This window comes from Amblyomma maculatum, chromosome 1 (genome assembly GCF_055883805.1).
Source record: "Amblyomma maculatum isolate TAMU_Amacu chromosome 1, ASM5588380v1, whole genome shotgun sequence".
Taxonomy (NCBI): Eukaryota; Metazoa; Arthropoda; class Arachnida; order Ixodida; family Ixodidae; genus Amblyomma; species Amblyomma maculatum.
The window spans coordinates 441,830,401-441,902,489 of record NC_139344.1 but is presented as its reverse complement, the minus strand read 5'-3'; the positions used below and the strand labels follow the sequence as shown (position 1 = coordinate 441,902,489).

Here is a 72,089-nt window from a genome sequence, read left to right as displayed (position 1 = left end):
TGTTAACGAATGGATCAACGTGCCGTATGCCATAAATATTGTGATATATTCCTTCTATACTTGACTAGAGTCGTCTAACAATATGAATTTAGATTTTAGTAACCGGCTTTATCCGCAGCCTTTACGCCCGAATGCTTAAACACGAAGGATAATCGGTAGTCTGCCGGACCAGCTGGGCAATCTTTTAACAGCGAACGCTAGGATAGAGAGGGTGGACATCAAAGGTGATTACATTAAGCCATTGATAGAGGGAGACTAACGAGAATAAAAACCTGCGCGTCAGCGCTGCCGTGTATTGTTTCACGCTACGTCTCGCCTAGGGCGTATAAACGCTCCGCTTTTACCCGTCAAGGCTATTTGAGGCCGCTACCATCCAGAGAAAGATGGATGGCAGCTCTCATCGTAAGCTACTTGGGCGAGGAAAACGCGATAAGTATGCAAGACTAAGCGGTGCAGCAAGACCGGTTTGTTAGCCTGCGAGCACGCGCTTTTTTGCCTGCTGAAGTGAGTACGTCAATATTGGAGCAAAAGGGCGCAGCCAACGGTGGGTGTATGCTAGATTAGAGCCTCTGGCAAGTCGGGAAACTCTTCAGGAAGAAAAGAATGGTATAATAAGAGAGGAAACGATCAATGCTGCTCCTTCGCCCCCGCTTTAGTCCGTTGAACTCTGCCACTATATGCCGCAGAGAGCTTTATGACATTTCTATATTTATTGCATGCTTCAATACGTCTTTATTAAGTAATAATCGCTGTTTGCTTCTACGCGGACGTTCAAGAGGAAAAAGGTGCATCCCGCCTCCTTTAGGGTTTTTCTTAAAGGGTTTAAGGAAAATGCTTTGTGTTTGCCAAACCATGCAACAAGCGCAACTGAAAATATCAGTGAACGGTAACTTTAAGCAAAACATCTTTTAATGCAACACTCTCTCCCTATACCGATGAACGCAAATAAGGTCTATGTATCTGCTAGAGATATAACACAACCAGAATTATTAAGTATGTAGTAAATAAACAAACATCAACACATATCTATTAAGAAACGAAACAATTAAGTAACTGCTTTGTATTTCACAGCTCGTAGAATGGTAAACGGACCCTCATAGACATTTGTTGTCTTTTAGACTACGCGATGCGAACATTATGTAACAGATATGAATACGGACTAAGTCCACATCCTTGGATTTGTCTTGTTTACTCAATGCGGCTAATCGCAGCCATCCAACAACGAATGCGAACTAGCAATGTGATCATTAATTCTCGAGCGTATTACAATCTATTCAGGTATTTCCTTTCTTAAAGGAAAGAAATGTCTTTCAACCGAAGTACTCCGAGAGATACATCGGTCACCTGGCATTGTCTGACAATTGTTCTGAAATTACACTGAAACGAATAAAATATAAACCACTATAAAAACAGAAATAGCATGTTTTCTCTTGACTACAGCTTTTACAACCGCTTTTTGAAGACAGACAGTAGAAAGGTAGCGACCCGTGCTGTTCTCAAGCCTGAGCATTTGCTTTCAAATTGGAGTTTGTGGAAGCCAACAAAAACAGCGGAGTCTGCGGCCACCATTGCGCACTCTTATACCTCTGAATACCACGCTGTATTGGTAGACCGCGCGTTTTGAAGGGATTTTACACATCTTATGGACGGCAATCCAGATTCAGGATTTCGATGAATCATCTATTGAACTCAGCTACAGAGCCAGCTGCAGGCCCGTGAATTTTCTTTTCCTTCTTCCTACAGCCACAAAACCAACAACAACGCTTCATTAACTGCACCCACCTCGTATCGCGGAACGTATTTTATAATTGCTCTTGTCTACCGTGAGGGTGATAGCTGCATTCCGCGAGTGACAGATACTGCGGCTTCTGTGACGAGTCGAATTCTTTATTCAACTCCATACCTGCACTTGCGTAAGCATGATGAAGACATCCTGGAAGTCACTCTCCGCAAGATGATCAAGAGGGCGCTCGACCTCCCGATCTCTACCTCCATGCGAGGCTCCTTGCTTTGGGCTGGTGAACACCTATCGGGAGCTACGCGAGGCGTACCTCACTAATCAATACACACGTCTTGCCCAGGCCGTGTCCGGTCGTCGCCTTTTGGACCGGCTACATATACAACACAACCATCACAATGAGGAAAGTGTACGAGAGCTCTGGAGAGGCGCCGTCCGTGTTCGACCCCTTCCTACCAAAATGGACAGAGAAGACCACAATGGACGGCGTCAGGCGCGGGCAAATGCCCTGCACCGCCATTATGGCTCTAAACACAATGTTTCCTATGTGTATGTTGCGGGCCCGCACCATTCCAGGGGAGGGTGGTACAAGGCTGCTGTCGTTAACGATGAAAGACAGGTGGATGGCCTCACTTTTAAGGTCCCTAGCGCAATCCACGCGGAGGAGGTAGCAATCGCCCTGGCTGCCTCCCATCCTCAGTCTAACTTCATCCTATCCGACTCGCGAGGGGCCTGTCGGAATTATGAGCTGGGCTGGATAACGCCTACAGCACAAAGAATACTTCGGAGAGCAGCTTGGGATCAGGATCCCCAGACCGGATTTCTCATTTGGACTTCAGGCCACCAGGGCCTACCAGGGAATGAGGCCGCCCGCGTACTGTAAAGGACGAGAGGAAGATGGGAGTGAAAGAAGATATGGAGTTAGTGCTGCCGTAGTGAAGGGCCACGATGAACCGCGTTATAATGTCTTTCGCCTCAACGCACTTTAGTGGTTTAAAGTGACCTCCAAATATTTTGTTTGTTTTTTGTTTTCTCTAAGTTTCGACTTGGTTAGCTCTAGGATATACATCAGGTAAAATGCTAACGTTTAGGCGTCTTCTCTCCCATTCCAACTTCCACCGCAGTCCACTGCACTCTCTTTCGACCGAGATAGTCACTCACTCACCATCCTGGCGCTGTCTGACGTGCCATAGCAATTGCGCGCTGCGCATGTGCAGGCAGCCATGGTGCGAAGCAGAATGCCAGTCGCGTCGCGTTGGGTAGGAGTTACTGTCGGGGCCACGCGAACAAGACAATTCTGTTGTCCGGCTAATTCAAGAGTAACTCCTGTCCTGAGGTGTAACGGTGGGGACTATTTTCAGCGTCTGACGGCACACCTATTAAATGCGCCGAGTGAGCGGCCTCCTCCCCACCACTCCTTTTCAGCCTCTTTTGGGCCCAATCCAGTTCGCATTTTACTACAAGTGAGCTGTCGCTGCTTGGTTTGGCACGGTCACACTCAAGGTGAAGCCACGCACAATCGAAGGCCCGGTTAGACTTTGTGAAATAAGGCGTTCGCACAAAAAAGTAGAGGTATCTGCATGAACTGTATTGGGAGAATGCGAAAGCGTTAGCGCTACCGCGATGTTTTTGTATTTTTTGTACTTAGCTTTTTAGTTGTTTTTTTATTTTTCTTTCTGTATATTTAAATTCATTTACTTTTATTTGATCCATTTTCTTTTTATTTTGTTGGTAGATTTAATGTTTCTTTCCTCCAATTACCATGAATGAGATTTTTTTGGAATTTAAATTATTACTACTATCCCTATTTATCATATTAGATACACTATTGTTGCTTTCATTAGTAGTTTGTTTATAGTGAAGTAAAGGCCCAGTATATGTCAAGCCCATCCTGAAGGCTTGGTTAGACTTCGCGAAATAGCTCATTCGCACCAAAAATCTCGTTTCCCCATCCTAGAAGAGCCTGACCAAGGTAGTGCAGTGCTTAAGATGGCCCATTACAGTGCTGAGTAACCTGGTTCGATCCCGACCACCGGGCGACTGCGTTTTGAAGAAGGAGAAACTGAGAAGCGTCCGCGTGCTATGCGATAGTGCAAGTTAACCCACGCATCGTTTTTCATCTATCAGTAACTTTGTGTGTGTGCGTGTGTGTGTGTGTCCGTGTGTTGAAGGCTCCATCTTCTAGAATACGGGTCCGCGAGCCATGGTCTCGCCCGACGAGTGAAAAACCAAGTCTTTCTTAAAAACGCCGGTTTATTTCGGACCAGCAGAAAAGTGAAAATAAAAACAAACAGAATTGGATAAACCTGCGCTGAAAACATGCCGTCGAAGGGCGCGACAATGGACTATGAAGAATAGAACGGAACATTGGTCAGGGCTGCACCGCGGCAACACAAAACACACTGCGGCGCGGATAGGGCAAGTAATAGGGCCAAAGCGTTGACGACGGTACAAAAGCATTGCTTCTCACGTGGCAGCACCCACGCTAAAACTCCTAAGGTATTCATGTAGGCACCGCTTCCGTCTTCGTCTGGCAGGACCCCGCTCCGTCGTCGTGTACCATAGAGAAAGTGATTAGTAAAGAGCGGACACTCCCCTAGGGCCCAGCGGCCCATTTGATTGTAGCGCACCGAGTGGCCGACGGCAACTACTTCCAGTTTTGGCGAAATGCGCGCGATTTGAGTGCAAGCATGTCCTGAGTTCTGCCCGTCCCTTTTAGCGCATTATTTTAGTTTTACATGGTCTGCTAGTGTTTGTATTTATTTACAGCATGGATACCAACATGAAAATAGATTCCCAGTCCTCTAAAATGGCCATCAACGCAGCTGCGCCACAGCCCTAGGTTAACAGTATTGAAGAAAAGATGCAAGTGCTTTGTGAAATGAGCATTTATTTTGCTTTTATATAAAACACATAAGGGATGCAACAGATATAGACGGAGACATCGACAAAACTTGGAACACATTAGGCGATGTGCCCAGTACAGAAAAATAAAAATAAGCAAGGCGAGAAACACCACTTTGGTAGAGACAAAATAGCATGACATTGATTTCCGAACTATGAAAAATGATATGTAACAAAACAGGGTGTATACATAAACTACAGTCACAGTCGCGGCTACCTTCGCAAGGGTAACTTGTATTGCTCAGGGTAAAGAGGAGTACTGACGCTTGGAGAAAGGCCCCACCGTTCACTCGTCGCATCTGCCGTGCTTCGGCTGCAGTCCGTGGGTTCATGCAGCGCTTTTGAAAAAGGAAGAACATGATGCAGAAGGTTGCAAATAACTGTAAGGCCACTGCACCGCGCTCACATTTGGGCATGTGAGTGCGTACTGAAGCTCGGTGAGCAGCAGTTATCGTCCAGAACAAGGAAGCTATCGTTCGTAAAGTTGGTACAAAAGCTGCTCTTGCAAGGTACAGGTCAGGAAACTCAGGCTAATCGAACCTGTCTGAAAATGCATTTCTACAGTGAGTGAAATAACAGCCGCTAAACTAGTGATGTTCCTCAGAAGCACTGAACAGCTGAAGCAATGAAGCTTGCAGCAAAATAAAACATTTCTCATTTTAAACACATTCCCAGTAAACGCAACGCAACACCACGCAAAACTCAGTTCAGTTCAGTCGTTCAGTCGTGTCCGACACTTCGTGCCCCTATGGAAAAGATCACGCCACGCTTTCCGGTCTCTCACTATATTCTTAACATTCTCCTTCCGGGGTAATCTTGGAGCCCAACAAGAGAAAATCGGTCACAGCTTCCACTTCTTGACCCTTGATGCTCCAGGACTTGATAGGGCAAGACGCCATGATCTTTGTCTTTTTAATGTTCACTTTAAGCCTAAACTTCTCACTCTCTTCTTTTACGCACATCAGAAGTCTCTTGAGTTCCACTTCACTTTCTGCCATTAAAGTGGTATCATCCGCATATCTGAGGTTGCTGATACGTTTTCCAGCAATCTTCACTCCAGCTGAAGACTCGTCCGGACCGGCCTTCCTCATGATGCACTCAGCATATAGGTTAAATAGGCAGGGCGACAGTATGCAGCCTTGTCTCACTCCTTTCTCAATCGGAAACCAATCATTAAGACCATGTCCAGTTCTCACTGTTGCCTCTTGCCCTTCATACAGGTTCCTGAGGAGACAGATGAGGTGAATTGGAACTCCCATCTCTTAGAGAGCTTGCCCCAATCTGCTGTAATCTACGCAGTCAAACGCTTTCGCATAATCAATAAAGCGGAAGTACATAGGTTTCTGGAACTCTCTTGCTTTTTCCATGATCCAGTGAAGGTTGGCAATCTGGTCTCTAGTTCCTCTGCCCTTGCGAAACCCAGCTTGGTCGACCGGAAGCTCCCGATTCACATACTGCTGCAGCCTTCCTTGGAGGATTTTCAACATCACCTTGCTAGCATGCGAGATAAGCGTGATCGTGTGGTAGTTGGAACAATCTTTAGCACTGCCTTTCATGAAATACGGATTAAACTGACCTCCTCCAATCCTGTGGCCACTGTAGTGTTGTCCAAATTTGCTGACATAATGTATACAGAAGTTACCAGCGTCATGGTTGAGGTTTTGAAGCAACTCAGCTGGAACGCCATCACTTCCGCTAGCTTTCTTCTCAGCAAGGCTGGCTAAGGCTCGTTCAACTTCACTCTTCAGGATGCCCGGCTAGCCGTTCGCTAAACCGCGTCATGCTTGGACAACGCGGCCTGGCCTCACCGCGGCCGGCGAGCACCCCGTGTTGACTTTCCCTTCATACGCGGCTTTGTGAAGCGCAGACCGCCGTGCTCAGGTAAACTGCCTGAAATGTCGCGCAGTTTGACAACAATGAAACATTTCTCACCTTGCTGTTGCCTTGTTAAACGCAACACTAAGCAAAACTAGCCGTTCGGCAAACCACGTCAGGCCTGGCTGCACCGGCCGGCGAATACGCCATGTTTGTGCAACGGCGTGCCTTCGCATGCTACTTTGCGTGCTGAGCTAAACTGTTCGAAATGCAGCGCAGTTTTTCAGGAACACAACATATTACACCTCGCTGCGGTTGGAAACTGCCGAGGCGTCACGAACTGCACCTGTACTTCACTATGCCTGAACAGTCGGCGCGTCTGTTCACGAGCTGCGAAACTTAATTGGCACCGGCCGGCGTGGTCAGCGTAAGCTGCTTGAATTGCAGCCTAGTTAAACACAGCAAAAACCGTTGCTCACCTTGCGTCGTTCCAAAACAAAGTTGTTCCGTGTAGCAGCCCACGAGAGATAAAAATATGCGGTCGGTGCCACACAGGCGAAGCACGCGCAGATAACCAGCCCCTTCGACAACTTTCTGTCGTCTGCTCCGGCGGGCTACCGCTACAGCGAGTGCGGCCCCGCGCGCGTCCGCGCTGATACCGCCATCCATCAATCGGCGGCAGCGCAACAAGTCGCGCGTCATTTCCCGGAGCCACTTTTCGCCGAGTGTCCGGTCTTTACCAATCTATTTCTCTATGCGTGTACATCCCGCCGGCCTGGGTCGTTGCCTGGCCGCCCTTCGCTGGCCGGCCACCCGGCGATAGAGAAACATACTTAAAGAGCGGACACTGGAGCCTTTACTCGGCAGAGCAAGTAAGGGTCTGACTACCCGCGAGGCGACGTAGCGATGTTCGCCCCCACTCCACCTCAAAGGTAGTTAGCTTATCATACGTACACCGTCTTGCATCAATGCATATGCTTTCCTTGCTCTTTCCGTACAAACGTTCATGCTGCGCCGGTCATGTGCCGCCGGGTACGCCCACCTCACCATGCTTTTCAACGCCTCACCCCGTTTGGCCGGTAACCTGTTTCCTTCTGTCTTCAGAAACAATTTTGTTGTGTTTTGAGCTGCGAACGCTATTAGCTAGTCGTTGGTTGCGCAGCATGAACGTATTTCGCACGTGTAAAAAAGAATAGGAGCCGTGACACACCTTCAGTGTGCAGTTACTGTGTTTTTGGGTCGTGTTTTTCTGAAGAACATATATATTCCTTCGATTGCGTAATTTTCTAAGACAGTTTTACGACAGATAATTGTTCGGTGGCTAAGATGTATCTTAACACAAACTTTTATTCGGCAGTACAAAAACTGTCTGTTGCGCATTTTGGATCGTTTTATGAACGGTGTTTGCTCCGCTGTATTTGCATAATGCGTGGGCTTTTGCCACTTCATAAGCACCATTTTTACATGCCGAATTTCTTGTCATGACTAAAGCATTCTGTTGGGGTCTAAAAAGCGGCGCTGCTGCCTGTTCGTGGCCTGTATTTTGACATCTACTGCTATAAGTCGCTAACAGTGGACTCCCTGTAATACATTAACCATATGGGCAGAGGGCAATTTTGTCGGTGGAGTATAAGCATAGCATTGGGTTACTGTTATGTATTCAGTGTGGTGTATTTAAATTGCTGAACAGCCTACTGATCAAGTCTGATTTATCAAATTCCGCGCGGGCTGTGCCAGCATTTTTGCCTCCTTACTTGTGTCTACCAGTTCACAACTCCTTTTCTGTTCTCACGGGTGATATTTTAAAGGAAAGACACACAGCCGATATGCGAAGTTTCTTCATCGTGACACTGTTACGCTTGCTTGACCATGCCTTCAATCTTGTTACTCTTTGTAATATGGTGTATTTTATAAAGTGTGTGATCCAGTGTTCTTCTGTGTCATTCAATATGCAAACAAGAATATAAACTTTTTTGTATGGAACCACTGCCTCCTTGTGTGCCACTGTGAAAAGCGGTCCAATTACTGCGAAAAGTTACAATAAAAACAGCTCTGGTCGCATTATTCTTATCTGCATGAACTAAGTCCGCCACGCTTATGTTCTGCAAGAACCTTGCCGGTATTTCCAGTAAACAGGTTGCAATCCGCGACTTTAATACGCCCGTATGCATGGCATCGTTGAAGCACTAGCGTGCAACTCTAAACTATGTTGGTGATATTTTAACAGCTAAAGGTAAGTCAGAATTGAAAGCATTTCTATCGAAACCGAAACCAAAACAGAGCAAATGACGTGGCGAAAATCTCGGAGGACAAAATTAGCGGTCTGACCAGCCGCTTGAGGCGCTAGAGCTGCTCGGCCGCAGGGCCCTATGGAAGTGTCCTCTCTTTACGTAAGTATGTTTCTTTATGAAACCCTGAGCCATCCTTCGGACGCGCTTATCTACCCTCGGTCTCGCGCCGATAACATGCCGTCCGCTCCGGCAGCTCGCTCATGGGTACTCGCGCTGCCCGGGCAAACACCAACACAAACAGGAAAAAGCGCGCGTAGTTGGAAACACTAAAAGGAGCTGTGGGGCCCCACACTCCCTTCCTCTCAAGACGGGACACCTCCCGAGGCGCAAAACAAAACATAACGCGGGATAAGGACGGAACTGGTACTGCTGCTGGTGCGGCGCATGCTTGGAGGTATCCGCCTAGCGTGGGTAGCCGTAGTACGTGGTAGGTCGAGTAGTTCTATGTGGCTAATGGACGGCCGTAGTAAGCTCGGAGATCGGTCAAGTTGACTAATCCGGCTTCTCGACCACCCTGCCCATGGCGAATAATGTAAGAAAGCCGAGACACGCGCTTTGTTGTTTTGTGTAAGGGCCAGTCCATCGTATAGCGAGAGAAGTAGCAAACCCTTCTGTTGCATCACTTAGTGGGTGCGTGCAGCGAAGGACTTCGTCCCCGACTGTGAACTCCAAAGGTCGCCTTCTCTTGTTGTACTGGTTGCAGTGTTCCAGGTGGGCAAGGTCCAAGCTCTCCTTTGCCTCCTTCAGAGTCTCGGCCAAGCGGCGCGAATTTAGAATGGCTAAGACCCGGTACATCAGAGCCGTTAAGATCATGCTCAATAGGGAACTTAGCCATGACCAAGGAGAGGGGTCGCTGGCGTGAAACCTGTTGACCGGTTTACCGTGGTTTTTGTGGCGAAGGCCATCTCCTGGATACGAGCGTCGTAGTCCTTGTGCTGCTCCGTGAATGCCACCGTCATAGTCCTGAAACTTCGGTTCACTCGCTCTGTATTGTTTGCTTGAGGGTGGTAGGGCGTAGTCTTTTTGGGCTGCACGCCCAAAACGCTGCAGGTATCACTGAATATCCCACCGGTGAAATACGTGGCATTATCAGTGATAAGTTGAGCTGCGAAACCAAAGCGGCTGAATGTTTCTAGTAGCTTATCCCAAATTTTCCTAAAGTCAAGCCTACTCAGGGGATGCAATTCTACTCAATTCGAGAAATGATCACAGATTACCAACAAGTAGCAAAACCCTTTCACTCATCTGGGATAGGGACCCATTATGTCTCAGGCTACGATTTCCCGTGGGTATCGACTCTCCACAGGTTGCATGAGGCCCTGTGGTTTCCCTCCCCTCGGCTTCGCGGTCTGGCAAGTTTACCAAGTGCGGACGTATGTCAGGACGTCCCTTCTCATGCGGGGCCATGTTGCGACGCGACACAAATTGTCATATGTTTTCTTGCCATCGTTGTGGCCTGCGAGACGGGTATCGTAGAAGTACTTAAAAATGCTTACGGAGGCCCTTAGAACGACCACACGAAATGCGGACTCACCACTCTCGGTGACCGCTGCAGGTATATACCGCAGGAGCAAGCCATCTTCTGCTTCCACGTAGCTGTCATAGCTTCCGATAGGCGCCCGGAGGGTTGGCGCTGTTCAGGCTTTGGCGTATCTGGTTGCACTCGTCGTCTGAGAGCTAAGCGTCGAGCAGCTGTTGACGGGACACCAGTGTGCACCAGGTGTCTGCAGGAGCTCCCAGAGTAAGGACTGCGGGTGCTCGCTCGCCCTCACCAGGAGGTGGAGCTCGGGACAGGGCACCAGCCGCTTTGTTGAAAGTGCCTCTTCTGTATTCTTCTCTGTAACTATATTTTTGGAGAGCGAGTGACCAGTGAGCTAGACGGCCAGCTTGGTTTTCCAACCTTGAAAACCACGGTAGGGTCTGGTGATCGGTCTGAATAGTGAATTCTGCGCCATCTTAATAGGTGCAAAATTCTTTAGTGCAAACACAATCGCGAGACACTCTTTGTCTCTCACACTATAGTTCCTTTCCGGTCCCGTCAGTGTATGACTAGCAAACGTCAATGGGCAAAGCTTTCCTTGATGCTCTTGAAGCAATATCGCACCAATCCCGTACTCACTTGCATCCGTTTGTACTGTGAATGGCCGGTTAAGGTGCGGCAGCCGCCGGCGTGCAGTATCCGCGATGGCTGCAGACAGTGAACAAAATTATCCCTGATTGCTTCTGTCCATGACCAGCGGGCACCCTTCCGGAGGAGCTGATAGAGGGGTCGCACTAGGTCAGCGCAATTAGGGATGAAGGGGCGGTAGAATCGCACCATGACCAAGAAACGCTGGAGACATTCTGTTGGTTGGTGGTGGGAGATGCAGAATGGCTTTAAGCTTCTCTGCATCTGGGCCAACTCTGTGCCCTGTTCCGCAATGAAACCAAGAACGTTGTTTGTGCTTGTCACCGACTGAACCTTTCCGGTGTTAATAGAGATGCCCGCAATCTGCATTCGTTGAAGGATATTGGTTAGATGAAGCAAATTCTCCTCTAAGCTTTCTGAGAACACTACTACGTTATGCATGTAGGCCATAGCGTAGTTACATTTAGCGTCTCCGAGCACAATATCCATTCCACGTTGAAAATTAGCTGGTAAATTGCACAGACCGAGAGGCAATCGCACAAATTCGAACAGTCCCCGATGGGAACTGAAAGCCGTTTTCTTAATCTCACAGCAGTCGATCGGGATTTGCAGAAAACACCTACTGCAGTCAAAAGTTGTAAAAAAATTTTCTGACTGAAGTGAGTACATGACAGAGTCAACTAACGGGAAAGGGTAAGAGTTTCGCACTCTCACAGCGCTCAGACGTCGAAAATCGACACACAACTGTGCTGTGTCATCTTAGGCGCGAGGACAACAGGGAACGCCCAGGGGCCTTTTGTAGGTCTCCACGCACCGGAAGCCACCATTTCGTCGAGGGCCATTTCGTTGAGTTGTGGCTGTAGTAAGAAGAAAAAGAAAATGCACGGGCCTGCTACTAGCTCTGTACCAGAGCCACCTCTGCTGCCTCGGGCAGATAGAAGAGAAAATCGATAAGAAAGAAAAGGAAGAAGGAGAGATAGACGCGCGCCGCAACAACAGCAGTCGTTCACCACCGAAGTGGTGGCGGGTGCAATGACGGCCTACAACAGATAAAAATTCGGTGACAGGCAAGCCCCCGCCACAAGCGGCGCCGGCCTACCTATCGCAGCACCATCTATTTCGTCGACCTGATTGATTGATTGATTTATAGGAAGGGAAAGGCGCTGTAACTGTCTCACTTATTTTCTGTGGACACCTAAACCGCGCCGTAGGAGAAGGGACGAAGCTAGGAGTGAAAATGGAAAGAGAGAAAGAGGAGCCCTAGTGGTGGGCTACGAAGTAATTTCGACCACCTGGGGACCTTTAACGTCCGCTGACATCGCACAGCACACGGACGCAGTGGTTACGGCACTCGGCTACTGTTCCCAAGGACGCGGGATTGAATCCCGGCCTCGGCGGCAGCTTTTCGATGCCGGTGAACAGCAAGGCGTTCGTGTGCTGTGCGATGTCAGTGCACGTTAAAGAACCCCAGGTAGTCTCCGGAGTTCTCCACTACGGCGTCTCTCATAGCCTGAGTCGCTTTGGGACGTTCAACCCCACAAAACAATCAGCCTCTTCGTTTCGCTATTTCGTCGAGGCCATTTTGTCGAGGGAGAAAGTAGAGAAGAAACAGCCACCGCTACCGCGATGGCTGTTGTTGCAGCGCGCGTCCTTCTCTCCCACTTCTACTTCCTCGAGACCATTTTGGAGGCGAAACGTTACCCCGCCTGGGTGGTGCAGTGGTAAGACGCCCGACTACTGTTCCGGAGTTCCAGGTTTCGAACCCGCAGGGCTACGGAGTAGTTCAGGTGTCCACAGACACAAGTGGGACAGATACTTCGGCTTTCCCGTCCTGTGAACCAATTATTATTATTATTAATATGAATAATTAAAACTGTGAAGATAATATTTAGCCAGTTAATTCGGCCGTTAACTAGACAATTCAGTGCCAACTTCGTGAAACGAGTCTTCCTCTATACTACTACTACTACTACTAATGATAATAATATTATTAATAATAATATGTAGCAGAAAAAATATTACTGTGTATTACTATTATTATTATTATTATTATTATTATTATTATTATTATTATTATTATTATTATTATTATTATTATTATTATTACTATTATTATTATTATTATTATTATTATTATTATTATTATTATTATTATTATTATTATTATTATTATTATTATTATTATTATGTAGTAGTATAGGCTCTCTCAAGCTAGTGCCGCGTCCAACGTGACGCCCATTGAAAAAGCATGCGCCGCTAATCGCTAGGCTGCTCTGCTCCTGGGGGCGGTAGATGCTAGTCGGAACAGCCCGCTTTCTTCGTCTCATCTGTTGCTTTGTCCCTTGCGGAGCCACCGTACCGGGCAAACCCAAATACGCGTCAGCGCACGTTAAAGATCCCCAGGTGGTCGAAATTACTCCGTAGCCCTCCACTACGGCTCCCCTTTCTCTCTTTCCACTTTCACTCCCGCCTTCCTTCCTTCCTTTACGGCACGGTTCAGGTGGCCACAGAGCAAGTGTGACAGATACTGCGTCTTTCCCTTCCTGTGAACAAATTAATTAAAAATTGGAGGCGAAACGGTGCCCCGCCGGGGTGGTGCAGTGGTAAGACGCCCGACTACTGTGCCGGAGTACCCGGGGTCGAACCCGACCTCGGCGGCTGCGTTTCGATGGAGGCGAAATGAAGAGGCGTCCGTGTGCTGTGCGATGTCAGCGCACGGTAAAGATCCCCAGGTGGTCGAAATTACCCCGTAGCCCTCCACTACGGCCCCTCTTTCTCTCTTTCCCCTTTCACTCCTCCCCTTACGGCGCGGTTCAGGTGTCCACAGAGCAAGTGTGACAGATACCGCGCCTTTCCCTTCCTATAAATAAATCAGTTTTGGAGGCGAAACGAAGTGGCGTCCGTGTGCTGTGCGATGTCAGCGCACGTTAAAGATCCAAAGGTGGTCAAAATTACTCCGTAGCCCTCCACTACGGCTCCCCTTTCTCTCTTTCCACTTTCACTCCCACCTTCCTCCCTTCCTTACGGCGCGGTTCAGGTGTCCACAGAGCAAGTGTGACAGATATTGCGCCTTTCCCTTCTTATGAAATAACCACCAACCTTACAGCGTGGTTAAGGTGTCCACAGAATACAAGTGAGACAGTTACCGAGTCTTTCCCTTCCTATAAATCAATTAATCAGTTTTCGTGGGAGAAAGTAGAGAAGAAAAGAAAAAGAAGAGGGAGAGAAAGACGCGCGTTGCAACAACAGCCATCGCGGGAACAGTGGCTGCTCCTGGTCCTACGGGGCTGGGTTGGTGGGTCAAAGCCGCTTGCAGCGGGGGCTAGCCAGCCCCCGAATTTTTATCTGTTGTAGGCCATCATTTGAACCGCCACCGCTTAGGTAGTGAACGACGGCTTTCTCTTCCTCTTTTTTAGAGCGCAGCTCTTTGGCGCTCGTTCCTGGATTTCGCGTCGGCGTCGGCCTCGTAACCAGCGCCTCCCCACTTTCATACCCCCAGTTCGAGCCGGCGCTTGGCAACCGAAGCCTCGCAGGAAGCGCGGAGCAGCCGGAGAACACAAGGAAAGGAAGGGGGTTTGGGGGGGAGGTGTCGCCAGAGGAAGCGCTAGCAGCGACTGTCTGATGCCGCTGCCGCCGCTAGGGAGTCAAGACAACGTTACCGCGTACATAATAGTAATAATTGGTTCACAGGAAGGGAAAGGCGCAGTATTTGCCACACGAGTTTGTGGACACCTGAACCGCGTCGTAAGGGAAGGGAGGAAGGGAGGAAGGTTTGAGTTAAAGTGGAAAGAGAGAAAGAGGAGCCGTAATGGAGGGCTACGGAGTAATTTCGGCCACTTTGGGATCTTTAACGTGCGCTGACATCGCACAGCACACGGTCGCCTCTTCGTTTCGCCTCCATCGAAACGCAGCCGCCGAGGTCGGGTTCGAACCCGGGTATTCCGGAAGTAGTCAGGCGTCTTACCACTGTACCACCCCGGCGGGGCATGACCGCGTAGGAAAACTGATTTATTTTTTATAGGAAGGGAAAGGCGCGGTAACTCTCTCACTTGTTTTCTGTGGACACCGCAACCAAGCCGTAAGGGAAGGGAGGAAGGCAAGAGTGAAAGTGGAAAGAGATAAAGAGGAGCCGTAGTGGAGGGCTACGGAGTAATTTCGACCACCGGGGGATCTTTAACGTGCGCAGACATCGCACAGCACACGGACACCTCTTTGTATCCCGTTCCTCTCGCTCGTAACGCGTCCCACGGCTGTGACAACCTCGCGAGCACTTGTATAGATCTCGTCTTTGAGAATCAAGCATTGGTGTACCAAGTCGAACATATATCAGTCTATTTCTCCGACCACAAAGCTTCCTTCATGACTGTCAAGAACTGTTAGTGGAGTCTTTGTTAAAGAAATACGTGTGAAAAATAAAAAAAAATTCTGTGATAGCGCATACATGTGTTGCTCGATTTCTTTGCCTCAATCTATCGAAAAGGTGAAACAGCTTATTTGCTGCGCTCAAATTTCGCATTAGGAAGTAACGTAATCGTCGCTAATTTTTTTTTTCTTCTCTATTTTATCTTCTCTCCGAATGAAGCAGCGGAGGTGGCTCAGCTACCGAGCCAGTAGCAGGCCCGCGCATTTTCTTTTCCTTCTTCCTACAGCCACAACAACAACCACGAACTGTGGAGCACATGGCGGCCTGCAACAGATAAAATTCGGTGACTGGCTAGCCCCCACCGCAAGCAGTGTTGACCTACCGTCCCAGCCCCATAAGGCCAGGAACTGCCGCCTTTCACCTACTCCCCCTCCCTTCATCTTCTGTGAACCAATTATTATTATTATTATTATTATTATTATTATTATTATTATTATTATTATTATTATTATTATTATTATTATTATTATTATTATTATTATTAATATTATTATTATTATTATTATAGAAAGACCCACCACAGTACGTCGGTGGCTTTGGATTTCTGTTACTGATCCTAAGGAGGATGGTTTGATCCCTTTTAAAGCATTCATATTTGGCTGACAATGGGACGTTCTTTGGAATGACCACTCTCAAACTGATCGACAGAGCGCGCAAGACGACAAAGGCCACTGCACTGAGGGTCCCAGCCACGCCGGGAGAATTCCCTTTCGTTAAATAAAGTTTTTCATTCATTCTCAAGAGAGCATGCGTCGTGCATACGGCGTATAACTGCAGCTGGTCGGGCAGCGGGTCTGGTTTTCTGCATGTACGGCCTGCTACTACGGCATACACTCCGGATTCAGGTTTCTCCAATTTACATTCTAAATAATGCAAGTATCCTAAATTTTATGATTAAAATTTCTATTGCGTCATCGTTGTCGACAGAAGGTTGTCAGCAGAGATGTCACGCATTCCAGAGCGAGAGTTTAAATTAAATTAAGAAACGTTGTCACCACCGGGAACCAACCTCCACTCCTTGGATCCCCAGCCAGCTTGGAGCCCAGCGCTTTAACTGCGCCACGCCTCGGATCGTGAAGCACTCGGCGCAACAAAAACGCAGGACAAAGTAACAAGAGCACACAGACGAGCACTTCCTTCGTCCTTTTGCGCTGTTTTAACGCGGTAGCGTAAAGGAGCTCATGTCGCAGAAAAGCCGGTGTCGTCGGCGTCCAGTGAGCGATAAATCCCGGCATGCACTTCATAAATAAACATGCACTTCATAAATAAAAAGCAAGTTCCAATATGGGCTGGGTGGGAATCGAACCAAGGTCTCCGGAGTGTGAGACGGAGACGCTACCACTCAGCCACGAGTTTTTTTTTTTTCTTTATTTCCTGGCTTTGGTTCATACCATTTCACAAGAACACAACACGAATAACACAAAACAAAGTACATATTGGAAGGTCATCATCAGCCAATATCAGGCTGGCTTCGTCTCAGTACATTAAAACTCCCGCAACGACAGCAAAGGCTCTACCCTTGAGAGCCATTCGGGAGGGTCAGCAGCCACTTTCTGTATGGCAATAAACCAATTCACACTTTCTCGAAAGTATATTCTAGCGGGTCGAGCGTCCCTGTCGCAGTGATAGCCCGCCATTCTGGAGCGCCATATAGAGTGGAGGCCCATGTGCATGATTAAATCATACGGAACGCCATCTTCATTATCAATGCTTAAATACCGGATGCCGTGGGAGTCTAGTGGAAATTCTTTCTTTATCGTACGTTGCAAAACATCCCAGAAATAAACCCCTTCCCAACAATGCAAAAAAACATGGTCTATTGTTTCCGGCTGCTTGCAGATTAAACAGTGCGCCCCCCACGGTAAAAAAAAATCCCTTTCCTCCAAAAACTTCTTTACTGATAATGTTCCGGTGTGTAATTTAAAGAAAAATGTCTTAGCTCCTGGCGACACCTGCATTTTCTTTACTCTCTTCAAGACATCTCTGCCCGGACCTCCACTGTATAAGGTTCTGTACAAGGGTTGTGGCAAAACAATGTCACATAAATCGCGATACAGCTTTTTTCGTTTTACAGTGGACAAATATTCATTAGAAAAACGCACTGAAAGAAGTCTTACACTAGCGACGACCTCCCTGTAATAACCAAAAATCCTACCCGGCGCCAACTGCCGGAGTTTGTTGTCTCCACCGAAGACTCAGCCACGAGTTTTTTTTTTTACTTTATTGACCACTAAGCGACGCGCGTCCTTTTCTCTCTCGTTTCTTCTCTATTTTCTCTTCTGTCAGGACAAGGCAGCGGAGGTGGCGTTAGTACAGATCCAGTAGCAGATCCGTACGTTTTCTTTTCCGTCTTCCTACAGTCGCAACAACAACACCACTACGCCACGAGTTCGATGCTTGAAAGCGGTACAAAAGCGCTTCTAGTGAATGCGGTGTTGCCTTAGAAACATGCCGTAGAACGTTATGCTGCAGTGTATATCGGTAATTATGAGCATGTTACTTACAGAAGTCGCACTTACACGAGTATCGAAGTACGTTTCCGCTACATTTCTTCTGCGCTCTGCGCACATGCAGAGCCATCTTGCGGCAAACACAGAACCCCTCCTCGCAATGTGCGGCGCTGCCCCGACACGTGGCGCGCCACTCGCCCCTGACGTTTCGCTATAGTGCCTAGAATATATCTAGGCACTATAGTTTCGCCGTGCACCCTCACAGGTTGTAGAATCAAGCGTCTTTCCTTTCTTTAGATCACTATCTTCGCTCACCCGCTTCTCCCCTTCGGGCAGCGCGGATACCGGTGCGAGGATGCCCCAATACCCTTGCGTTTAGTAAGTTTTCTCGACGAGGTGCAATAACGCTATCGCGTTCCACTCTTGAAGGCGAAGCTTTTTCCATCTAAAATGAACTTCGACCAAATCGCCCAACTCAGCATGTCAGCGCACGTTAAAGATCCCCAGGTGGTCGAAATTACTCCGTAGCCCTCCACTACGGCTCCCCTTTCTCTCTTTGCACTTTCACTCCCACCTTCCTTCCCCTACGGTGCGGTTCAGGTGTCCACAGAGCAAGTGTGACAGATACTGTGCCTTTCCCTTCCTGTGAACCAACCAACCAACCAACCAGCATCCCCTTGTCTACCGTCAGGATGATAGCTGGATGCCGCGAGTGACCGATACCGCGCCTTCTATTTCATGTTAATGAACTATAGTAATCCGGTGAACTTTGATGCATTATATGAAATGCTGGTTGTGTTCGACAAGGGGTGCGCTATGTACCCGCAGGACAGGTTATGATGTCCCCACGCGATTCATGCATATACGAAGCAGCCCCGCTGGGCGTCCGATCCAGGCGTCCGTGCGGCGCCTTCCATTTTCCGCTTCCTCGAACGCCGCACCACACAGCAAACAAAAGAAGACCCAGATGTTTAGGAGTTAGTACCCTAGGCGTCAGCGGTGTTTGAAATTGATTTGCAGGATAGAAAAAGCATAGTATCTGTCACAATTGTAAAGGAAGGGAAAAAGGTGGGAGTGAGAGCGAGATAGAGGTGCCGTCGTGGAGAGCTACGATCCACCGGGCTATAATGAATTTCGCCTCATAGCACTGCCCCGTCGGGGGGGGGGGGGGGGGGGGGGTTGCAGTGGTAAGGTGCCCGACTACTACCCGGAGTGCCCGGGTTCGCATCCGACCTCGGCAGCTGCGTTTCTTTACGTTAAGCTAGCGCTACGTTAAGCTACTTCGTTACGTTAAGTTCGCGCAAATAAAATTCATGATACATTTAATGTATTTTAATTGCGCTAGCGTAACGTAACTAACTAGCACGTCTGCTGTAAAAAACGCTGGAAAGGAAGAATGATTCAAACTACTTGTTGTCATTCAACCTATTTTAACCACGAACGGCACCCACATGTATTAAAGAAATATAGAGGGCACTTTGGACCCCTAAAGTGATATGAATAGAATAGAATAGTTGGCTCACGATACATGTGAAGTAAAGCCCCGCCGGAGTTGTGCAGTTTAAAAAAAAAGACGGGGCGGTGCAGTGGTAAGACGCCCGACTACTGTGCCGGAGTACCCGAGATAACCCCGGCCTCGGCGGCTGCATTTCAATGGTGGCGAAACGGAGTGGCGTCCGTGTGCTGTACGTTGTCAGTGCATGTTAAAGAACCCCAAGTGGTCGAAATTTCCGGAATCCTCCACTAGGGCGTCTTTCATTGCCTTAGTCGCTTTGGGACGTTAAACCCCACTAACCAAAACCAACCAACATGTAATGTACAAACTGCTATAGAGTGCATGCCCCAGTAACTGTTCTCGGATGCAAAATACACAGCGAGCAGCTCTTTCTTTTTGCCTGGTCCTGACACGAGAACAAAATCAACACAATCACTGAAATGCTATTTCCATAGGCTATTTGCATATGACACACTAACATTCACGCATACACAACAGAGGCTTTAGTCTGGAGAGCCACTCGGGAGGTTCTGCTGCAGCTTTTTGGATTTACAAATACCTGTCCACGCTTTCCCGAAAATAAATTCTGACTGGCCGTGCAGCCCCGCCGGGGTGGTGCAGTGGTAAGACGCCCGACTACTGTGCCGGAGTTCCCGGGATCGAATCCCGGCCTCGGCGGCTGCGTTTCGATGGAGGCGAAACGAAGTGGCGTCCGTGTGCTGTGCGATGTCAGCGCACGTTAAAGATCCCCAGGTGGTCGAAATTACTCCGTAGCCCTCCACTACGGCCCCCCTTTCTCTCTATCCACTTTCACTCCCACCTTCATCCCTTCCCTTACGGCGCGGTTCTGGTGTCCACAGAGCAAGTGTGACAGATACTGCGCCTTTCCCTTCCTATGAACCAACCAACCAACTGGCCGTGCATGCCCCCCCGGGGTGGCGCAGTAGTAAGACGCCCGACTACTGTGCCGGAGTACCCGGGTTCGAACCCGACCTCGGCGACAATCGACGCATGAAGGTGTTAAGCACCTGTCCACCCTCTCTTCGGGTCCGTCTTCCCGAGTTTGTGGATAAACTTTGAGATTTCTCTGGGAGCCGGCCACCGCCACATTAGGCCTACGGCTAACCCTTCACTCCCCCGACTTCACGGCCCACCAACAGTGGCATGGTGCGCACTGAAGATGGGACTACTGATACTGCATCAAGATGGGACCGGGCCATGGAGGCTCGACGTATGGCTCACCCCGATGTCCTCTCTGCCCAGCAAGCCCCCACGATCTCGACTTATCAGCCCCCGGCCGGCACAGCCACACCAACGCAGTCTACGCAAGGCAAGTCTTCCACAGTTCTAACGCGTCCGCCACCGTTGTCCAAGCTGCCGACACGAGACCTTAAAATCGTGTTCCGCCCCGGTGGAGGCCTCGACCTAAGTAAACACAACGGGGGCTATATACTGTTCCTAGTCACCAGCGCTCTGCAGCTACCGATAGACGCAGTGCGAACACAAGACGCCATCCTAATCAATCCCAGGCACAATTCATTCACTATCAGCACACCAGCTGAAGACCGTGCCCGCAGATACATCCAACTAGAATCTATCAAGATAATCCACCAAGTCTACTCAATGAAAACGTATATCGCTCCTCCGGACAACGCCATTCGAGGCATCATTTATAATGCTATCTACGACCAGACATCTGAAGAAATTTTTACAGACCTAAAAACGTTCAACCAAAGCCCCTCCTATCTCATCACCGATGCACGCCGACTCGGCCGCACCAAATCAATTCTGGTCACCTTCATAAATACCAAATCAGTACCTAAACAGCTGCGCTTATATGGAGCGGTCTACCACTGTCATCCATTCATCGCCAAAGCAGAAGCCTGCTTCAACAGCTGTCTTCCGGGACATCGCAGCGACGTGTGCACGGCACCCAAAAAGGACTAATGCCAACGATGTGGGGAGACCCATGTACCGACCGACCCTCCAACGTATCCACCCCAGTGCATTCTATGCGGCGGCCCCCATTTTACGGGCTCCCGCGGTTGCTCGGAGCGATTTAACAGACCGGGCAACAAGAGACTGACACCCTCGACAGCTGGTGCAGACGCCGAGCAAGCAACCCGGCAATCCCAAGCAAGCACCGGACGAGTTCCACTAACCGCGTCCGCTCCAGGTCCTGCTCGGCCGCCGCTTCGACCAACGTCAGGAACCGCTCGCTATCTTTCCCGCCCCTGACCGACCAGACTCCGCCGGAAAATAAGGTGAGCTGGGGCCCGCGATCTTCCTCCCTTGTCCGAGAAAATAACCAACCTAAAGAAAAGCTTGAAACTCAGGGCAAGCAAATTCAGCAACAGAATGATCAAATAAAAAAACTCAATGATCATATTGCAAAGCTCACTCAGCAAATGCAAACGCTGATTCACAGGCTCTTCCCCGCAGAGGGAATCTAAAGTTCTTCCACTCCCCTCCCAGGTCGTTCCATCCCACTTCCGCCTCCTCCTCCCACATGCAACAACACAGCATCTACTACTAAAACTTTTACACCCGCCGAACGGAAAGCACCTCACCAAGACATTCCTACAGTGGTCGACTCAAAAAGCCTGATCTGGTCGCCTCCATAGCTTTACTCGAAGAGAAGCTTGCGGAAAATTTTGAATCTATGACCACCAGCACGAACGCAAGGGCAGCTAGAGCAGACGCGCGGATAGCGATGCTCGAGCGGCAGATGCAGCAGCAACAGATCCAGATTCAAACTGCTCTAGAAAAGCTACTCTCTACCACAGTATCTCATATGATCCCACCCGAATCTCAGCCCGAAGATGGCAGGACGTCGACAGGACATTAAGGTGTGGCAGTGGAACGGCAGAGGCTTTCGTTCCAAGCGTAGTAATCTGCAGCTCTACATTCAATCCCTTCCGGCCGATGAAACACCAGTGGTAATCGCACTGCAGGAAACAAACTTCCCTGTAAAACTGCTCAATTACACTCCTCATACACCAACAAACTGTCCTCAATACAGAGTGGCGACGCTGATTCACCGCACCTACACAGCAACTGATCACAACATGGACGTTGCAGATATTGACTTCCATTTGATAGAGCTGCTTCCCAAAGAGCGGAAAGAAACGAGTCTATTCATTCTGAATATCTACAGCCCCCCGAAAGGGTAAAACTGCTCCTCTAATGGCGGCCAAGTAAAAGCCCTTCAAATCAGCGTTAACCAACTATTGATAGTTGCAGGAGAGTTTATTGCCCGCCATATCAAATGGGGATACAAAACGACTTGCAGTAAAGGCGCCCGACTCTGGACACTTCTCTAACATGAGGGCATAACCCTTGTCAATGATACACAACAGTACACACGCATCGGCAACAGTGTACAGAACAACACCACCCCCGATCTTACACTCACGAAAAACATAACACAATGATATTGGACAAACACGCAAACCTCTCTTGGTAGCGATCACTATATAATTGAGACCTTTTTCTCACTATCCTCCATAACCCCGCGTGTAAAGAGGAAACTCAAAATCACCAACTGGGATCGCTTTCGCGATCGTCGTACCGCGGCCCCGAAGCAGATAGACCACCTTACAAATTGGCTGGCTAACCTCAACAAGGACGTGGACATGGCCACATCGGAAATTTCGTGCACACAAACCTCGGAGGTGATTGACAGCCGATTACTCCACATTTGGGAAGCTCACTCGAGCTTACAGAAGCGACGGCTTAAAAACAAACACAATCGCGCCTTGAAGCTACGCATCTCCGCTATCATAAGGGAAATGGAGACGCACGCGCCACAGCTCAGTCACCAGCAATGGGGTCAAGTATGCGACCGCCTTGCTGGAAACCTAGGTCTTAAGGACACGTGGCGGTTGCTACGATGCCTTTTTGAACCCGATCACGCCAAGAATGTACAGCAGAAAAATGTGACGCGTCTTATTCATGGCGCAGACATGGACAACGACATTATTTAATCCTAAAGATACATACCTCACAACCACACCGAAGACACCCTTACCACAGTACCTTGGAACCCAAAGCCATGGGCTAGACGAAGACATCACAAAGTATGAAGTCAGAGCAGCCATGCTGCAACTCCGCACTACGTCTGCTCCAGGAGCCGACCAGGTCACGAACAAAACACTTATAAACCTCGATGAAAACTCCATCCAGGCAATAACGGAACTCTTTAACAAACACTGGCAAGAGGGAACGCTTCCCTCAGAGTGGACGCACGCTCAGGTTACCTTTATACCTAAACCCGGCAAACTGATCACTCTTTCAAACCTTAGGCCCATTTCGCTAACTTCATGTCTTGGTAGACTTTTTGAACACGTTGTCTTGAATCGGCTACATACACACATACAAACCCGTGACCTTTTTCCTCACACAATGCTGGGTTTCCGCAGCCACCTATGCACCCAAGATGTCATGCTACAGATATCAGAAGAAATTCTCCATCCCCGACACTGCAAACGTACAAGAGCATTGCTGGCTCTAGACTTGCAAAAGGAATTTGACAATGTCTATGACTCCTCTATATTGGATGCACTATCCACTCTGAATGTAGGAAACCGAACACATGCTTACATTTCAGCATTTCTCCGGGATCGCACAGCAGAAATTCGATTCGGTCCCCTAAAATCCCCCACTTTTACCCTCGGTAATAAAGGCACCCCGCAGGGATCAGTCCTTTCCCCTTTTTTATTTAACATCACACTCATCCCCATGGCTAAAAAGCTGTCACAGATCCCAAACCTCTGCCATTCTCTATATGCAGATGATATCACCCTGTGGACCACCACTGGGAATGTAGGTAGCATGGAAGAAACTCTTCAGGATGGGGCACACATGGTGTCAAGACGCGCAGCTTCAATAGGCCTTGCATGTTCCAGCACCAAATCCGAGCTCCGGATACTCCACCCAAGCCCGCGGAAACACCACCAACTCCCTATGCTCATCACCGTAGATGGTCAGCCAGTACCACAAGATCACAAACTTCGAATACTAGGTATGTTCATACAAGACAACGGCCTTAACACGGATACACTCTCTAGACTGACTAACACAACACATCAGATCACCCGCCTAATCAAACGTATAGCAAACAAGCACCGTGGAATGCGCGAGCATGACCTCAGACGCTTAGTACAGGCATTTATTATAAGCCGCATCCTTTACTCGATTCCGTATTTATATCTAACAAAAACAGACAGACAAGGTGGATGCTCTAATCAGACAGGCTTATAAGGCAGCTCTCGGCTTACCTAAGCGCACCCCAACCTATCGACTCTTAGGCATCGGAGTTCATAACACCCTCAGCGAACTTTTGGAAGCCCACCGCATCGCCCAACTAAGACGGCTCTCCACTACCCCAACTGGTCGCCACATTCTTTCCTTTCTCCAACTTAGACCGTTAGGTGCCCTTCCAGTAGAAACTTATGCAGTTCCAAAGACAGTCCGTGATCACCTCACTGTCCACCCACTTCCGAAAAACATGCAGCCCCTTCATAACCAGGCCAGACGGAAAGCGAGAGCACGTGCCCTACACAGAACACATGCGAACGAACCCGACACGGTCTACGTGGACGCCGCAGAATATCCACACCGTTCAGCTTATGCGATATGCGCGGTATCCAGCCGCTTCGAACACATCACATCAGTCTCTATCATTACCCGAACGTCCGTAGAAGCGGAAGAATCCGCTATAGCCATCGCGATAGTCTCTTCCACTGCCATCCTTATCCTCAGCGATTCTAAAACTGCCATACAAAATTTCGCCCAAGGCCAGCTACATGCTGCCTTTCACAAAATCTTAACTACCAACGTTCAAACACCCCGACCCAGAGACCTTGTCTGGGTACCAGCCCATTCGGGCAACCCCGGTAACGAAGCAGCCAATTCTGCTGCTCGAGCATACGTCCACCGAGCAGATACCGAGGACCTAGGCAGTGCCAGAGATCGGCGGATCACCTACAACGACATTACACTACACTACCGGTCTGAAAGACTTCACTACTCTCCCCCACACCCCTCCTCAACTAAACCACAACAGATAACATGGAGACACCTTCAAGCCCGCACCTTTCCCTCCCCAGCACTGCTGGCACTCTTCTCCCCCTCTACTTATCAGTCCGAATGTTCCCTCTGCGAGGTCCCGAGAGCTACATTCGAACATATTATGTTCAGATGCCCGGAGTCTCAACCACCGGCCGAATGGCGCCTTACGGACAACGAGGCTTGGGAGATCGCGGTCTCCAGCTCAGAACCGGCTCCACAAAGGAGACTGGTCGACTGGGCTGAAGCGGTCGCCGTCAGGCACTGCCTGCTGGCCACCACCCGTGATCAGGAGCCGGCCCAGCCCTTGTAACGAGTATTTCGCGGCTCCTCCAAATGTTTTTCACCACCATCGGCGGCTGCGTTTCGGTGGAGGCGAAACGAAGTGGCGTCCGTGTGCTGTGCGATGTCAGCGCACGTTAATGATCCCCAGGTGGTAGAAATTACTCCGTAGCCCTCCACTACGGCCCCCCTTTCTCTCTTTCCACTTTCACTCCCACTTTCCTCCCTTCCCTTACGGCGCGGTTCAGGTGTCCACAGAGCAAGTGTGACCAATACTGCGTCTTTCCCTTCCTGTGAACCAACCAACCAACTGTGCATCTTTATCGCAATGGTAACCCGTCATTCTTGAGCGCCATATAGAGTAGAGGCCCATGAACATAATTAAATCTAATGGTACCCCCATCCTCACTTTCTACGCAAAAGTACCGAATACCATGCGGGTCTAGCGGAAAATCTTTCATTAGCGTTTTTTGCAATGTCTCAAAAATATACTTCTTCCCAACAGTGTAAAAAAACATGACCTATGGTTTCTGGCTTCCTCCATATTAAACAGGGTGATCCCCAGGGTATGAATAATCCCTTTTTCATGAAAAATGTTTTAACCGGCCAGGTTTCGGTGTGCAATTTAAAAAAGAAGTTTTTTGCTCCTGGAGTCACCTGCATTCGTTTTACCTTTTTTAAAAAATCTGCACCTGGGCCTCCATCGTACAAGGACCTGTACAAAGACACAAAGACACAGAGAACCCCGCCGGGGTGGCGCAGTGGTTACGACGCTCGACTACTGTTCCCAAGGACGCGGGATCGAATCCCGGCCTCGGCGGCAGCTTTTCGGTGGAGGCGAAAAGCAAGGCGTCCGTGTGCTGTGCGATGTCAGTGCACGTTAAAGAACCCCAGGTGGTCGAAATTTCCGGAGTCCTCCACTATGGCGTCTCTCATAGCCTGAGTCGTTTTGGGACGTTAAACCCCGCAAACCAACCAACCAACCAACCAAAGACACAGAGAACATAATGCCACGCAATGCACGATGCAATTTCTTTCGTTTTACTGTAGACAAATAATCACTTGAAAACCGCGCTGAAAGGAACCGAACACTTGCTACGACTTATCTATAAAAGCCCTTAATTTCTGCTGAAACATCTTCTGTTAAAAAAACGTACTCCGGTAGCAGACGCAGTGGTAAGACGCCCGACTACTGTGCCGGAGTTCCCGGGTTCGAACCCCACCGCGGCGGCTGCGTTTCGATGGAGGCGAAACGGAGAGGCGTCGTGTGCTGTGCGATGTCAGCGCACGTTAAAGATCCCCAGGTGGTCGAAATTACTCCGTAGCCCTCCACTACGGCTCCTCTTTCTCTCTTTCCACTTTCATTCCCACCTTCCTCCCTTCCCTTACGGCGCGGTTCGGGTGTCCACAGAGCAAGTGTGACAGTTACTGCGCCTTTCCCTTCCTGTGAACCAATTTATTATTATTATTTATTAGCAGACGCCTCAGTCTGACTTGGCATGCGGTGCGTAAGAACGGGTCGGTCGTGTCTCTAAAAAAACAAGAAACGACTGACCAGCTGCCGCAAAAACAGGTGGCCCAATCTTCGCCCACCATCTTTTACTCGTCTGAACAAGTTAGTTCGGCTGCAGCGCCTCCATTCAGATGTCCAGACAAATACAGCAAAATTCCTGTGCGGCTTCTGAATATTTAATCGTGAACAGTGCAACACTTGCATAATATACCAGAGCTTACTGATAAACAACAAATTGCAAACTGTGGCCCTTGCAAAAATAGATAGGTTGGTCCCTCTACACTTTTCAGCTTTGTCCTTTATCTCTTTAGCCTCTGCTCTTCAATACAGTTCACTGTCACGGTAAGCCGTAAGCGGAACTCCCAAGTACACCTATCTGGTGTCGTCGTCCAACGCACACTGGCAAACCGTTCAGGCGTAGATGGCCACCTTCCATGCCAAAGCTCGAGGCATTTCGAGCAGCTGTTTTATGCGGCCTGCACAAGGCACGCTCTCATGAGAGTGGTCCTTACAAGCAACGAAGGTTCCATCCCGCCTTGAGGTCTAGGTTTTGAGGGAGTATCAAACACGGTAGGAAGGCGTCACGTGCTTCCTGGTGGTTTTCCAGTGCCTTTGTCAAGATTCTAAGTGTAGCCAAAGACCAGCAGTGGTAGACCTGTCGGACTACATTAAACTGCAAGCGAAAGAATGTCGTTATATTTCAGACCACCGGCGAAAAATTACGAATGAGTCGTCACGGTAGAGGAAAATGTTAGGTGAGCCTTAGCTTAGCTTTTCATTTTAGTTTCGTTGAAGGTTATAGGGGTGGTTACCAAGCTCTAGTAGGTTTGAGAGAAATTCTACTCAGTCCGGGCATGATGGGTTTATTAATAGCGCAGTGTAAAAACGGGCGATCACTAAAGCACCTGAGCGGGAAATGCGGCAGAGGTCTTTTCTGGACCAATTGCACACGGATTGACGTCGATGAAGATTACGACATGAAAGTCATAGTGTAAGAAAGGGTAGTTAAACGCGCGGGATCTTCCACAGCAGAACTGTTGTAATGGTCTACTCTATTCAGCATCAATGGCGGTTTGTACATGCCGCACCGGGTTGAAAACCGACTAGCGACTTAGGTTGTTTGTTTTAGTCTCAGTTGCGGTATCCCAACTACAACCTACAAGAGACTAAGGACCAAAGAAAATCGTCGGATGGACGCCTCAGTGATAATACACAACGTCAGCATTTCCAAGCCATTGCTATACTAATCCAGATGAGCCATTTGTCTCGAGGGCCCAATGCGCAGGATAATAACGCCTGCTGTAGGCAAGCAACTGTTACGGTTTGTCACCTGCATGCGGGAGTTCAGGCCTAGTTTATGCACGACGAAGGTGTAATTATCCTGTATCTCGTTTGTATGCGTGTTGCCTCTACTTTTGCAGGTTTAATTCAGGAATGTTTCCGATTTCTCTTACGTTAACACGTCCGACTTGCGCCATCCTAATCACGTTGGAATAAGACCTCCCAACTTAGTTTTAGGATGATTTGCACAAAATATTTTTTTATAAAGACATAACTAGATTTGTATTTAACAGTGGGCTTCACTCAAAAGCGCAATATGACGAGAGCTTTTTCCATTACGGATGCAAGACAACCAATAAAACGCTTCAAATAACCCCACTTTGCCTTAAGCCTACAGCCTCGTTTATATAGCGTACTCTACATCACTCATATGTCTGATCAACACTGATTTTGTTCAGCACTCCCCTCTCTAAAGCCCATTCCGCAAAAAAGGACCCATAGAACGTATTTACTTCAGACATGTAAGCCAGGCCAGAGTTCAGCCAGGTGCTCCACTTCTCCGAGTTTACTATGACAAAAAAGTTTAATGGAGGCGAAACAGGGAGGCGTCCATATGCTTTGCGATAACAGCGCACGTTAAAGATCCCCAGGTGGTCAAAATTACTTCGCAGCCCTCCACTACGGCACCGCTTTCTCTTTCCGCTTCCACTCCCACCTTCCTCTGTTCCCTTAAAATTTTGGTTAGTTCCCACCCGCCGGGGTGGTGCAGTGGTAAAACGCCCGACTACTGTGCCGGAGTACCCGGGTTCGAACCCGACCTCGGCGGCTTCGTTTCGATGGAGGCGAAACAGAGGCGTCCGCGTGCTGTGCGATGTCAGCGCACGTTAAAAATCCCCAGGTGGTCGAAATTACTCCATAGCCCTCACCTACGGCTCCTCTTTCTCTCTTTCCACTTTCACTCCCACCTTCCTCCCTTCCCTTACGGCGCGGTTGCGGTGTCCACGAAAACAAGTGAGACAGTTACCTCGCCTTTACCTTCCTATAAATAAATCAGTTTAAATCACAGGAAGGGAAAGGCGCAGTATCTGTCACACATGCTCTGTGGACACCTGAACCACGCCGTAAGGGAAGGGAGGAAGGTGGGAGTGAGAGCGGAAAGAAAGGGGAGCCGTAGTGAAGGGCTACGGAGTAATTTCGACCACCTGGGGATCTTTAACGTGCGCTGACATCGCACAGCACACGGACGCCTCTTCGTTCCATCTCCATCGAAGCGCAGCCGCCGAGGTCGGGTTCGAACCCGGGTACTCCGGCACAGTAGTCGGGCGTCTTACCACTGCACCACCCCGGCGGGTATAGGTGGTGTTGATCTGACCCACACTTTAAAGTTGATCTGACCAACACCACCTAGACGAGAAAAAGTTCGTCTAGGTGGTGTTTTTTTATCAACACCACCTAGACGAACTTAAGGCCTCTGCGCTGAGAGCTGACGTCACAGCAACGTCACAAGGATAAGGCCGGTGCCGCGACGGGGCTCTGCTCAACCAACACAACCGCGCGCCAAAGAACGGCACGCGACAGGAGCGTTCCTGTCATCTGCAATTACACACTGGAACGCTCGCCAAGGAACGCCACGCGACAGGAGCGATGTTGCGTCCAAACGCCAATACTGTTTGGAGGACAGGGCAACTAGCGTGACGCAGATGGCTGGGAGAGGAGGATGTGAGCAGGCCTTGTAAAAGTCGAGAAGGTGTTGCTCTGCTCCTCTGGTGGTGGTGGTACAAACTTTATTCATTGAAGGCCAAAAAATTAAAAAAGTAAAATTATGTTGCCGCCGTTCCGTAGGTGGCCTTCCGGCTGTTGGTCGTGGCCTCCAGGTCACGCCTGGCGGCGACTACCGCTGCCCAGGTCGTAAGCCGCTGTTGAATATGCGGCTCCGAGCTGGCCAAAGCAGCCTCCCGCAGCTGCGGGCTGTTTATTTGCCAGGAGACGGGGGGGAAAGTGCGCCGGACAAGAGTAAAGAATGTGAGCATAGTCTGCTCGGGGAGAGCTGCAAAGCGTGCATTGGGGCGAGAAGGCACCGGGGTGAATAAGGGCAAGGCGTGCAGGGGAGAGGAAAGTGTGGGCCTGTAAATGGCGCCACGTATTCTGTTCGATTTTAGATAGGGACTTGTGAGGGGGAGGGAGGGATAATCGGGAGTTGCGGTAGTGGAGGGTGATTTTATGTAAGGTGAGGAGGGAGTCACGCGTGTCCATCCTAGGGTGGAGGGGGCCAGCTCGGTCGGTCATTTCGCGAGCGATAGAATTTGCCGCCTCATTTCCAGGGTGTCCCGCGTGAGCCGGAACCCAAAATAGTTGGATAGGTCGGGAAGGGGGGGAGGAGTGCTTAAGGATATTGAGCGCAGAGGAAGAGATTCGACCCTTTGCAAAGTTGCGGACTGCGGTCTTAGAGTCGCTAAATATGAAAAGGGCTGGTGTGCTGGCAATGGCCGTGGAAGTCGCGACGGGGCGCGAGAAACCGGTCTGCTCCAAGCACGCCTTCCTTGAATTCCTAGAGGGGAATCCGGGAAGCCACTGCACGTGGCTCCGGCAGGAGCGGTCAGTCGCCTTTCGTGTCCGATGGTGTGCTGACGGCTTATTTGGCTGCCGTCTATTTCTTTTGTGCGCGAGTGCTGTGATGACGCTTCGACATTAACGCAAAAATGCCGAACAAACGTTGTGTGCCTCAGTGCCGAGGTAACTATAAAACGGGACCAAAGGTTCATGTGTTTAAGTTCCCGCAAGATAAAGTGCTGCAGCAATCGTGGATACGCGCCATTCCACAGAAAAAAATCGTCCCTTCTGAGCATTCTAGGGTAGGAGATGAATAATTTTTCCAGTCGTTCTCTTTTGTAGCTTGAAATTGTAGCACCACCAAACTTTCAAAACGTTTTGGGTACCTTCTAAATGTGTATTTATTATTTGATCACGTGTTCTTATTTGTAGCAGGTTGTTACTTATATTAGACAAATATTTCTTTTTTAGGTCTGTGAGCATCACTTCACAGACGGCGACATCGTACGAGAGGCGTCATATGTCGACGGTGCTACAGGTGGAGTGACAAACAGTTGTCGCATCTGCGCCTTCGGTCAGGTGCAATTCCATCATTATTTGCAGGCTGCCCTAGTTACCTATCAAGCACAAAGACTGTAAGAGAGGAGCCAGAGGCGAAGCGAACACGCCTGGAAGCTGCTTCAATGCAAAGAGCAATTTCTGAGTCAATTCAGACATTTCGCAATGCCGAGGAAGCGGGCAAAATCAACTCAAGGGATCTTGCTAACGAAATTGGTGGTCGAAATTACTCCGTAGCCCTCCACTACGGCTCCTCTTTCTCTCTTTCCACTTTCATTCCCACCTTCCTCCCTTCCCTTCGGCGCGGTTCGGGTGTCCACAGAGCAAGTGTGACAGTTACTGCGCCTTTCCCTTCCTGTGAACCAATTTATTTATCTTGCTAACGAAGTCAGAAGCCATAAGTCACAGTTCTGGAATTTTGACACCTGCGAAGATGGGCACACAGTTGAGCTTCTGTTGAAGCATGTGTTGTGGAGCAGTACAAACATTCTGCTCAAAAACTTCTGCCGCAAGCTCAACGATGATGTAGCCGATGCAAATGCGAAGGCTATGGAAAGAAAAGCTGCAACGCTTTCAAGGAAGTGAAAAGTTGTTTGTTTGTTGCTGGTGACTTTTAAATGTATATATTATTCCGCATCAAGAACAGTGCTACAATAATCGAAATGTAAATAAATGTTTTGTACGTGTAAATCTCTCCACTGATGTCTCAACTTGAGTAAAAACAATCTTTTGTAGCCAACTGTGCTGCTGCCTCATATAATCGCGCAGTAAAAAAGAAACATTCATGCTCCTCGGAAAAACGGTGAGGCCCCATCCCTGTGACGTCACTGGAAGAGCACTGAGGCCTGAAGTTCGTCTAGGTGGTGTTTTTTATTTATTTATAGGAAGGGAAAGGCACGGTAACTGTCTCACTTGTTTTTCTGTGGACACCGCAACCGCGCCGTAAGGGAAGGGAGGAAGATGGGAGTGAAAGTGGAAAGAGTGAAAGAGGAGCCGTAGTGGAGGTCTACAGAGCAATTTCGACCACCTGGGGATCTTTCACGTGCGCTGACACCGCACAGCACACGACGCCTCTTCGTTTCGCCTCCATCGAAACGCAGCCGCCGTGGTCGGGCTCGAACCCGGGTACTCCGGCACAGTAGTCGGGCGTCTTACCACTGCACCTCCCCGGTGGGGCAAGGTGGTGTTGATCTGACCCACACTTTAAGGGAAGAGAGGAAGGAAGCAGAAAGAGAAAGGGGTGCCGTAGTGGAGGGCTGCGAAGTAATTTCGACCTCCTGGGGATCTTTAACGTGCGCTGATATCGCAAAGCATACGGACGCCTCTCTGTTTCGCCACCATTAAACTTTTTGTCTTAGTAAACTCGGAGAAGTGGAGCACTTTGAGGGAAGAGAGGAAGGTGGGAGTGGAAGCGGAAAGAGAAAGGGGTGTCATAGGGAGGGCTGCGAAATTTACCTTAAAGTGCGGGTCAGGTGTACATGCCCCGCCGGGGTGGTGCAGTGGTAAGACGCCCGACTACTGTGCCGGAGTACCCGGGGTTCGAACCCGATCTCGGCGGCTGCGTTTCGATGGAGGCGAAAAGAAGAGGCGTCCCTCTGCTGTGCGATGTCAGCGCACGTTAAACGTTGGTTGGTTGGTTTGTGGGGTTTAACGTCCCAAAGCAACTCAGGCTATGAGAGACGCCGTAGTGGAGGACTCCGGAAATTTCGACCACCTGGAGTTCTTTAACGTGCACTGACATCGCACAGCACACGGGCGCCTTGCTTTTCGCCTCCATCGAAAAGCTGCCGCCGAGGCCGGGATTCGATCCCGCGTCCTTGGGAACAGTAGTCGAGCGCCGTAACCACTGCGCCACCCCGGCGGGGTAGCGCACGTTAAACATCTTCAGCCCAATGAGCACGCCGTCAATGGACCGCCATCAGCCCAATATAGGGGGAAACCGGCCCAATATAGGGATCAATAATGGTGTTTCATTGGGGCGCTACCCGTGCCAAGATTTAATCGAATCTACTAGACCGGCTTTCCAACAATGGCCACCGATGGAAGACTAGGTTATTTATTGACATGCAGCCTCACTGAACGGCTACCCAATATCTTCCACCCAAGCATACCCACTGGCTCCTATATAACATACATCCAGCCACTCTCACTGGCTATTCAATACTTAAAACCAAGCTTACTCACTGGCTTTTAATAACTGCTATCCAGCTAGGCTCGTCGGCTGCCCAACATCTCCTACCCAAGCTTGTCCACTCGCTTTGCATAATTGGCAGCCAGGCAATCCCATTGTTGTTTATTGCTGTTTTTTGTGACTATTTTTTAAATTGATGGGTGTTACGGAACAGAGGCAGTTAAGGCCATCATGCGCCAAACACACGGTTGAGTTTTTGCGCAGGTGTTTACATGTAGCTCAATAATATTGCCACCTGACGGTTTGCGGTTGCGCTTTAAAGACAAAGAAGTTGGAGACTCTCGCGCGCTTCGGCTAGCTCTAGGACTGTGGAATCTTGAGCCTGTGTCTTCGTGGTACCGTTTCCCGTGAACCTCTGTCTTGACTGTGTGTCGCTGCCCCTGTTGCCGATTTCCGAAAATCCCTGTCTTTGTGACAGTTTTGGTGGAGCCGCTGGGTAATTGTCCTCTCATTGTCGCACATCCCTCCGCGAACCAACGACACCGAGCTTCTACCTGTGGGCACGGCAATTCATCGCGTCAGCCGGAGGAACCTGGGCCTTCTTCCCGAACACGGGCCCTTAGAGTCGACTTCAACAACGAGCCTCTGGCCAGATACGCAAAGCACTACGTCGGTCATGCAAGGTACTCCTGTTTACCTTCAAAACGCCTGGGTTCCGAAATCGTTCCGTGGCACTGCGCATGAAGACGTTGAGGATTGGCTAACTCAGTTCGACGGAGTCTCATCTGTTAATCAGTGGGACGACAACTTAAAGCTACGGAACGCCACTTTCTGCCTGGAAGACCATGCTTTGACATGGTATGAGAACCGAGAAGGCACAACATCATGGCCTCAGAGCCGCCTTCTAATCATAGAGACGTATGTCAGCCTGGATAGGCGCGAACGAGCAGAACGTGCTCTACAATCTCGGAAACAGATGCAAAACGAGTCCGTCATGATGTAGAGGGCATAACGAAACTATTTCGACGTGAGGATCCCAACGTGTCTGAAGACAGAAAGCTGCGCCACCTGATGCTGGGGATAAAGAACAGCTTTTTGCTGGTCTTGTACGTAGCCCACCAACTACAGTTGCCTCATTTTTAACAGAAGCTGTCACGATGGAAAAGATCCTATACCAGCACTCGGCGGTCTACGACAGCCCAATCCTCGCTACGACTGCTGCCGAGCCTCTTACAGCTGCTGTAAGAAATACTGATCACCTCGGAGATCTTATTCGTGCAATTGTACGTGAGGAGCTGCAGAAGGTTTGTGGCACGTTCCAATCCAGGGGTGATTCTCTCGCACACATAATATGCGAAGAGATTCAGCAAGTCGCGGATCCATCTCTGCATGTTGCTGAAGCTCAAAGTATCCCTGTTCCTGATTATTCTCGTTCTACTTACGCTGATATTCTCCGACGCCCATTTCCGTCCAAGCACCGTTGTCTACGTTACCACAAACACAGAACATGCCCGTTAAGCAGCCAATGTAATACATTCCTGTACAGCAACCAACGCGGTACGTGCGGCCACTGCTGTCAAACATTCGACGAACGGACGTCTGGCGGGCCCCTCGGAGCCGCCGCCTTTGCTACCACTGTGGGGAACCTGGTCACATTTTCTGTGACCATTTTCTGGTGGTGCCCTTATCAGGAACTCGGATCAGAGGGTTTTTACACCAACGCATCTAGACGCACGTTCGGTCAACTACCTCGTGACATTGGAGACAACCTCGCACAAGAGAGCCTCCGGATTTCGCGCCGACAACCCAGGTCTCCATCCTCACGTCGGCCATCCCCTTCAACAACTGGTGACTTCTCGCGAGCACCGCCTGGTCGCTCGCCAAGCCCCCACGGAAAAACTGAGTAGAGTGACCTCCGGGGCGGGGCCGCTAAATGTCAGCAGCCCGAAGAAGTCCCCCCAATGAGAACAGATATGGATTTTGAGCTGTAACGACTGCATTTGGTTCACGAGACCGGCTATCGCTGGACATCCCTGTGTGCATCAATGGTCATTACGTCAGTGCTTTAGTGGATACCGGAGCAGACTTTTCGATTTTTAATGGGCAACTGGCAGCGCATTCAGGAAGGTTATGACACCATGGTGTAGCACGCAGATACGCACGGCTGGGGGGCATGTAATTACTCCTATTGTACAGTGCACGGCTAGAATCCAGATTCGTACGCCGACGTTCGTTGTCAGCTGCGTCGTTCTCTGGGAATGTTCTCGTGATTTGATTTTTGCTGTGAATTTCCTGCGGGAATATGGCGCCATCATCGATCTCCGACAGCGAACGGTCTCGTTCTCAACGGAGAAAGCGGCTGCCCGCCCCACCGACGACCAACGTACGTGCGCCCTACGAGTTTCAGCCGAGTGTGTTTCAGTGCCTCCCCGCTCCAGCGTGTTCGTGAGTATTGTATGCGACGGGCTTCATGACGGGCCGATAATTTCTGAAGGCAACCGTTCACTTTTATTTTCTCATGGCATCTGTGCAGCTCGAAGCTTAAATATTCTCAGCAATAGCCAATCTGAGCTTCTCGTCACAAACTTCAAAAATGAATCTCGCCCCCTTTATCGCTCTACTGCCATCGCTTTTGGCGAACTGTTAAACGAAGTTTCGGAATGTTTTGCGTCTGACATTATTGATACTCCTAGTGTTCTAGGCTACATCGATGTTAGCAGTGACCTTTCTGTCTGTCGACAACGCGACCAGCGTGCCTTACTGCTGGAGTAAACCCCGTGCTTAGCTTCATCATCGAACGTCCGGCAAACTTCTATCACCAAGCATCGCATCTTAATGTCTGATGATGCCAGACCTAATCGACAGCAGCCGTGACGTATTTCGGCCAAATAACGTGAGCCAATTCGGACACAAGTCCAGGAAATGCTTAATGATGATGCTATTCAGCCGTCTAAAAGTCCGTGGTCGTCGCCATTCGTGTTGGTTAAGAAAACGGATGGCACGCTGCGTTTTTGCGTTGATTACAGGAAACAAAATGACATCAGAAAAAAGATGTGTATCCGTTGCCCCGTATCGACGATTCGCTCAATCGACTTCGCAACGCCAAGTTCTTTTCCTCCATTGATTAATAAAAAAGAAATTACCGACGATTACGTAACTTCCTAATGCGAAATTTGAGCGCAGCAAATAAGCTGTTTCACCTTTTCGATAGATTGAGGCAAAGAAATTGAGCAACGCATGTATGCGCTATCACAGAATTTTTTTTTTATTTTTCACACGTATTTCTTCAACAAAGACTCCACTACCAGTTCTTGACAGTCATGAAGGAAGCTTTGTGGTCGGAAAAATAGACTGATGTATTTTCGACTTGGCACACCAATGCTTGATTCTCAAAGACGAGATCTATACAAGTGCCTCGCGAGGTTGTCACAGCCATGGGACGCGTTACGAGCGAGAGGAATGGGATACGAAGAGGCGTCCGTGTGCTGTGCGATGTCAGCGCACGTTAAAGATGCCCAGGTGGTCGAAATTACTCCGTAGCCCTCCACTACGACTCCTCTTTCTCTCTTTCCACTTTCACTTTCGCCTTCCTCCCTTCCCTTACGGCGCGGTTCAGGTGTCCACAAACTCGTGTGACAGATACTGCACCTTTCCCTTCCTGTGAACCAATTATTATTATTATTATCTACGCGGTCACGTTGTCTTGACTCGCTAGCGGTGGCAGCGGCATCAGACAGTCGCTGCTAGCGCTTCCTCCGGCGACCCCTCCCACCCCAAACCCCCTTCCTTTCCTTGTGTTCTCCGGCTGCTCCGCGCTTCCTGCGAGGCTTCGGTTGCCAAGCGCCGGCTCGAACTGGAGGGATGAAAGTGGGGAGGCGCTGGTTACGAGGCCGATGCCGACGCCGACGCGAAACCCAGGAACGAGCGCCAAAGAGCTGCGCTCTAAAAGTGGTTATTGGGAGATAGAAGTGGATGAGCGTGATCGGGAAAAGACTGCCTTTCTGACACGCGATGGCTTATATGAATTTAAAGTATTGCCTTTCGGTCTGTGTTCAGCGCCAGCGACGTTCCAGAGAATGATGGAAACTGTACTTGCTGGTCTTAAATGGCAAACCGGTTTGGTTTATTTGGACGACGTCATTGTGTTTTCAGAAAAGTTTGACTAACATCTTAAGCGGCTGCGAACGGCATTGGTGCTCTTCGCCCTGCCGATTTGACACTCAGTCAGGAAAAATGTCACTTTGGATATCAGCAGCCGAAATTTCTCGGTCTTGTGGTTAGCGCTGACGGTGTCCTGCCTGATCCTGACAAAACCGCCGCTGTAGCTAATTTTCCCATACCTACCACGAAGAAAGCAGTCCGACATTGACTGGGCCTGTGCGCGTACTATTGCCGTTTCATTGCCGATTTTGCCAAGATTGCAGAAGCTTTGACGCGCCTGACACGTGATGGCGTCCCGTATGTCTGGTCTTCCAAGCAGCAGGAGGCATTCACCGAGCTGCGCCAACGGCCGCACAACCCTCCCGTTCTTGCAGACTTCGATGAGGACGCTGCCACCGAAATTCACACCGACTCCAGCAACGTCGGTCTGGGTGCTGTTCTGGTCCAGCACCAGCAAGGCGAGGAAAAAGTGATCGCTTATGCCAGCCGCACCCTTTCTCGGACAGAATCAAACTATTTAATTCTTAAAAGTGGTGTCTCGCCGTCGTTTGGGCCACAATTAAATTCCGACCTTACCTCTACGGCCGTAAATTTAAAGTTCATGCTTTGTGTTGGCTGGCTAGTCTACGAGATCCATCAGGACGTCTTGCACGGTGGAGTCTTCGTATGCAGGAATTTGATTGGTCTATCGTTTATAAATCTGGCCGTAAACATGAAGATGCTGACACACTGTCTCGATCACCCGTGGAGTTGGCCCATGACAGTACGAATGAAGACGCCCATTTTCTTGGCATTATCAGTTAATCTGATTTAAAGGCCCGACAACGGGCTGATTCAGACTTCTAAACTGCGATAGATTATCTGGAGGGTTTCGATTCTACAGTATCTCGACTGTTTGTTAAGAACTTGTCATCGTTCTGCACGCGCGACGGAATCCTCTACAAGAAAACGCCGGCAACAGTGACGGAGCCTATCTTCTAGTCATCCCTGCAGATCTCCGCGCTGAAATCTTTCATGCTTGCCATGATGAACCCACCGCTGGACACTTGGGCTTTGCACGCACTCTTACCAGAGTGCACAAGGCCTACTACTGGCCCAAACATACCGCCACCGTTAATCGAAATGTTAGAAGTTGCCGCGAGTGCCAGCGACGCAAGACACCACCATTGAAGCCACCGGGTTTCCTGCAGCCTATCCCCCCCCCCCCCGCTATTACCAATCGACCAAATTGGTATGGACTTTCTCGGCCCTTTTCCTCTATCGTCAGCTGGTAATAAGTGGATTATCGTGGCTACAGATTACTTGACACGTTACGCGGAAACTATGGCAGTGCCGCGTGCAACATCCTCTGAAGTGGCACAATTTTTCATGCCGCATATTGTCCTCCACCAAGGCGCCCCTTCATACGTCATCACTGATCATGGCAAGACATTTACAGCGCGTCTTCTTGAAGAAGTTTTCCAACTAAGCTAGACACACCATCGAAAGACTACTGCTTACCATCCTTAGTCTAATGGCCTTACTGAGCGACTAAACAAAACAATAGCGGACATGCTCGCCATGTACGTGGATGTGCGGCATAAAACATGGGACGAGATATTGCCTTATGTAACATTTGCATATAACACGGCCGTCCAAGAAACAACTCGATTCACTCCGTTTCGCCTAGTATACGGACGCGATGTACAGACCATGATCGACGCTATGCTGCCATGTGCGGCTGACGACCAGCTGCTTACCGCTGACGCAGAAGAATTCAACTACGCTGAGGAAGCTCGCCAACTCGCCCGTAATCACGTTACAAAACAGCAAGCAACAGATCCACGCCGATATAACGACCGACATCGCTATGTCGTGTCCCAGAGTGGTGACAAAGTCTGGGTTCGGACACCTGCCCGGCGCCCAGGCCTGTCAGAAAAACTTCTCATTCGTTACTTCAGACCCTACAGAGTGTTGCGTCGCCTCTCAGAAGTTACGTACGAGGTTATTCCAGACGGAACTGTACCGAGTTCTTGTCGTCAGTGCTCGCCTGACCTAGTGCATGTGCTTCGCATGAAGCCGTATTTGCCATCCGGTTCAGTTTTTTTTTCGAAAGGGGGGGGGGGGGGAATAATGCCACCTGGCGGTTTGACGAAAACGAAGAAGTTGGAGACTCTCGCGCGCTTCGGTTAGCTATAGGACTGTGGACTCTTGAGCCTGTGTCTTTGTGTTACCGTTTTCCGTGAACCTCTGTATTGAGTGTGTGTCTCTGCCCCTGTTGCCGATTTCCAAAATCCCTGTCTTCGTGACAATATATATATATACAGCATCCTGAAAGTATACATGCATTCACACAAAAAAGCCAGAATTGCTCGTTTTATGGATATTTATTAGGTGCACATGTGGTACACAGTGAAACAAACTATAGGCAAAATTCTTTTAGACTTCCAGGACTTCACCTCTGGTTGGGTTCATTGACAAGGTGTCGGCAGATCCCAGGTTCTAGGAAGACGCCGCATTAAAGGTAGCTTCAGGTGTCCGCCAAGCCAGCATTTATAGCATGCGCACTTTGTGCTCGGTTATAAGGACAGCAGCTTTCAGCAGCCCTTGCAGATGTATGCTCGAGCAGTTTGCATGCCACCATCTTCGTTTCGTACACACATCTGCAGCGGAAACAAAAATAACAGACAATATTATGCAGTATTTGTCGTTTTAGTACAGCTTAGGTCAACTGTTATGCGCAGTAAAATTTGCCACTGCTACAAAATTAGTTGGCCAAGTCAGCATGCTGAAATCGGAATTCATGAAAAATGCATATTTTCTGTTTGGTGCAATAAAATTGAATCAAAAGCTTTTCTTGCTATTACATAAACAGCAGATAGGCACATTTTGTTAATCTTATTTATTAGGTGCCAATGACTGACAAGATGATTAATTTCCAGTTAATACGCCGCACTGTTAATCTTAGTACCACTTTTGTTCTTAATATATATAAATGACATTTGTTCCGGAATCAATTCCAGTATACGGTTGTTTGCCGATGATTGTGTTTTATATAGTCAAATTAGAAGACGACGTCGCCCAGTTACAAAGTGACTTATCACGTGTTCTTGAATGGTGTTATAAATAGAAAATGAAGTTAAATACTAAAAAATGTGTTCATGTTACGCTTGCACGTAAAAAACGTAAGTTAGCCTCACAGTATAGCATCAGCGGTATTGTAGTGACACAGAAAGTGGCGCATAAATACTTAGGTGTGACACTTACAGCCGACTGTTCATGGAATGCACATGTGGATACCGTAGTTTCAAAAGCCGCCAGGACCTTAATTTTTATACAGCGAAATCTGAAACACGTGCCGCCTTGTTTGAAATGAATAGCCTACTTAACGTACGTTCGACCACTGCTCGAATACGCTTGTGCCGTATCGGACCCTTGGCAAATAACACTGAGCAATAAATTTGAAAACATCCAAAATAGAGCAGCATGGTTTGTCCTGTGTCGATACTCGAGAACTGACAGCTGCATCGTCATGAAAAATGAACTAGGATGGGAAACACTCTCCTCTCGAAGAAGGAAATTACGACTTAAACTGCTGTATCAAATTTACCACAACAAAACAGGTATTCGGAAGGAAATGTACTTACATAGGCCACATTATGTTTCTGCTCGCACAGATCATTGTTTTAAAATTTTGGAATACAGTGCCAGAACTAACATGTGTGCCAGTTCCTTTTTTGTTCGATCCATCAGTGAATGCAATCGGCTTTCAAGTCATCAAGTGTGCTCCATAAATGAAGATGTGTTTTTTTCCACTCTGTAACCCCCCTGCTGTAGCGCCCTCGGGCTAAGCGGGGTAATCATTGAATAAAATAAATAAAATAAAGAAGTGGCTGTCTTACCGGTTGTCCAGCACAGCCTTGCATGCATCTAAACCGAAGCAGCCCAAGAGGAAATTGGCAGGCAAAGGTCCGTCCTAGTAATCCCGAGTCTTTCCTTCTGCAGGAAAGTGTAGCAACATGGGTGGCAAATAAAGCAACAAATGCTCCAAGAAACCAACTGCGTTACGAACATACATCTTAAAATAAAGGGTCAGTGGTACTCACGCTGAGCTGCAGACTGTTCCGCGAGACGGGACGAGGCATGTTGTGGTTCTACTGTTTATTCTCCAGGAGTATTAGCGGAGCTGCCTGCAGCACACAACCCGCGAGGCGCACACTTGCGCTGCTAGAGAGAGAGGGAAGAACGAAGAGAGAGAGCGCGCCTCGTGCGAGCGCGGCAGCGCTGTCCGCATGGTTTGGATGACACCGCAGTTTGAATTCCGCCGGGGTTCAATGGACGCTGCTCAGGGGTGGGAACGAAGAATGCGTACGCTGCTACGGCGAAGGCTGGCGCCGCTGGGTCGCAAACAGCCGCCTGTCTAAAAGAAGGTACCGTCTTTGGCCAAAAGCAACCAGCTGCCCGATTTGCTCTGTAGTCCTTTAATTAAGCGTTTTACAGGACATGCCAAATTATTAATCACCTGTGCGGAAAAATAGTTCATCACTCTTATCTGTAAAGTCCATTTTTTGCCTTTTAAAATAGATCAAGGGCTCAAAACACGGTTGAGAAAGAAATCCTGCAGCCTTCTTTGCTTACAAGACCACCTACGGCGGAATACAGTCTATGATGGCGCCTCGTTGAGGAGTCAGCTAGCGTACATTAATAAAGCATTTAAGTGTCTATTTCCAGTCATGGACAAAAGTTTTCAGGATATGAATATAGAACCTCATCGCAGCAAATTAAGCCGGGCTAACAACCTATAGTATATAAGGCTTCGAAGGTGCATCGTCTTACTTGCCTACTGCAGATTGCATAAGTATGCTTGTATACTGCAACGTATTGTGTTTCTATACATAGACAGCGACTGCCCCAAGCAGCACACCAGCATTGGCCCAACAATGGTTCATCACTGGAAAAGAATGGCATCAATATTGGACTGATATTGGCATTTGGGCATTTTACTACATTCTCCATTCTTGGCCCATCTTTCGTTCCAAGATTGGTCCAGTGTTCAACCAAGCTGGAGCCACCAATGTAGGCACAATATTAGACTTTCCATTCATGCACCATGATTCTTGCCAATACTGTCCAGCATTATACCATCATTGTATTACCAATATTTGTTTAATACCAGCTATTCCATTGATGGCCCATTGTCAATGCCAATATCATACCAATGGTTACCCATTGCAGGTGCACTGGCTACTCCATTCATGCCGCATATTGTCGATACCAATATTAATCGAATGCTTTATGGGTACACCGGCTACTCCATTCATGTACCATTGATGATGTCAAGATTACACATTTTGTGGCACTGCCTGTGCAGGCCATAAAATGCAGCCTTTTTCATTCTAGCCATATTCGTGACAGCACATCGAACTTGCTGGGACAATAATGGCCTTTCAAATAGGAATGGCCATAATAATTCAAATTGTCGCTCATGAGCAACCAGTAGATATTCACAAAACAAGGGCATGGTTCACAAAGAGATAATATTTATTGCAATTGTTACTATAGACGGCAGTTGTTACTAGCCAGCGCTGAGGGCACACACAGCCGCAGTTAGCAGGGCAGTGGCAGGGTTGGTCAGGGCAGGGCGGGCTCTCGGGAAGTGGAAGGGGCCAGGGAGCTGGAGGGCACACTCATAGGCGTAGTGAGGGGGCTGACCCTGCAATTGCAATCACAGGTGGCATGCCTGGTTCGCCAGGGGAGGTTTCAGCAAAACGCCTTTTTCTTCCACCCCCCCCTGTCACAGGAACCAGGCAGCCACCTGCGAATAAATGCGTGTGCCTCCAAATCGTCCACTCCAACTTTTTCGCAAAAGGCACCTGCACAAAAAGCAATGAGGAAACAAAATTTACAACACTATTACGAGGCATATAAAATCGCGTGCATTATTTTAGGAAGATGTAGAAAATTCCAGAATTCATGTACCGAAATTCATGGTCAATGAGAAACACTATACTGATGAGTTCCAGATTAATTTCAGCTGCCTTGGGTTTATTAGGATGAAAGACGCACATACATTGCATAGCATATGCCCTGTTGCATTTTGATCGCCTCCACAGCAATACGGCTGAGACAGCCAGTGTTTCATCCCACACTAGGAATTAGTGCTTGATTGTCGGCTGTCTCCGCATATGACTGGCGCGCTAGTTTTTTGCCGCTCCTACGCTTTCGGCGATGTGCAAACAGTTTATACTAAATATCGTTACCAAGAGAATGTTCGGCGACCATTTGAATTTTTTTTAAATGGCTAGATATAATATACACAAGCGATCTAAGCCCACGACTGCTGCACTGGCCGCTGGTTAGCTGATATACGCTTTTGACTGGTTTTGTGGGTAGTTCACTTAAACTGGAGCTCACTTAAACGGGTAGCTCACAGGTGCATCATTTTTACACATATACTGCTTGTGCAAGCAAATTTTATCCAAGGGATAAAAAAAAACATTTCGGAGGCAGGCAAAGGAAACCAGATACATATTGCTGGAAGCTACCTTGAGCGCCACAGAAAAGGTTTTGTTTGGAATCCTTAATTGACATTATTTACCTAAATTACTGATTATTGACTTACACAATAAATGGTGTTGCTACTTTGAAGAGTACCGGCACAAACCACGTTTGATTATTTGCGATAAAGAGCCCTCACGTCTGCATTTTGAACGCCAGACTCAGTAGGAAACCACGAAAATACAAAAATCAGATTCCTGGACAATACAATTGAGGACATGGCTTGGCTCGACAGCCCTGTGTAGCGTTAGATCTACAAGTTGCCTATGGTTTCTTCGTCCGCGCCAGCACATTCGTCCAGCAAGACTGTATTTGTATTTTACAGCTAAAAAATACTGTTCCACTCATTTGTATCCTTACCGCTTTGTAGTCATTATCCGCATTGCAAAGTTCGGCGCGCTCATTGTAACTCGAGCCTTCATGTGCGCCAAAGGGTCGACGCGAAGCAACCATCGCCAGCATATCACCCTTACTCATGCATGGGGCTAGCCATCATAGCGGCAGGTTATTTTGTCCGCTCAAAATCATGTTGTGAGCAGCACAATCGAGGTGCGCGAATGGGCTGGTAAAGGTATCTACATAACCCGGAATTTATCTGCAGCTGGAAAAAAAGGTACATATTAGGTTTCTAACCGCAAATATTGAAACAGGGGTTTCCGAACGTGCTCACCGACTCTAAGGCCTACTTATTGTCTAAAGTGAATATTTAGTACTTGAAGCGAATAACCTCACTTCGCTACGTACACAATAAAAATTTTCTGCGCTGTCCTAAGTGGCTGCCAGCAATGCGCCACCGGTTTCCATCGTGTTTCTAATGGTTTATTTATAACCCTTGGCTCAAGATATGGGGCGCAGCAGGTGTGATGTAGCTTGAATAAAACCTGCAAGAGATTATATATATGGGTAGATTTGTAAGGTTTACAGATTTCACTTACAAATTCTACGGGAATCGCGTCACTGCGGCCTTTCTTTGACACGTAATAGCGCTATATTCGTGGCTAAAATAAAGTACTCAACGTATATTAAGCTTAGCAATTGCAGCTGTAACAGAAAGTGAGGGCCGGCGACAGCTAAGGTGTGCCTAGCTTTCAAATTTTCTTAGATGACACAACCGTTCGAAATATGGAATATTAAAAAAAGCCCTTGATATTGGCTTTCTCACAGCGTATTATGGGTGCCTTAGTTTAGAAACATAATCCAGGTCCCATGGCCATCTTTCGTTTCCAATGAAATTCTTATATGTGGTGGGCGAATATCTAGACACAAAAGAATTAACTTAAGTTTTTCAAGATACGCGTAGTTCCCTCGAAAAAAAAATTGTGTGGTATATCTCTAGAGGTAGAAAACGCTGTTTTTTCCATTTGAAAATGTTGCAAGTTTGGATACCATGATTTTGTCATCTACTATGTTTTACTCACTAAATATATGCAGGTTTTACATTTACAAACACTATTAGAAACCTGTTTTGTTTTTGCAGTTGAGTTATTAAAAAATCGCAAACTTTGCTTCAGGAGCGATATGCTGCAAAAATAATATTCATTTTTAACCTTATGTACTGGTATATGATGCATTAGGTTGGTTGCACTAAATATGTTTTCACTTCTGACGCATGTTCTTAATTCCAGGCAGTATCTGGAGCTCCAGACCACTAGGTGTGTTCTCCACAACGGATCAAAATTGCTCAGAATTCGAAAACAGCAGTAAAGGGCAAATTTGCTGCAATTAAAGAAAAGATCATCTTCGATTTTCATTCAAATCCCTCTCAAAAATCTTCAGTACCTCAAAAATATCGCGGACTGAAAAGTGTTGCGTTATACTGTTTAAAAATATAACACTAAATATTAAACCGAGTGCTTGTGCTGATAATGGCCAAATTCAGCCTTCATTCTTGCAAGATCCAATAATATCTTGGCACGGAAACTATTTCTCTACATTATCTAGGTTCCATTCTTTATTTATGAAAAAATTTGAAGCTCTAGATTTGTGTGTGTTTCTGCATATTATTTTGAAATTGGACAAAAGTAAGAAAATGTTAAAATAAGGAAAACTGATTAGAATTGAAGAAACGGCCGCAACATCAATTTTTATCAAAATCTGTGGAAACAATGCACAGTATATTATTAATATGAGTCAGTAAATATATTGAATTCTGCAAAATGTAATATTAGAAATATAAAATGCCTGTTTTTGTTCTATAGATGTGCTTATATGGCTCCCCCTTATGGAGTAGGCATCAAAACTTCAAGTTAGTATTTGCTGAATTTAGTTACATTTTACCTTAAGTAAAATTTAAAACCTTGTCAGCGCTTATACATCCTTTTTCTGCTTCTGGGCAAATAGCTTAAAATGGTATTGATTCACTATTTCTGTCAATTTCATGGCAGAACGCAAGTGAAGGCTGAACTTTTTCTCTGTCCTGCATTCTTTTTTATTGCTAGGTGCAATAGTATTCAATCTAGTTTATTAATATATTATTCCATTTCTCAGCTTTGACCACCACTAACAATACCATATTTTTGAAGATGATTTTTCAATGTGTAAGTTTTATAATTACAATCATAAGCAAATCGCTTTCCAGCGTAATAATTTTGGTGGTGTTACAGAGAACACACATAGAAGGTTAGAGTCTCCAAATTCTGCCTTAAATTAACAATATGACCTGCGTAATAAACACAGAATGTTTTAGTGCAAACGACGTAACGCATCACGTCAGTATGTAAGGTTGAACATTAACATTTTTGTAGCGCGTTGTTCTTGAAGCAAAGTTTGCGATTTTTTACTAAATCAACTGCATCAATGAAACACACTTTTAATACTTCTTATACAAGTAAATGTTACGCAAATGCGGTGAGTAAAAAGCAATGAATGACAAAATTTTACGCAACTAGCCGGCCTCCAAACTTGCAACTTTTTGAAACGACAAAAACGGCGTTTTCCAGCTTTAGTGATAGGCATTTTTTTTTTCGAGAATACTACGCCGCATCTGGCAAACCTAAGGGTCATTCCTTTGTGTCGAGAGATTAGCCCACTACATATGAAAATTTAATTAAAAAAAATGGTCATGGCACCACAATTACTGTTCCTGTCCGAAGACATCCATATTTGTTTTCATTTCGTCTCTTCAAACAGGCTGGTTTAGCCAATGCGGTGAATAAAAATATCATCGCATATATTAAAGATTTTCGCGCTATATGTTATAGCTAAAGCTACCTATATTGTCACAACTGTCATACATTATTTGTAGCTGAAACAACATCACAAAAGGGATTCGATTGCAAATTGTTCGCTAGTTAAATAGACGTACGAGATGACACACGTATACTTTGTAGAATAAAATTTAGGAAAGAGCAGATACAAACTACAGGCGAATAATGCTATGATATGGAGCATATGTATTACTCCGATTAACAGTAAAAAAATCAACTTTTAACATATTAATATATTCGACAAACTATTGGATGCTCACATAGGAACACAGTTAATGAGCTCATCCACGCATATAATGTCTATGGGCATTAGATGTGTGGATGACTTCGTTTTATTCCAATTCGTGCGTCACTCAAAATAATTGAGCGAGAAAAAAGTTAATGTCTACACAATTTTCAGTGAGTATACCACAAATTATACTAAGGTGCCTCATATATGTCACATCACCTAGCAAGTGAAATGGGATAACAGAAGTAATCAGACTCTAACCCTGATCAGCATTTCGCTTTTGCGCCATCTTTGTAAGTTTTTAGGCGGGCTTTTCCACTGATTATCCTCTTCTTTATACCCCTGCCACCCACAGGACACAAATCTTCTGGGGGCACCGAACTGTTGGTTTTCGCACCAGTGATACAACTTAATGGATCCATTTATACGTAGAAAACACTCTCGATGCGCACCTAAAAAAAAGGAAAGCATGTATGTGTAGGCGAAATCATTCACCGGCGATTTAATAATATGATTTGAACAATAAAATCACACTCGAAGTAACAAAATAGTGGTGGAGAGATAGGAATTGAAGCAATGAAAGGCGGTTGCTTTCTGCAAAAAGAAAAATAAAAAGAGGTCCACCGTCTATAAGAATAGGCAATAAAAATAAGGCATATTTAAAGGTGCATGCAGCAGTTACAGTGATGCAGTGCTACCTTTTTTTAGGCAGGCTTTTCCGCTGATTTTCTTCTTCTTTATTGCCCTTCCAACCACAGGACACACATCTTCTGGGGGTTGTCGGTTTTCGCACCAGTGATACAACTCAATCGATCCATTTCTACGTAGAAAACGCTCCCGATGCGCATCTAAAAAAATGAAAGCATGTATGTGCAGGCTAAATCATTCACACATGATAAAACAATATGATTTGAACAATGAAATCAGATGATCACACCCAGAGCAACAAGAAAGTGGTGGAGAGACAGAAATTGAAGCAATGAAAGACGGTTGCTTACTGAACAAAGCCTATAGCAAGAGGTCCTGCGTCTATAAGAATAGGCAATAAATTAAGGCACGTTTATAGGTGCATGCAGCAGTTAAAGCGATGCAGTGTTACCTTTCTTTTTCACTGCAGTGATTGGTATAAATATTACAGCAATTGCTAGGCATCTCAGGTAACCCCATTGAAAACTTCATCCAAGATACCGAGGAGCAGTGGCGTGTTATTTGCAGCTGTTAACGGAAAGACAGGCTATCCTATGAGTGCATGCGCATTTCCTCCTTTTTGTACCTTGAATAAAAGCGACTGAACAGTGAGTGTTGCAAGAGGTGCAGCGTCCTTAGGTATGGGGAACAAAATTAGGTTTTAGTAAACAGAGGTACAAAAAGAAGCAAATATGCCTGCAATAATAGCATGATGGCCTACCTTTTGATCAACAGCTGTAAACAACCTGTCACTGCCAGTCGGTTCTTTAGATAGGCTTATCAATGCCAGAGCTTAAACCTAAGAGCAATATGAGTAATATTTATTGCGGTCACGGCCGTAAACAATTCTAGCGCAACACTCCATTACTGCAACTATTCAACAGTCCATTTATACATATCGTTCATTAAAGAACCATGCACATCATATTAAGTTGCTCTTTTCTACTCCCAAATGATTTCCTATAGAATTAGAATACGTGGATCACTGCTTCGGTTTCAACATTCTTGCACGATGGCTATGGCGTGCACTTCATGCATACGGTACGGTACGTGAGGTACAAAGAGCTGTAATTGCCGAACAGGCGGACCTGACAGCCTGTCCCATTTCGCCTGAAAGTGCGCGCCGTGATCGAGCGCTTCGCGAGCAACATATTTCGGGCGATATGGTTGCCTCATACCGGCCGTCAATGTTTTGTACAATGTGTCCCGCGTGCACGTTGTTTACTTTGCAGTGGCAGGGACGCAGTGCACACAGGCTTATGTGTCTTTTTGTTTGTATTGTTATTTTCCCCCGCCTTCGAAGCGCGTCTGCGAAATCGCTCTCCTATTGTCGCCGCTTTCTGATAACGCCCTCACCTGAAGGCGCGTGCTCAGAAGGGGGGCGTCGATTAAAAAAAATTTGAAAATGGGCTCACTTGCGCTGTTCACGGCTTTCAATTCCTCAATATGATATTAACCCTTATAAAAGTGGAGGTTCATTATGAGTTGATTATAGCCTAATCATCAAGCGGCATCACGCACACAATGTCCTCCCCACTGTAAAATTCGCTTGCACAGACGGCACGGACAGTTTTCAAAACTTCGTCTGTACATCTGAAAACAAAAAAATGCCCTTAACTCTTCAAAAAATTCAAAAACTGTGTGAACATGGCTTCCTGCGCGCATAAGAGAGGCTGTCCAAAATATATGTACAAAGCTGGGCGCATAGTATCTGGTTACTAATTGATTGCGGCGCGCTGCACAGTCAAAAAACTTCGCAAATGGCTGCCTGCAGTGTTCTGTCACGTGTTGGTGGCATACACACCTGTTACGCACGGCTCCTCTATTTTCGGCGCAAATGCTATTCATATCGCAGCCAGGAAATAAGTCCACGCACTTGGTTGCATGTAACCCGGACGAAAATTCGCTTAGTTCTTGAAGTCATGCTTCGCGCAGTTGTTTCGAAAAGAATACGGAAAGAGAACATTTGGGACTGGCGGGAGATTATATAGAACCAATTATGAAGCAATGGCATGCTGCAAAGATATATACTCACGGTCTAAGATGACGGCGTTCACTGAGTCCGATAATGCCGATGGTATTCCGCCATTGCTGTAATCCGTACTCCGGCGACATATCACAGCTCAGCTATTCACTGATATGTAGCAAGCACAAACCGGAGCACATGGACATGTATAGGCGCAAGAGAAAATTATGCACAGCGCAATGAAAAAGAAAATTAATGAGAGAAGAAATTAAAGAAAGGTTTAAGAAGCTGTCACAAGTCTTGTAGCGTCTTCAACAAGCTCTGAAATGAACGCTTCGGGAGGAGGCCGCACAGCAGCGCAGCTGGGGATGCTTTCTGTTGTGTCTTGCACGTAGACGCGTAGGCGAGGGGCAACAGCGAACCGCTCAACCAGTGCGCGATTCCCGCCGCGGTGTTGTGTTCGCATGGGCTGCGCGTGGGAACGAAGGACCAACGACCCTCTCAACATTCCGTTCCTCCCAGCCCTCTTCTGCTTGCACCGGCCAGCCGTGACTTCGGACCGTGCCGATGAGCGGCCGCCAGCGCGCACCGCTCGAGTCGAGTTCTAAAAAATAGTTTTGTTTTGTGTGTTCGCAATCGCATTGTTTCTTCAAGGCAACCACGTACATAACATTTTCTAAAAAAAATAGAAAGCCTCCCCATCTACCATCCACATTCTTGCGTAAATCCATACAGTTGGTGCATCGACAAATGCGCGCGTCATCTTTCCCCTCCCGTTCGCCACCTATGATCGAACAAAGGATGGTCGTTCGACCTTTTATATTTACTTCAAAATATTATATATTGTTGCGTGATGACTGATTAATAATGTCGAAGAGGCGGAGTTCCGAGCTTCTCTTCTATTCTGGCCAACTTTGGTTATAGATTAATCAAATTATGTTCAAGTTATCTAGCTGAAAATTATCTGACTAAATATATAGTTTTTATTTGTATTCAGTTGTTCGCTTTTCAGGTATGAGGAGATGTTTTTATAAAAATTCTCAACATCGGCCCAGGAAGCGAAAATTTCCTAATTTGCAGGCCTTTATTTCAGAAAAGGTTCATGGTAGAGCAGCAATAATTCCACAATATGTTCTCAGCATAATTATCTACAAACAGCTAAAATTCATATTTTTATGACATTTGAATACAAAGATACGATCGCGCTAATTTACAGAAAACAGCGAATATTGAAAATTTTTAGGAAAAAAAAAGTTTTAAGATTGTTCAAGCTTTTTCCATCCATTCTACACTACCTCACCTTTCAAAACCATTAAAAAACACCTTGCATAATTTTGTAGCGCAAGTAATTATGGCCACTTCGATAAAGCCTTTGTCCAATTATAGCGCACCGCGCCGTTCTGAAGATTCTACGGAATTTGTGAATTGTTCAATGTTTTTAAATTTTGGCATATAATTTTGTAACAGGGAGAAATATATTTACAAAAGAGGATTAAATATATATACATTGAGGAACAGCCAAGGAGCCAGGTTACGAGGGCCCCCGTTCGACGCACTTCTTTTTCTTAATCTTCCACAAACGAGCGCGCCACTTCGTCCTCATCATTCTCCAGCTATAACAATATTTCTTCGGTCATGTTTTGTCTCGACTTCGCGAATCGACGATGACAGACACAGCAATGAATGATTCAGAATCAATTTTGTGCGCGTCGAGGTTCTTATGCGCTGTGGCATCAAGCAACACACAGACGTTTTTCGCAATCACCTTCACCTTAACGCGGATTGCACAAAAAGACGATAACGTTCAATGAGCAAGCAACGTATTCCAAATCATTTTAGTGGAATGAAAGAATTGGAAAGGGCATGGAAAACTGCCTCATTAAAACAATGTTTCCGGGCTGCATTTGTTTTTTCGAATGACTCGACAGCGCACATTATTTTCATTCCTGTACAGTTTTTTTATTCCTTTGCCACCGCCTAGCGCGGCTGGAATGGTCAAACTCTAAACTAATAGGCGGAACAAACTATTTTTGTTGTTTATTGCCGATATATATGTTGTGCGCCATATAAATGTACCGGGGCCTTCATGCTCGCAGTCTACGCGAAAAACTGTCATTTTTTTACCACCGTGTGAATGCCCAAAACTAAAATGGTAACCTCGCGAGTCTTTCGGCTTTTCATTTTCATGAAAGTGATTGCCAGTGATTGCGTCCAGGAAGTACACACATCATATTCGGTCCTTTCTCCAGGTAAACAGACGATGCTGCGCGTAGTTCCTTATAGATAATACAAAAGCACTAGAACAAAAACATCGCTGAGAAAATGGTCATTTGTTCCTTCAACTTGAGGCAACGTTTCCCTTCTCGGCAATGAAAACGCTACCTTCTAATCACTAATTTAATGTCACATGATCATGCTATGGCGACACGGTTTCGTTTTGTATGCGCGTTCTCACTGACAACTGGATTTGTACTAGAGGTTAAGTAGATGCAGGGATGTAATCGGCGTCCAATACAGGCATATTGGTCGTGAGTGCTAGCCGGCCTGGGGTATACATATGTGGTCGCACGGTCGTGCTATCATCAGATATAATTGTGCGACAAACGTATGCGCCTGCGACAAAATCTGCATGCATGCCAATAGCCTAAAACCGTAAACACATTTAGCTTACCCCCAAAAATGCGCAGCATATGAGCGCACCGAACAGACGAATCCAGACAGCTGCAGCGGTACGTGCTTGAATGCGTTATAGTAATTGTCCCGTACGTGGTACTCTGTGAGGTCCGAACGATCGATCGGGTGAAATGTTGTCGGAATTAATTGCCGCGTTTCGGCGTCCAGCGCACGTGTATTCAACCATAAAAATGTAGAATTTGTTTTGATTGAATGGTCAACGGAAAATATTCACTTCGGTAGCCCATTAAAGCTGCGTTTTTAGGATGGCAATGACAATCGGGAGATCAGGGTGCAAAGTGGTCTATCGTGGGCAGTTTTCATACAGGGATAGCTAATATTGGAAAAACACAAGACAAATTGGTCCATTACAGCCAGTTTAAAAAAAACGGGATGGTCAACGTCGGAAGAACACAGGACACCTTGTTCCATTGTAGCCAGTTTTAAAAACTGAACGGGCAACGCCGGAAGAACACAGGACAGCATGGTCCATTGTAGCCAGTTTTAAAAAAGGAATGGCCGACGACGGCGGAACATAGGACAACTTGGTCCATTGTAGCCAGCTTTAAAAAACTGAACATCCAATACTGGAAGAACAGAGGATAACATTGTCCATTGTAGCCATGTTTAAAAACCGGAACCTCCAATGCTGGAACAACACAGGACAACTTGGTCCATTGTAGCCAGTTTTAAAAAACGGAAAACCCAACGACGGAGAAACGCAGGACAACTTGGCCCATTATAGCCAGTTTTAAAACCCGGTGCGACCATATTGGAGAAACAATGGCAATCTCGGTCCAATATAGACATTCTATATGTACGGCAGCGCCAATATCGGGAACTCACTGTACACCTTGGACCAAGCTAGCCAGTGCTGGCTATTGGCAGTGCCAACACTGGGAGAGCATTGGCTAGCCTGGGCCATTGTTGGACATGGTGTTGACTGGCATGTCCTATGTTGGGAGCATGCTGGTTAGGCTGGCCCACTGTGGGGCCACTGTTTGCCATCGTACTTACAACATTGGCCCAATGCTTTGTGCTGCCTGGGGCTGTAAGCTTAAAAACAATTATGCGTCTGTTGCGATTTTATCGAGGAGGGCGACGAAGTATTCTTAAAATTTTGATGTCTGAGTGTCCTCCCGCATCACGCTGAAGACGTATAGAAGGAATGGTAGGGCCTGTGACTGCTGCGCATTCCAGCTCTGTACTAAACTTCTTCACAGTTGAGAACAGCGCAACAGTCGGGCATTTCTAAGTGCTTCATAGACGGCATGAACCACGCGTCCGACTCGAAGGCAACATTGCACGAAGCATGCCCTGCTTGCATGCGTAGCGTCACCCAATCATTCATTTCGGGACTTTCTAAATGTTTTGGCTAAAGAATCTCTGTTTTTATCTCATGCCATAGGTTTGTCAAGAAACTGAAGCTTTATGCCGGCAGGGGTTAAGCCACCGAAGCAATGGGGGAGGACCCTACACCAACCGTGCCCTTACCGCCTAAGCAATTTTTCTTGAATAAATGTTCTCTACTACTGTTACTATATCATTGACGATGTATAAAACATACTTAAAAGCGATCGCGAAGAACACGACTGTATTGTACGGGGCGTTAAAATATATCAGGGCAGGTACAGAACTGATCTTCAATATCTGCAAGCCAATTCGGGCCAACATGTCATGTCATGTGCTATGTTTTCTCAGCCTTCAAAACGCAGTGGACAATATCGACCGCTACAACCCAGTCATATTCATTGTTGTAAAGTCCCCAAAACTGGCGCGGCCACATGGACCATTGTGGGCCAAAATGTATCCAGGGTAGATAAGCCAGCTATACTAACAAGATCATATCAATCAATGCATACAATGATGCGTGCAATTTTGGCAAGCCATCGCAGCTACCCATAAAATATCGACCACGATAACTCATGATGGATACAACATTGGGAAACTATCTCAACTAGTAGTAAAATATTGACCATCGTATCTTAGTAAATATTTCAAGTTGACAGCCCATCAATGATGGAAAAAAATATTCATTAACCTATGTAAAGATGCATAGTATTTTGGCAAGCCATTACAGTTCCTCAAGCAACATCGACCACTTTAATTGCAGATATACAATTCTGGGAAGCCAAGACGACTGGCGGGAAGATATTGACCAATGTATGCCAAAATAAATTCGACGCTGACAAGCAATCAATACTGCATTGCTATATTCCCCATTGTATGCCATGATAGCTGCAATGCTGACCAGTCGACATAGCTTATTGGGAAATATTGCCCACTGGAACCAACAAGTATACATTGTTGGGAAGCCACTAAGACCGGTGGGATAACATTAACCAATATATGCCAAGATATAATAAATGTCGACAAGCCAGCTATACTGGCAGGGCAATATTTACCATTTTATCTGCAAATATTGTTGTGGGATGCTGTGCCCGCCTAGAGATAGACACAGAAGAACGGAGGACACCAGGCAAACACCACTTGCGCTGGCGCTCTTTTGTTCTCTAACTCTCGCGCTGGCGCCGCGCGCTCATCTCGCGTTCGTCCAGCACCTCTTCTTTTTCTGGCGCAGTGCTCGCGAGGAGGCAGCAGGCGACGACAGTAGTGCTGATGACCCGGTATCTAAGTCGAAGTCAATGCTGGCGCCGTTGACATATCGCTTCATGTTTGACACATGCAACGGGAAAATATGGTGCACACCGCATGGTTGATGCTCGGGGAAGTCTTCGAGGCGGTATGTCACGGGGCCGAGTCGTTCAACGACATGGTAAGGGCCGCGGTATCGGGGCATGAGCTTCGTGGCACGGCCAGTCGCGCGGATGGTGCGGCGAACGAGGACCAAGTCACCGGACCGGAAGGAAGGAATTTGTGGTGCTGCCGTATTGGCCACTTGCACACGCGCACGAGCCGTGAGAAGGCTGCGCTGAGCGTCGAGGTGGGCATAACGAAGTCGTTGGGCGGAGTCAGTTGGTGACGCAATCTGATGGGGAAGGCCCAACTGCGCGTCGAGAGGGATGGAGGGTGTTCTGCCATAGACGACTGAGAACGGCGTGACATATGCATTGTTTCTTGCCTCGCAGTGTTGAGTGCAAAGGCTGCCGCAAAAATAAAACAATCCTAGTTTCTGCGGGACGGAGCCATGTAGGAGGGGAGTATATCCGTGAGGGTGCGGTTAACACGCTCCACGAGGCCTTTGCACTGGGGATGATTGACAGATGTAGCGGAATGCGCAATGCCGAAGGAGCGGATGGCTCGCTCAAATTCGTGGGACATAAAGCAGCTCCCACGGTCCGTGATGGGGCGTCGGGGCACACCATGCCGAAAAACGAGATGCTGTTCCACAAACAAAACGGCATGAGCGGAAGAGGTGTCTGGAACGGGCAGTGCTTCGACCCACTTGGAAAAGTAGTCGATCGCAACCAGAATATACCTTTTTCCGGCGGACGTCTTCGGGAATGGGCCCAAGTGATCCAGTCCAACCGGTTCGAAAGGTGAACTCGGCGGCGAAAAAGCCTGCGGGGGTGGCTTAATTGGTCATTCGTGTGGACGATTTCCGGCATTGGCATGTCTAGCAGGACGCACAGTGTTCCTTGACGTCTCTGGACAGATTAGGCCACCAAAAGCGCTCCGACACTCGTGCGTAGGTCTTGCCGCGACCAAGGTAACCAGCTGTGGGAGCGTCGTGTAGGCCGCGCAAGACTTGCTACCGCAGTGTTGCTGGCACCACTGGCAACCACATGGGTGGTCGACCACGGAGCCGCCTCACATGACACAAGAGATTATCTTTAATTCGATAGACCCGGCGCAGTTTACGGAGACCTGCGCCGGCGGCGGTGCCAAGGGTCGCAATGGCCCTTGGCCGCAATGTCGGGATCTTGCGTTTGTGCAGTCCTGAAATCCGCCAAAGCCGTCACGGGACAAGGGTGGCGAGAAAGGAAATTGGCATCATGATGGGCAGAACCGCATCGATGCACTATGGTGAAATCATACTCTTGAAGTTGCAGTGACCAGCATGCAATCTTTGCATTAGGTGTTTGCAGACTGCAGCCAAGTGAGAGAGCTATTGTCCGTGACTATGTTAAAATGACGGCCGTACAGGTAGGGACGGAACTTCTCGACGGCCCAGACAACGGCGAGGCACTCGAGTTCCGAAGAGTGGCGGCGGCGCTCTACGTCGGAAAGCTGGCGGCTGGCATAAGCTAGAACTTTGTGGTCACCAAACTCGGCTTCCTGCAGCAGGACAGCGCCGAGCCCATCTTGGCTGGCATCCGTTTGGAGGACGATGGGGGCCGACTCGTTGTAGTGGGCCAATGTGGGAGGCCTGAGGAGGGCGTGCTTGACGTCAAGGAACACGAGCTGTTGGACCGGAGTCCAAGTACACGCTGAATTCTTCAGCAGGGCGGTCAACGGAGCGCTTCGCTTAGCAAATTCCGAAATGAAACGACGGAAATACGAAGCAATTCCATGGAAACTTTTGAGCTCCTTGGTGTTGGTGGGAGCTTCTTAAGGCGTAAGCGCTTTTTGTTTTTCAAGGTCGGAGCGGATGCCATGCCGGCTCACAACGCGACCCAAGTATATCTCCTCTGCCAAACCGAACAAACATTTCTTTGGGTTTAAGCGAAGCCCAGAAGAGGTAAGGGCTTCGAAGACAAGTTTGAGTCGCGTTTGGTGTTCTTCAAACATAGCCGCGTAGACATTTACGTCGTCCAGGTAGACCAACGCCATAGTCCACTTCATATTGCCTAAGACGCGGTCCATGAGGCGCTGAAAGGTAGCTGGAGCATTCGAGAGACCGAAGGGCATGCGGTTGAACTGATAAAGGCCGTCGGGAGTCACGAAAGCCGTCTTTTCCGCATTATCGGGGTGAACAGGCCCCTGCCAATAGCCCGAGAGCAGATCTAGGGTGGAAAAATAACGGGCCCCCTTCAGGCGATCAAGTGCATCGTCGAGGCGAGGAAGAGGGTACACGTCGAGTTGAGTAATAGCATTTAACTTGCGATAATCAACGCAGAAGCGGAATGTTCCATTCTTCTTGCGCACAAGGACTACAGGGGAGGACCAAGGGCTACAAGACGGGGCAACGATTCCCTGGTCAAGTTTGTCGCATACGTGCTGCTGGATGACTCCCCGTTCGGCTGGCGCTTCAATGCGAGGTTGGTGATGAATGGGCCGCGGTTTTCGGTGTTGATCCGGTGTTGGGCCCAGGAAGTGCACCCGAGTTCACCGGCGCTTAGCGCAAGGCAACTGCGATGTTCGAGCAGCAAGGCCTTGAGAGAGGCAAGCTCCGCGTCGGTGAGGGTGGGGCCAAAGTTAAATGTTTCCCATGGTAGGACCGCCGGCGCTGGAGGGTGCTGAGGCAGTGCTTCAGGTTGCAGAGCGCAATCGGGGATCCGGAGTTCAGGATTGAGGCTGTACCCAAATGAGTGCCAGGAGTTAGCACGAGAGGTGCGCGGCTGATGTTAAGCATAAATACGTGGGCCTCTCCTTTGAGCACAGGCAGAAGGCTTCGAGAGGAGGTCATCTCACGGGCTAGAGCTGAACACCGCATGGGTTCAAAAAGCACGTTTGCTGTGATCGGACTGTCAAGCTTGGCATACACCCACATTGCCGCATCCGGTGGCAGAGTCACGGCGGACGCTACAGTCACGGTAGTTCTGTAGTTCTGTTCTGGCAAAATTAAGGAAGACTCCGGCTTGCTGGAACTACCCGCACCCGAGGACCACTGGCAAAATAGGGCTGTCTGCTACAACAAACTCGGTAGAGAGGGTCTTTCCGAGCGCTGTCAGATTGACGATGACGCGTCTGACTTGCTTCACCGGGGCGCCGTTAAAAGCTAAGAGCCGGGTTTTGGCGGCTGGAAGAAGCCGGTGGGGCTCGTTAACAATAAACGATTTGTCCAGCACATTGGCAGCAGCTCCGGTGTCGACCAAGGCCTCTACGTGGCGTTCAAGCAGAGCGACGTCGACGAGTACGTATAGAGCTTCAGTTGTTATCGAAGCTGACGAAAGGAAGGGACAAGGAGAACGAAGAAGTGTGGGGACGTTTTTCGACATCCGAGTGGAAACGACGTTTTCCGACGTCGGAAGGCTAGCACAGTCTCTCGCGTAGTGCCCCCTCAGGCCGCAGCGGAAGCAGGTCGTGCGGCTGTCGTTACGCCCGCGTCGGTTAGAGGCCACTGTAGGGACTGCCAATCGAGGAGTCTGCACCGAGACGGTGCGCGCGGCAGACAGTGGCGACCCCAGCGTGGCCAACTAATCAATTTCGCCTCGATGGCAATCGCCATGGCGGCGCGGACGGACTCAGGACGCCCAAAACGGACCAAGCGCTGCACCTCAGGAAGTCGGATGGCGTCGACGGACGCCTCGGTACCGACCAGGGCCACGACGTTCTGAGGTTCCCCCGGTAGCGACTGCAAAACCAGGCCCTCAATGGCGGCAGCGAGGTCCTGGTATGTCTCCCCGGGCTCTTGATGGCGGGCTCGCAGGCGGGTGTACTGCGCACGGGGTTGACCTGAAGCACTGTAGTGGTCGGACAGGAGGCCCACCAGGACGGTGTAAGATCCCAGCTGGTCGGGCGGCCCGTTCTGCAGCAGCTCAGTTGCGCGGCCTCTCAGCTTGGAGCCAAGCATCCATGCCTTCATTTGCTCGTCCCAGCCTCTCGCCGTCGCAATACCTTCCAGTTGGATGCGGTAAGCATCCCACGAGATGGTGTCGTCAAACGTTGCTAATTCCACTACGTCCAATGATGTACCCGCGCCGAGCACGTTATTGGCGGCTACGACAGTAGGCCCAGCGACGGCAGCAGGGCTGGAGGCAGCGGTGGCTGTGACGCCTAAAGACTCATGACTTGTGTTCGGCTCGGCTGGCACAAGGCGACGGAAGTCGCGCCGGAGAGCTTCCATCTCCATAGCCTGGGCAGTCAGACGGGCCTCCCATGCGTTCATCCGCTGAGTAACTATATCCAGGAGGCGCTCAGTACCGCCATCCAGCTGCTGCGAAGAACCGAGCCCCTCCTAGCGTCTAGGTCTAGCTGCGCCAGCCCTGTGTCGTTGGCGCCGTCGCCTGGTGGCAGAATCCTGTCGTCTGGCACGTCGGGTCCTTGACTTTGGGAGCGGGTGAGCGGCATGATCCCAGATGTATGGACATAGGTTTAAGCGCAAAGGCACGAGGCCAAAGGAAAGACGAAGAAGGAAGACTCTAGGTACGAACACAGCGCTGTGTTCATCCCTAGAGTCTTCCTTAAAAAAACTGATTTATTTATAGGAAGGGAAAGGTGCGGTAACTGTCTCACTTGTTTTCTGTGGACACCGCAACCGCGCCATAAGGGAAGGGAGGAAGATGGGAGTGAAAGTGGAAAGAGAGAAACAGAAGCCATAGTGGAGGGCTACGGAGTAATTTCGACCACCTGGGAATCTTTAACGTGCGCTGAAATCGCACAGCATACGGACGCCTCTTAGTTTCGCCTCCATCGAAACGCAGCCGCCGAGGTCGTGTTCGAACCCGGGTACTCCGGCACAGTGGTCGGGCGTCTTACCACTGCACCACCCCGGCGGGGCAGTCTTCCTTCTTCCGCCTAGAGATAGCCGCAGAAGAACGGAGGACACCAGGCAAACACCACTTGCCCCAGCACTCTTCTTTTGTTCTCTAACCCTCGCGCTGGCGCCGCGCGGTCGTCTCGCGCTCGTTCCGCGCCTCTTCATTTTCTGGCGCCGTGCTCCTCGGCGCGCGCCGTAACAATATACACGATGTTGGGAAGCCGTCATAATTGGCAGGGGGATATTGACCAATGTTTTCTAAGATATATCCGATGATAACAAGCCGCCAATACTGGCTGGACAATATTTATCGTAGGGTGCCATATGTTCAATGTAGGCCAGTGGCCACCACTCGTTGGGCAATATCGGCCACTGGAACTGAGGATGCATACAATGGCGGCAAGCCACTAAGACCGGCTCGAGGATATTGGCCAATGAATGCCAAGCTATATTTAATGTCGGCAAGCCATATATACTGGCAGGAAAATATTTACCAATGTATGCCATGATTCGCGAATTATGGGCAAGACATTGCCGATGGCTGCGTAATATTGGCCATCATATATAATTGTGTATACAATGTTCGCAAGCAATTCTATACGCAAGGTCATTTTTGCCCGTTGATAGCCCATGAATACCAATCATTGGGGGAACATGTAAATCACTGGTCTAAGAATAGTATTCAATGTTATCGCATGGCTGTACCGTTATTGGCAGCGCATTGGCAACGCCGGGCCACTGATGGACCAGACGTCGCCAATCAGTTTCCAATATCGGGCTGGTCGCATGTGCTACCTGGGCAGGTGGTCGAAATCACTCCATAGCCCTTCACTACGGCTCCTCTTTCTCTCTTTCCCCTTTAACTTCCACTTTCCTTCCTTTTCTTGAGGTGCGGTTGAGCTGCCCACAGAATACAAGTGAGACAGTTACCGTGCCTTCCCCTTCCTATTGATGCGGGTCAGAAGGCACAAGAAACCACAGCAGGTGATGAGCAAGTATTCACAGCACAGCAGAGCAGAACACAGCAGGTGTTCAGGCAAGCCCCAATGGTTTCTTCAGCTTCGCCGTCTCTCACTTTATTTTGTATCGTCGTCGTCCTCTTCGGTGGCATATACGTAACACTATAAATAAATTGGGCGTACGTAGTACAAGTGCAACAGATACAGCGCCTTTCCTTTCCTGTGAACCAACTTTATCTATTATTGTGAGAAAAGAAAAGGCGTGAAATATTTACAGGGGGAGCCCTTCTAGACATAGAATCTTGAATTAGCACTTTGTAAAAGCGTTCGAATGCTCATCACCAGGTAGCGTAATCAAATTTTAAGCCCTGCAAATTAAATAGCAGCGGAAATGAAGCCCCGCCGGGGTGGTGCAGTGGTAAGACGCCCGACTACTGTGCCGGAGTTCCCGGGTTCGAACCCGACCACGGCGGCTGCGTTTCGATGGAGGCGAAACGAAGAGGCGTCGTGTGCTGTGCGATGTCAGCGCACGTTAAAGATCCCCAGGTGGTCGAAATTACTCCGTAGACCTCCACTACGGCTCCTCTTTCTCTCTTTCCACTTTCATTCCCACCTTCCTCCCTTCCCTTACGGCGCGGTTCGGGTGTCCACAGAGCAAGTGTGACAGTTACTGCGCCTTTCCCTTCCTGTGAACCAATTTAATGAAGCGCAAAGATTGTCATTGGATGTGTGGTGGCCTCACGGCAAAAGAATAACACGTGATCAAGATCAACTTGGTGCGGGAATGTTGTCTCTCTGCCTCTTGTCAGCAGCCTTTCTACATCCTAATTAATCATTATCATCATCAGCAGCAGAAGCCTTCAACCACTGTAGGTGGAAGGCTTCCCCATATCTCTCCAATTAACTCGGTCTAATGCCAGCTTCGGCCACCTGGTTCCTGCAAACTTAATCTCATGTGCTCAACAGGTGCTCTGCTGGCTCAGTGCTACACTTGACTATTTGGGAATGCAGTCAGTTACCTTTTTATTAAAGACAACTACGTGCGTCCATGAATCGCTTTCTCTCATGGCTGGGCCCTCAAGCGTGGCCACGCATAGCGTTAAATCGAAAAAAATATTGCCAAGCCACCGAAGTCGTATTCATTACTGAATTTCAGGTCAGGAGTACCGAATTTTCCCTTATTGCCGCACATGAGTCGTGGAGACATTTAGCAAAAACAGGAATTAGGAAACGTTTTGGAGATCGCTGTCATGCGTTTTGACTACCTTAGCCGCAAAGCTGGTCGTTCGACGTGCCTACTGCCCATTCTAGGATGAAATTTCTTTAGATGTCCAATACACACCTTTGTTCGAAAGTTCTGCAAGAATCATTGAAATGCTACTGTAACGAATAGCAAATCAGAAAATTCTTTCCACCAAAAGTAAAAATCATTGCGTAACGAAGTCAGGCGAGAAAACTTGCATTGCGTTCAGCAAGCACATCAAAGTGAACTTCCTACGTGAAACATAATATCGCTTCTTGAAAAAGGTGACCTGAACTAGGAAGCTGCCTTGAGGCCTTTCTCCTTCCGCATATTTCTAGATCTGAGGCAATGCTCCAGCCTTCATGCTCTTGGTGCATCTTCGTCCCTGTCGTAGGAGGAAAGCATAGCGGGCTGACGATTGCTTCCTGCTCACGTCGCCAGCTATCTGAAGTTCGTGCGCCTCCCTCTGACTGATCGCCGTAGGCTCGCAGTCGTGGTAGTCGCCCAGTAATAAGCAGTCTCTTCGCACGTTGTATACTAAGTGAATTAGTGTCTTTATGGAAGGAGTAGGAAGCAATCAGAGGGGCGCCTAATATTTACCATACAGGTGCCTTCTTATTGGTTAGCGAAGTGACCACTAGCCTCGTTTGCAATAAAACGGCAAGCGTGGATGCGACGAGCACGACAATTACCGTCAAAGGGCAGCCGAAAGCCCGAAAACTGATATATCAGATGGTACAATAAAAATAAGATGGTACATTTAACCTATATGCAGACTGCATCATGAGGAAGGCCGGTCTGGACGAGTCTTCAGCTGGAGTGAAGATTGCTGGTAAACGTATCAACAACCTTAGATATGCGGATGATACCACTTTAATGGCAGAAAGTGAAGTGGAACTCAGAGACTTCTGATGCGCGTACAAGAAGAGAGTGAGAAGTTTGGTCCTAAACTGAACATTAAAAAGACAAAGATCATGGCGTCTTGCCCTATCAAGTCCTGGAGCATCAATGGACAAGAAGTGGAAGCTGTGACCGATTTTCTCTTCTTGGGCTCCAAGATCACCTCCGAAGGAGGCTGCAGACATGGAGTTAGGAGACGCTTGCTGCTGGGAAAGAGAGCAATGGTTAGCCTTGACCTCCTAGTAAAGAGCAGAGACATTAGTCTGCCAACCAAGATCCGTATAACTCGTGCTATGGTCTTTCCAATTGTGATGTATGGATGAGAGAGTTGGACTGTGAAAAAGGCTGACCGCCGAAGAATTGACGCATTTGAATTGTGGTGATGGCGAAGACTCTTGAGAGTCTCTTCTTTTACTCTTGAGAGTTCCTTGGACTGCCAGGAGATGAAATCAGTCGATATTGTCGGCCATAAACCCCGACTGCTCATTGGAGGGTCAAATTCTAAAGTTAAAGCTCAGCTACTTTGGTCATCTGATGAGAAGAGAGGAGTCGCTGGAGAAAGATTTGATGTTGGGAAAGGTTGAGGGTCGCCGGAAAAGGGGTAGGCAGCGAACGCGATGGTTAGATGGCATCCTAGGGGCACTTCAGATGAAGTTATGTGATGTTCGGAAGATAGTGAGAGACCGGAAAGCGTGGCGTGACATGGTTCATAGGGTCACGAAGAGTCGGACATGACTGAACGACTGAACTGAACTGATAAATAAAAATTCAATGTAAAATGCAATATGCAACCTCTATCGATAAATAAGGTTGACTTTGCCTTGCATTGTAAAAGTTATTGCGCAATCAGCAAGCCTTTCTTCTTTCGAGCCTGTCCTTCAGTGTTTAGTATTTACCTTTTCAGTATTGTGGAAAAAATATTACTGATCAAAATTCCAACACAAGCTATAATTTGACCCATGAGTTACAGCACAGAGGCCTAGTTAAGGCAAAAATACAATTTCTTGCCGTTTTAATTCCATATTGTTCTTTATTAGGCACGGGAACGTCTTATTATCTACGAAAAAATCACGACTGAATGCATAATTCTATGCGTATCTTGCCCTTACCTCGAAGGCTAGGGTCACGATACTGAGTCACAACTGCGCTTGAATCATTTACGAAACAACATGTGATGTGTTTAATGTGTTTTGTTCCAAAAAATATTTTGTACTCTAAGCATTAATATGCATCACTGAAACTAAATCAAAGGTTTCAAGCGAAAACCTGCTGTTTCTTTTACTATGCGCAGCCTGCTTTCCACATTTTCTGTGTGTCACAGCATCGTCGCCATCATCGCGTCACTGGAAATGCCGCCAGCTCAGCAGTGCTGCTACAAGTTTTTAACCAAATACCAAATAGTATAGAGTCAAACTTCCTTCCATTATGTCGCACAATATTGCGGTGTATTTGCACTGTCTGATATAAGCAAAACCATGCAAAATAGCTTTGACATGACATCTTATTAGCATCGCTAGCCTCAGCCTTACTATTTCTGTTCACTACCCTTATCCGTGTCGCATAGCTTTCATTTTGGCAGGTTTGGCGGAAAAAAACATATCAAGATATCCCCATCAAACGGACCTACCTTGGACAGGTAGATAATCTAATAGGAATGATAGGTACCTTGCAGGACAAAATTTTAATCACAATATTGTCCAATCCGGGTATTAGCATATTGCTGTCGATGACAAAGACCGAGAAAAGACTGCATTGGTCGCACTGGACGGATCATACCAGTTTAAAGTCATACCGGTCGGTCTCTGAAAAGCTCCAGCTATCTTCGAGCGAATGATGGACTCCTTGCTTCGAGGCTTTAAATGATATACATGCCTGTGTTACCTCAACGACGTCTTAGTTTTTTCCGCCAAATATGTCGCGCAACTCGAAAGACTGACGAGCATTCTTTCTGTCTTCCGTATAGCCGAGTTGCAGCTCAAATCGTCGAAATGCCAATTCGGACGCCATCAACTCATATTCCTTGGGCATCTTGTCGATGCTCCAGGTGTCCGCCCAGACCCTGCTGAACTTCAAACTGTAAAGGACTTCCCTCTGCCTCAATTTTCTACGGATGTACGAAGCTTTGTCGCCTTGACTAATATTTCCGACGTTACATCAAAACTTTCGCTGCCATCGCCTGTCCCCTCACTGACTTTCTTAAGAAAGACACCCCTTTTACCTGGGGCCCTACTCAACAAAACCCATTTTCTTCACTGATTCACTTCCTCACCTCACCGTCTGTATTGGCCCATTTCAACTCGTCGGCTCCAACAGATGTCACAAATGCCAGCGGATACGGTATCAGTGCCATGCTCACCAAACGTCAGCAAGGTCAAGGCCGTGCCATCCCGTATGCCAGCCGTTTTCTTTTCACTACCGAGCTCAATTACTCCATTTGAGAGGGCAAGTGCCTAGCCCTTGTTTGGGCCGCATCTAAATTTCAACCCTACCTGTTTTGGCGTCTTTCTCGGTTGTGACTTACCACCACGCTCTTTGTTGGCTTTCCGCACTGAAGGACCCTACAGGATGGTGTGGTCGTTGCGCACTGCGCCTCCAAGAGTATTCTTACACCGTTGTCCATGTCAGAGCGTCTACATCAAGACGCTGACTGCCTGTCTCATCACCCTGTGGAACCGCCAGGTTCTACAGACAATGAGCTCGGCCCTTCCTTGTTCGCTGTCTCTGACCGGCTTTACATTGCGGACAACTAGCGGCAAGACTCCACCTTACATCCGCTAACTCATCGCCTCCGCGGTGCCACCTAAGACCCGACATTTTTCTTTGTTCTTCGCAGTGACGTCCTGTGCCGCCGCAACCTTAAGTCTGATGGACCGTCGCTCCTGCTCGTCGTTCCCCCCCGTCTCCGCTCGTGTGTCCTCAGGGACATGACCTGCCCACCGCGGGTCACCTCTGAATTTCAGGAAGATACAATCAGGTCCGACGTCGCTTCTTTTGGCCCGGTCTATATCGTAGTGCTCTCCGTCACGTTACTAGCTGCGACCTCTGTGAACGCAGGAAGCGCCCGTCCACATTGCCTATCTGTCTTCTGAAGCCTACCGACGTACCCCTCGAATCATTCCATCGTGTAGGACTAGACCTCCTCGGACCTTTTCCGACGTCCAGTTCCGGCAAACGCTGGATCGCTGTTGCGAAAGACAACGCCACCCGATACGCTATCACGCGTGCATTAACAACCAGTTTCACCACCGACATCGCCGATTTCCTGTTACAAAATGCAATTCTTCACCATGGAGCTCGATGCCAATTGCTGAAAGACCGCGGCAGCTACTTTTTGCCCCGGGTAGTTGACGACGTATACTCTGGTCCTGTTCTACGCAGGATAAGCTCAGTACAACAAACCATCCTCAAACAAACGGACTTACCGAGCGGCTGAACAGTACCCTCACTGACGTGCTATCTATATATGTTGCAACCGACCATCGTGATTGGGACATTGTCCTCCCCTATGTACAATTTGCTTAAATATGTCGCAGCATGACACCACGGGCTATTCGCCTTTCTATCTTCAATTTGGTCGACATATTGCATTGCCTTTGGATGCACTGCTGCCGCCATCTTTGGAGTCGACCACGGCGTACGCACGTGACGCCATTGCTCAAGCAACTGTGGCCCGCGAAATTGCGTGTGACCGTCACACCGCTTCCCGCACCTACCAGAAGTCTGTTTACGACTGCTGGCATCACACAGTGCAGTATGCCCCAGGATCACTCGTTCTTATTTGGTCTCCTCGGCTTGTCGTCTTTCTGAGAAACTCCTTCGTCATTACAATGGCCCTCATTGTGTGCTCCGTCAGGTGACCGACTTGGCATATGACGTCGCCCCTCTCGATTCTCCGACGCCATCCGCCCGCCCTGACACTGACGTTGTTCCCACAGTTCGCCTCAAGACGTACCATGAAACTGATCCGCCTTCTTAGCATCGGGACGGTGCTTTCGCCACCGGGAGTTATGTCAATGGACGACGAAGACAAAGTGCTGTGCTCGAGTGTGGAATGCGAGGAGCGTGAGGACGACGAGGTGTGGGTAATTCGTGCTAGGAGCCGCTGGCCTGAAGTTGTTTGTCTGTGGTCAGCTGCCCCTTTGTAGATATTTCTTAATACGTCTACTCTCTTTGTGTGGGTGCATATACGCTATGTGAAGATGGGCCCCTACGCTAGACACTGAGGAAGAGGAAGCAGTTGTAGCATTGCCATTGGGCAGATTGTGTTGGCCTTGATCGCCCCGCTTCCCCGCCGACCTCGACGCCGTCCTCGACGTACTTCTTCTATATTTGGAGGAGGTGCGACCTGATATCCTTGCCTCACGCTGGAGCTTCGCACCCGAACACTCCCGGTAACTCGTATGGCTGACGACGAACATCCCCCGGACCCCCCTATGACCCCGCCGGTTTTCTGCTCTGTCTCCTAACGATAGCGAGACCCTGCGCTCTTCGGTGGGACTGACGATGCTGACTGCGATGACTGGTTCGCTTCGTACGAGCGAGTGAGCTAATATTAGTGGGACGACGCCACAAAATAACAAATGTCATCTTTTATTTGACCGGCGTTGCAAACTTGTGGTATAGAAACCACGAAGCCGATATCACGACTTAGGATGCATTCAAGGCCATTCTTGCAAACGTATTTGGTTGTCCTGCTGTACGAAAGCTCCGCGTCGAACAACGCCTGCGAGAGCGACAACGGCGTCTTGGCGAAATATTTACAGGTTATATTGAAGATGTGGCCCACCTGTGCAGTCGCGTCAACGTGCAAATGTCCGAGAAAAACAAGATAAAACAGATCCTGAAGGGCATCAAACATGACGCATTTCAAATGTTAACATCCCGCGATTTGACAACTGTTGCCCAAGTTGTCAACCTTTGCCAGAGCTACAATGAGATGCGCAAGCCGCGCCTCATCACTCGACCACCTCCCGCGCCTGTTGCCTCACTTTCTGGTCTCTCCTCTGCATCTGGGAATTGCACGATGCTGCAGCAGCTCAAAGACTTCATCCGGGAGGAGGTGGCGCTCCAGACATCACTGCTGCCCACGAACTGCGAGCAGTCCCGGAATTTGGCGCCTCTTCGGCAGGTCATCGCCGACCGCGTGGCGAAGGCCCGTCTGTCTGTCGCTTCGCCTCAGCCCGCCCCAGCTATTCAGCCCCTCACATACGCCGACGTTCTTATGGCTTTACCAATGACACTCGCTCCTGTCGCATCGTTGACGTTCGCTGCCGTCGCTGCCCGATCACGGCCGCCTAGCTACCCTTTAGTCTACGCTGCACCTCCAGCGCCTGCACAGGAATTTCTTCAAGCGCCGCAGCCTTTTATTCCACCTCGTCCGCAGCGCCGCAATCTACGGCGAACCAGTGATAACAGTCCCATCTGTTATTCCTGCGGATTTGCTGGTCATTATTCTCGGTAGTGCCAAAATCGCACTCCCGATGATTTCCTACTGGGCCGAATGTCAGCTTCCTGGCAGCCGCCCCAAAGTCAGAGCGCGGCTGGCGATCCATCTTCAATTTCCGGTTCCGTCGCGGATGACCGTGCCACCTTTTCTACTGTCCGCTCAACCTCGCCGAGTCACCTTTCTCTATCTCCTCTTCGAAGGCGTTCCAATCTTGCGCAAGAGGAAAACTGAATGCGGCAGTTCCTAAGGCGAGAACTGCGCAATGAGCGAACAGTCAAAGGCGTCGCGTATCACCCGGAAATCTGTTTGAGGTTTCTGTTGAGTGCGTTGTAGTACTGGCTCTGATCGACACCGGCGCTGCTGTCTCTGCCATGGCTGCAAGTCTTTGCCGTTCATTGCGCAAAGTGACGACACCAATTTCAGTCTTCTCGCTATGCACGGACAATGCTCAGCTTGTAGAACTTATAGCGGTGTGCACAGCAGGAGTCGTCATTCAGGAAGTTGCATACGCAATACAGTTCGTCATTTTGCCTTCCTGCTCGCATGATCTTATCTTCGGCTAGGATTTTCTGGTGCGTCATAATGCGGTGATAAACTGTGCTCGTGCCGAACTGGAGATTTTTGCGCTTGACGAACCGTCGCCGGACGTTTTTTCTTCCAAAGTCGTCATTCTCGACCACCTGTTCTTGCGCTGGACTTCTGCCAAAATTTTTCTCCGCTCCATCGATGCCAGTGTTCCTCGGCCTCAACGCTCTGAACTCCTCGCACTGCTTCATAAATTCTGCTCTTCATTCGACTCTCATCAGCCTGCTTTGCGCAGCACTTCAACTGTTGCCAACCACATTTACACCGGTTCCCATGCACCTCTGCGCCAGCGCCCCCTATCGAGTGTCTGCCACCGAGTGCCGAGGTATTCAAGCCCAAGTTCATACTATGCTTCAGAATGGCGCGGTTGAGCCGTCTAACAATCCGTGGTCCTCCTCTGTTGTCCTGGTGAGGAAGAAAGATGGTTATATACCCTTCTGCGTTGACTACCACCGTCTAAACAAAATCACGAGGAAAGACGTCTACCACTTTCCGCGTATAGAGGATGCATCGGACTGCTTACAAGGTGCTGAACTCTTTTCTTCGCTCGATTTACGATCCGGCTACTGGAAGGTGCCCATTGCTGCGGAAGATCGCCCTAAAACCGCGCATGTCACCCCCGATGGCCTCTTTGAATTTACCATTATGCCTTTCGGTTTCTGTAATGCCCTTCTACATTCGAGCGTATGATGGATACTATATATACTGCGGGGCCTGAAGTAGAAGACGTGCCTCTATCACCTTGATGACATCGTGGTGTTCTCGCCGGACTTTGCGACCCACCTCTCTCGCCTGAAACAGGTCTTGGCCTTTATTGCGAACGCCAGCCTGCAGCTCATCTTGAAGAAGTGTCGTTTCGCTGCTCGGGAGCGGACAATTTTAGGCCACGTTGTGTACAAGGAGGGTATACGTCCTGACCCCGCCAAACTTCGAGCTGTGACTGAGTTTCCGAAGCCTACTACCATCAAGCGATTAAGAAGTTTTTTGGGCCTGTGTTCATACTTTTGTTATTTTATACGAAACTTTGCTTCCATTATTGTCGCCACGCTGACTCAGCTCCTCGGCAATACCTCCGATATTTCGCTGTGGTCACCAGCATGCGCGGACGTCTACGCCACATTGCGCCGCCTCCTCAGTCTCGCCCATCCTGCGCCATTTTGACCCCCAGGCGCCCACCGAAGTGCACGCAGGTGCCAGTGGTGTCGGCATCGGCGCTGTGCTTGCTCAACGCCCCTCCGGCTTCGGTGAATACGTAGTTGCTTACGCCAGCCGTACTGTCACAAAAGCGGAAGAGAACTACTCTGCAACAAAAAAGGAGTGCTTGGCCATTGTCTGGGCCCTCGCAAAGGTTCGCCCTTACCTTTACGGCCGTTCGTTTGATGTAGTCACGGACCATCATGCCCTCTGCTGGCTTTCATCGCTCAAGGACCCCTTCAGCCGCTTGGCACGGTGGGCGCGGTTCTATAGGAATATTTCATTCGTGTTATTTACCGATCTGTTCGCAAGCATGCAGACGCTGACACTTTGTTTCGCTCACCGCTGCCAGCCGACCTTGCCAGTCTCTCCGTCTTGGACTCCGCGGCATCTTTACTCGACATCAGTGACATGCCCTCCGAACAAAGAAAGAATCTATGGATCGCATCCCTTAATGACTGCCTTTCCCAGCATTCAGCGATTACCCCTTCACGCACCCTTCGCCGTCAAGCCTCCCACTATGAGATTCGGGATCACCTCCTTAAATGACGCAACTAAAACTCAAGTGGACGTAAATGACTTCTCGTGATTCCGCGCCATCTACGGACTCAAATACGTACCGCTTTTCATGCCGATCCGCAGTGCGGTCACGCCGGAGCTTTCAAGACGTACACTCGAATCCATCTTCCCTGCTATTGGCGCGGTATGTACAACTCGGTTCTAAGGTACGTCCAATCATGCTTTACTTGCAACGCCGCAAACCTGCCCCTCACCATTCGGCTGGTGAGTTACAGCCTCTCACATGCCCGGTTAGACCCTTCGACCGCATTAGAATTGACCTCTACGGCCCTCTTCCGTACACACCCGATGGCAACCGCTCGGTCATTGTCGCCGTCAACCACAGGACGTGATATGCCGAAACCGCCGCGCTCCAAGCTGCAACAGCCCAAGATTTGGCCGGTTTCTTATTGAATGACTTCATTCTCCGCCACGGTGCTCCTCGTGAATTGCTCAGCAATAGAGGTCGTGCTTTCTTATCTGACGTCGTTCAAGCCCTGCTCGCTCAGTGCAAAATCATTCACTGCACGTGCATCGCCTACCACCCACAAACAAACGGCCTTAGTGAACGATT

The 72,089-nt window shown here is 48.4% G+C and overlaps 1 long non-coding RNA gene across 1 annotated transcript; it reads right to left on the bottom strand.

Moving 5' to 3' along the window:
- Positions 1 to 47,452: 47,452 nt before the first annotated feature.
- On the bottom strand, positions 47,453 to 51,018 carry LOC146209577 (uncharacterized). The gene is made up of 3 exons (XR_014706637.1): positions 50,484 to 51,018; positions 48,460 to 48,609; positions 47,453 to 48,213 (listed from the first exon to the last, which is right to left on the bottom strand). It is a non-coding gene; the product is annotated as an uncharacterized LOC146209577 (long non-coding RNA).
- Between the last annotated feature and the right edge of the window lie 21,071 nt (positions 51,019 to 72,089).